The sequence below is a fragment of the Coptis chinensis genome, chromosome 5, assembly GCF_015680905.1.
Source record: "Coptis chinensis isolate HL-2020 chromosome 5, ASM1568090v1, whole genome shotgun sequence".
Taxonomy (NCBI): Eukaryota; Viridiplantae; Streptophyta; class Magnoliopsida; order Ranunculales; family Ranunculaceae; genus Coptis; species Coptis chinensis.
In genome coordinates this window covers 90,191,150-90,252,097 of record NC_141460.1, presented here as the reverse complement: position 1 = coordinate 90,252,097, position 60,948 = coordinate 90,191,150, and the positions used below count along the sequence as shown (strand labels likewise).

The 60,948-nt window shown below is 35.0% G+C and overlaps 4 protein-coding genes, 1 long non-coding RNA gene and 2 pseudogenes across 16 annotated transcripts; 1 reads left to right on the top strand and 6 right to left on the bottom strand.

The window, feature by feature from the left end:
* Positions 1–2,183: 2,183 nt before the first annotated feature.
* LOC147499942 (phospholipid hydroperoxide glutathione peroxidase 1, chloroplastic-like) lies at positions 2,184–7,904 on the bottom strand (annotated as a pseudogene). The gene is made up of 7 exons (XR_015197047.1): positions 7,777–7,904; positions 6,491–6,595; positions 6,343–6,404; positions 3,793–3,912; positions 3,552–3,718; positions 2,397–2,472; positions 2,184–2,251 (listed from the first exon to the last, which is right to left on the bottom strand). The product of XR_015197047.1 is annotated as a phospholipid hydroperoxide glutathione peroxidase 1, chloroplastic-like (transcript).
* Positions 7,905–13,493: 5,589 nt separating this feature from the next.
* Positions 13,494–19,346, bottom strand: LOC147499941 (F-box protein CPR1-like; annotated as a pseudogene). Its single transcript, XR_015197046.1, has 7 exons — positions 19,326–19,346; positions 18,712–18,933; positions 16,844–17,092; positions 16,577–16,735; positions 16,258–16,457; positions 14,012–15,237; positions 13,494–13,789 (listed from the first exon to the last, which is right to left on the bottom strand). The product of XR_015197046.1 is annotated as an F-box protein CPR1-like (transcript).
* Positions 19,262–25,319, bottom strand: LOC147499940 (F-box protein CPR1-like). 9 transcript variants are annotated; one of them, XR_015196138.1, is made up of 6 exons: positions 24,108–25,319; positions 22,228–22,338; positions 21,375–21,514; positions 20,312–20,812; positions 19,713–19,782; positions 19,262–19,487 (listed from the first exon to the last, which is right to left on the bottom strand). XR_015196138.1 is itself a non-coding variant. In XM_086561689.1 (6 exons), the coding sequence occupies exons 2-6, from the start codon at positions 22,314–22,316 to the stop codon at positions 19,477–19,479; spliced, it is 798 nt and encodes a 265-aa protein (XP_086417815.1). In that variant the 5' UTR covers positions 22,317–22,338; positions 24,108–24,660; the 3' UTR covers positions 19,262–19,476. The 9 variants fall into 9 exon arrangements, 7 of the variants coding, with proteins under 7 accessions (XP_086417815.1, XP_086417808.1, XP_086417814.1 ...); XM_086561689.1 differs by having other exon boundaries at positions 22,241–22,338; positions 24,108–24,660; XM_086561682.1 differs by having other exon boundaries at positions 20,312–21,514; positions 22,251–22,338.
* Positions 25,320–43,852: 18,533 nt separating this feature from the next.
* On the bottom strand, positions 43,853–44,791 carry LOC147499939 (F-box/kelch-repeat protein At3g06240-like). Its single transcript, XM_086563571.1, has one exon. It carries the CDS (start codon positions 44,789–44,791, stop codon positions 43,853–43,855), a length of 939 nt encoding a protein of 312 aa, XP_086419697.1.
* Positions 44,792–47,687: 2,896 nt separating this feature from the next.
* LOC147499938 (F-box/kelch-repeat protein At3g06240-like) lies at positions 47,688–48,572 on the bottom strand. The gene has a single exon (XM_086563570.1). It carries the CDS (start codon positions 48,570–48,572, stop codon positions 47,688–47,690), a length of 885 nt encoding a protein of 294 aa, XP_086419696.1.
* A 1,396-nt stretch (positions 48,573–49,968) lies between these two features.
* Positions 49,969–57,431, bottom strand: LOC147499936 (sec-independent protein translocase protein TATA, chloroplastic-like). The gene is made up of 2 exons (XM_086561681.1): positions 57,017–57,431; positions 49,969–50,270 (listed from the first exon to the last, which is right to left on the bottom strand). The coding sequence occupies exons 1-2, from the start codon at positions 57,323–57,325 to the stop codon at positions 50,172–50,174; spliced, it is 408 nt and encodes a 135-aa protein (XP_086417807.1). The 5' UTR covers positions 57,326–57,431; the 3' UTR covers positions 49,969–50,171.
* Positions 50,277–57,373, top strand: LOC147499937 (uncharacterized). Of its 2 annotated transcripts, XR_015196137.1 has the most exons (3): positions 50,277–55,611; positions 55,684–55,755; positions 56,032–57,373. It is a non-coding gene; the product is annotated as an uncharacterized LOC147499937 (long non-coding RNA). The 2 variants fall into 2 exon arrangements; XR_015196136.1 differs by having other exon boundaries at positions 50,277–55,755.
* Positions 57,432–60,948: the final 3,517 nt, after the last annotated feature.

Sequence of the window (60,948 nt, the reverse complement as noted above, 5' to 3'; positions counted from 1 at the left end):
GTCCGTCGTGTATAGCCCTGTCGTTAATATTAACGACGGGAAATAGAGTGGTAAGTTGAATTAGAATTGCGAGGGACTTGAGACAATTTTTGTCGTCGTTAATATTAGGACACTTGAAACCGTCGCAAATTAAATTTTGTGTTGTACTCAATGTTTTCATAACTAGAACTCGTCCAACCGTCGTGAATTTGTGTCCTAACTTTAGGACGTGCATTTCCGTCACCATTTCATTTTAGGGAAATCAATTAATGACCCGGTTCCCCGTCGTATTTGTTTAAAGTAATTTTTTTTTGATATACAATTTGTTTTCCCCTTGCTAAATGATATCTAATTTGAGGTTCTCAATTAATAAAATCAATTACACAAGCACCATACTAAAACAACCTATTTCAAAAATTGATATATAATACATTGAAAATTTCCAAAAGTTACAATGTTTTCAAGCTTTTTGATTGCCAACAACTATATATACAACTCATGTATAAACAATCAATGACACTGTTACATATAGCTGAACTGAGTTGAGATCACAAGATAGGCTTAGGCCACTTCATGTTGACAAAATCAAACAAATGAAGATAAAATCAACCTGGTGATCTGCATCCTTCCAAAGTGTTAGTCTCTCTTTGTTCCAAAGAAGACCGAAATAAGGTATCTGAAATACACAAGGCGTAATATGCTATACTACGATGAAAAATGAGTAATTGATGATTTCTTGTGGTCTTTGTGCTCCTAGCTTGAACATGTAGATGAAATCATATTATTAGTTATATAAACTCAAGGCATCAATAGGTGAAACATCTGTGTGCATGAAAAGAATACCAAGTCAAATAGGGCAAAAAGTACTACCAAAATTATTTCTAATTTTCTACAAAGCGATAAATGCATCTACACTTTAAGGATATCTAACTTTACAAGGAGTCATTAATAACATATGAAAGGAAAGTTCAAAAAAAAAAGAGAGAACTGTCTCCGGTGTGGAGTTATATTATAAGTATCCCTCAAAGAAGGCACCCATGCACCCCATGTATAATGTAATGATTTCGAGCACTCATTTCAGTAATGGATGCTCATTTCAAGAATGGATGGAAAATAATACAAGGAAGAAAAAAAAAAAACCATAAAACAAAGACAATGTGAGTTCTTTGAAGTGATTCCTATCAAGATTACCATTTTGTATGCACAATAACCAATTGAGGAAAAAGAAATGTGAGACACCCCTCTTACCAAGATTCTAAGGAATACATCACCCAGATGCCAAAGACTACATCATGATAGCAAAGACAAGGGGACCGTTATCGATACTTAGTAGAAGAATGCATTCCTAAAGGGACTGCTGTTGGCTACTTACTACCATGGTATACTAAATGGACAAAATCACAATAATGGATAATCTATTTGGTGATTTGCCAATACTCTGAATCTTTCCCGAGCAATCACATTCACCAAGATAAAAAATATTATTACAATGCTTTATGGCATGTAGCCGGGGCTTTGTAAGATCCACGGCCACCAAAGATGTTTAAGTTTTATATGGGATTTTCCTACCAATTTATCAGTTAAGGACTTTGTAGGGTTTCATTAGGAAAATAATATAGTAAGATGTAAAACTTTTGGAGTGGGTGGTGTGTATTGAGAACCTGGGATAGCTAGAAATTAAAATCTGACATTTTGTGCGTTCCTCTTTCTAGTACTTAGTAGAATCTCTTGCCCCCTTAGCCAAAAAAGATTCAATAGAAAAGTTTTGGTCTACCATTGGAACAACGCCATGACTAAACAAAGTCGACTATCTACACGTTGATCTCAAAATTACATGTCAACTATTTATAGTACCGCCTACTCGGATCTTAACTCTCATCTCCTACATACTTGCAACTAAATCTTGGATTTATAAGGATGAGCAACTACATTAATTCTAAATGAAAAATATCCCATTTGAATCATACTTCATGGTGCTCAAATGGTTTTGAGAAGGGAAAAATGAGTTGAGAACACACGAATATCCCGAGTCATCTGAGAGATCGGTAAAATAAGCGAGGATTCCAATCCAAAATAAAGGTAGGAAAACCTTATCCATTTCATCTAAAACATACAAAGAAATTCCCCATACAAACTCAAACAAAATCAAGAAGTAGATGACCAACCCGCCTCTGCCGTTCAAATATAAGATCCAAATAAATCTCAAGCACATCCAACATTTCATTGAAGGTAACTTTCCCATTGCAATTCAGATCATAAACCTTGAAAATAACTATAACAAACAATTGTTAGAAAACAATAAAATCTCTTCAACTTAAACCAAACACGAGCACTTAACTTTGAGCTGTTACCTGGCCCGGACCGAAGTTTCAACTATCAACTTAACTAATTTATATCAAAGATTGCATCTAACTTACTTTGAGCATAAGTAAAGGCTAGTGGGAGACTGTAACTCAGCAAGATTCAAGCAGCAAGAAGCTTTTGTATGTCCTTCTGCAACACCAAAAGAAATGCATTAGTCATAAAAATGAATATGGGTATATAGCATGCGCTATTTTTCTCTTTTTATTAATTTTACTACTCAATAATGTAAGAACTTGAAAACACCCTGTCCACAAACATTCCACTTAGATGCAAGCTGGTACAGTGAGGTACTAATGAACAACAAATGTTAGAACTTAGATTTGGCCAGCTCTATGGACCTAAGTACGACATAAAGAGTAAACAAGGTTCTACATTTCGGTTATGCAAGGTTTAAGCCTCCTGCCTCCTATGTCCTATCTGTCACTCACCGGTGGCGGCTCAAAAGTGCAAATATGCTTTTAGGAATATTTTGCCTTTCAGAATAAATCTTAACAGTTATGTTGAACGATTCTGAGAACAAAAGCGAAAAAGATAAAAATATAAAAAATAAAACACCGATAAAAAAATTGTTAATCATTCAAGTATGTGTTCTTGATTATTGACTTCTTACAGAGTTTTCTTCTACCTCTGAGCTTAGAATCACTAGGATATTAACATGTTGCCGATTAAGATGTCCCAAGAGAGATTGAAGCTCTAATGCTCCACGGAAGCTTCGAAATACCGGCTTAGCTTGTTTTGGAAAACCCGGGTCATCAACTCCCTTATCCTTTGTATTCAAATCGATAGTTTAGTAACAAATTCAGTTTTACTAAGAACACAGACAAATTCACTTCTCATCTTCTCTATTATGCGTACTCGTACTTTCGAAGTTACTTCAGTTGGCGAATACATGTTATACTCGCTATAGTGTTATATTATAAGTGGTATGTTGTGCATAATAGGAGTAAGCGTATGAACAACTTGAAAACATTTAATGTATTATAGTCAATTGAGTCGCTTTAAAAAAGAAAGGGTCTTGCAACAGCAGAACATGGTTTAGAAAATATTATTGCGACAACTTGGTCTTTGCAACCGAAAGCCGAATGACAGTATTCACAGATTAAATTAAATGCATCATGTTTCTACCAGCCCTAGCATACATAGTCTTAAGAATGTCAATCAAGACCTCTTGATTCTTGAAATGCTCTTTAAGAGTAACATGAACGTACCTCAATTTGGAAAGGAGAGGTCGTGGGAGGGTATCTTTCCACAACCTTACCATTTTTGTCAACCAAGAATTTCTCAAAATTCCATTTGATCAGTCACCCGAAACCCTCCTGCACTAGACTTCGAGAACCGATAGGACTGGAGCAAGCCTTGGTCCGTTCACATCAACCTATAAAATTTAAAGAACACTAAGCAAGTCTGTTCAATGAGTGTTTGCATGGGAATCGTTAGCAATTGACACACCTTGTCAAAAATAGGGAACTCTGCTTTACATCTTGTACAAGCAAACTGCTTAATCTCTGAATTTGAACCAGGGCTCGACCACCTCGAACCGGTTGCAAGGAAAAGCCAGAATCTCAAGTCCTGCATATGTAAAGGTAGATTTTGAGACAAACCAGAAATGCAAAACTAGAGAGAGAGAGAGATCAAATTTAGAATACGAGTAAAAGAAATTAGGGGTTTGACTTAATTACCTGGCATAAGGAGTCATCTTCATGTGACAACTAAGAGAGTAACTTTTGCTAATATATAGATTCCTCTTTCCTACTTTTATATGTACTATTAAGATAGTTGTTTACCAAAAGCGTGAAGGAGGATTGCAGTTTATGTCGGATATTGATAAATTGATCAAGATACACTGTCCAAATCCAAGTCACATTACGATTATGCGTGTGTCCGACACGGCGACCTATATGAAGTGGGATACAGAGACGCAACTAATTAAAAAAAAACACTATTACTTTTCTTTAGTTGAAACTTGAAAGTGTCATATCACGGAGTTGTAACTATGTTAATAGATAATTTTCTTGGTCTTTTAGGGTATAGAAGAGACCCTAATTTAAAATTGTATGCACAATGTGTCCATGTGTCTCCGACCGCGAGTGTCCGTATTGATTTTCTTAAGAATATGAAGTGTCCATGGTACTTAGGTCCAAATTGAAGGATTAGGGATAAAGTGAGTATTAAGTAGACCATATTCATTCTCAGAGGTAGCGTCATGGACATGTTGCATTAGCCTACTTAAATTTTCATAAGAACAACTGGAAGGAATATCTATCGATCAAAAAAAGTTTTTGATTGATGATGTGTTACATTCAATACGTAAATAAGTCATAGTTGTAGTCCATAACTTCTTTCCTTCAGAGACTCCTGAACCCGGATCTCCATCCATTTGTTAACAAATTTAATATGATTTATCTAAAATTAGTATCAGAAATTTACACTTAGACATAGGTATCTAAACCATAGAACAAAATGATCTCTACTTTGGAACTTTGGAAACACAGAATCAATCCCAGTGGAACTTTGCAAGAATTTGGTATTTCAGCCACTTTGTAAACTCTTCTGATTTCAATTTGTAATGATTCTGATGTTTTTTTTTTGAATGGGCTGAATTTCGAAGGGCTGAAGAACCAATTTGGCACATAGCAGAATATCAATGTCGAAAATTTCTGGTTTGTCCAAGGAATTCAGAAAACATTTGAAAGCCGATGGAAAACTTACTTACTTTTGGCATGATCAACACACCAACAAGGGCATTCTGAAAATTGAAGTTAAATACATCACATGGATATAAGAAGGATGTACTGTCAATGTAGTGTTACAAACTAACCAGTGGAAGCACTCACCTAGTACAGAATGAAGTGATAGAGACTAATATCAATAACTTTGAAGAAGAAAGATACTGTTATTTGGACCATTAATCCTAAGGGGCATTTTCAAGACAGCTTATGAGGCACTAAAGAGAAGAGTGGATAAGTTTGAGCGGAAAACAATCTTGTGGCGCAAATATCAAATTCCTAAAAGATTTAACTTATCACTTGGCTGGCTGCTATGGGTAATGGGCAAGTTAGCCACTCGAGATAAAATGATGAGACAAGGAATCACAAATACTTCAATCTTGTCGCTCCAAGGCATTGTCAAGGCCAATCTAGTATAGTGAGGGGGAGATGGCAACACAACAGAGATTGCTATAGGCAGATGGCCAACCTTGTTGTGGTAGTTACGCCACTCCTCAAGAACACCATTGGCATCTATATTTTGACTCTAAACACTTAAAAGGTGTATGGAAAGAAGTCTTTAGCTGGTGTGGTACTAATAGAAGTCCTCGAACGCCGTGAAAGAATGGGCATGGATCAGCAGGAATCTACAACTTGGGGACTTGCTTGACGATGTTAGAAGAGTTTCTTTTGTGATATTCTGTATGAACTTTGGAAAATGAGGAACAACAGACTCTTCTCTAATATTATGCTACTTAAAACAGATAGCATACAGGGGCAGTTAATGAAGTCAAATTAAGATTCTAATCGGCTCCAATTCAAGTATTGAAGACAACCTGAGTAATAAAGGTATAGATACTAAACTGAACTTCAAGATCACATACAAAGAACCATAAGCATTTTATTTCTCATGGAAGCCTCCTAGACAAGATTTTATGATGCTAAACACATGGAATATCAACAGATGAAAGGGGAGGGATGTTGTCTTTGGAATAATAAGGTACCACACAAAAGCACTTTTCATGGGCATATATCTGTTGTCCTAAGGGAAAACAATTGGTTATGTGGGGCTTTAGGCTATAGTACAATTAACAAATTCAGCAGGCAATGATAAAGATTCAAGTTGGTCAACCAAATCAGTTCCTTATCTAGCAGCTTGGGCGATTAATTGAGTTAACACACCTAGCTAAGTGTAGAACCATTTATGACTTATTCATGTATTCATTGTTTTGCAATCCATATATTTTCTTCTCATAGATGTGCTTAATTGAAAATCTTTAAATATTTTACTGACCTTGAGTTTTGTACTTCTCATAGATGTGCGAGAGTTCACTATAATTCGAGGATGTCAACCCACTGACATTCAAAAATGAAATTCTACAAGAAGAACACTAACTTCTCAAAATAAACAACATTAAAGACTTGATTCGAAGATAAAATACCATTTGGATGCAACATTGACAATCAAAAGAGCTTTCCTATAAAATTTACTTAAAAAAGAAACATCCTTTCCATCAATATCCTGCAACACAAAGTTTTCATTACACCTTTATAATCACTTTACTTAATACCATATTATGAAAAAAGAGGATAAGATATTAAGATTACCTTGACAAGTGAAGTCATGGATACTTTTCTCATTGCAGCTCTCTAGCAAAAGCAATACCAGCTGTAGTACTAGGAGTTTTTAATACAAAAGAAGGAAACTTTAGAGATTGAAGAGAGAAGCCATTGTGCAGAAAAGTGGATGTTAAAGACCCAAGTGAAGAAGTTTTGTTGGAAATATTGAAAACCATTGAAGAAGGTGGGTTTTGAGTGATATTGAGTAAAGGGGTTGAAGTTGAGAAGATTCTAGAGAAGCCCTAGTAACTTTAAATTCATGTTCTATGAACCAAAATACAAAACAAGGGAATACAATCAACTTGATACAAAAACATCGGTATACACAAAATATTATGGGTAGCCATTTAATACATAACTAATAAGACTTGTATGACTAGTGAAGCCCCAAAATACTCAAGCTCGACTAAAGCACACTCCAATATCTATCATATAATACCCGGGCTTGTGAGCTTGTCTTGGACACGACTAATTTCTTCCTCAAGTATATAGTCAAATCTATGTGCATCAAGATCTAAGACCAAGGGAGTTAGTTCTTCAAATAGATAGAATAAGGAAATTGATCGATGCTCTTAAATCACTTGTATTTCCAACTCTAGATGCAAACCTAGCACATATTACCATTGAACTATCCCACTTACTAAAGAGGCTTTGTTTTTTCTCAGTTTATAATGAGCACATAACATTCCAAAAACACACTTTTAAAACTGTTCTGTTACGAACTCACAATATAGCATGAAGAACCTAGAGTAATCCTACCGAATAACCGGTGCAACATATATTTTTCTTTGTTGAGCATTAGCATCATGATAACTGTAACTAGTCAGGACATATGAAGTATATAGTTCATACCAAGTCACAAAACCACCTCATGAGGTGAGATTACACTAATTTAATCTTCATCCAATATATCACAATCAACATTCCACCCCTTATTTCAGTATCAGTACATCAAAGAATTTCACATTATGCATATTCTTAATTCATGGAAAATTCAACCATTCATTACTTTTACACCCAATATAATGGTCTCAAATCCATACATCACTTCAAATACTCAAAAACATATTAAATAGTAACAAAACTAACATAAAAATCATATCTTTACCTTCTAGCAGGAAGTAGATCAACAATAGGGGAATAAGAATTAACCTTCGCAGATTTCAGAGCCTCAACAATGGCATCTTGAAAGAACTTCACTAGTTCTAAACCATGCAAAAACGTAAGGGTCACCATGATCCAATGGAATTAGTTTTTTAGCATTTGATGATGGAATTGGTTTTTTAGCTTCAACAGAGTTTCAAACTTTGCAACCAGGAAAAAAAAACTACTTGTAAGCTTGTTTCATCCATTTTTAATTTTAAGGAAAAAATAAAGTTCATTTGAGTAAAGAAGTGGGTAAATGCGATATACTTACAAAATCATACACAATTCAATCCACCCAGAAAATAAATAATAATCAACTAAATATTAGAACAAAGAGATTGGTTTCTGCATTTTAAATAATGAAGAAACATAAGAAATTGAGCAAATTATTAAAAAGAAAAACAATTGTGAAACCCCATGCCATATCAGAAATTAGGGGTTCAAAAATTAAGACATTAAACAAAATTGAAACTTGTTGAAAGAGAGAGGGAGAGGGGGTTACCAAAGCTCCAGAGAGATGGCTCTAGTTATTGCCGATCTTGAGACTGAGAGAGAGATAAAGCCATCAAAGCACTCCCACGAAAGCTTCACTCTTGCTGTCTTATTGCATTTTAGTCTTGGGTTTAGTGCAAATATTGGGCGGTCTTGTGAAAAAAACAAGGGGGAAACCAACTACGACGGTTTGTGAAAAAGTTAACAGACGCCTTGTCTCATCCTTAATCTGGGACAAAAAGCGAAGTCATTTTGCAAACTCAAGAAACCAATACGACGGGAAAAAAAGATTTAAGACAGTATTGTTTGTTCTTTATTGGAGACGGGGATAATAGTCCTAAGAGTGCGTCCTTTTTCATTGATTCTGGTGTAGTGACCCCCATGGTCTAAGGTAGTTCAAAACGGGTTGTCTACCAGTCCATAGTTCATAGGGTGTTTTGTCAACAGATTTTGAAAGAACTAGGTTAAGTATGTGCGCAGCCGTTAACAATGCATCACCCCAAAATGAGATGGGCAAGTTAGCCTGAGCCATCATAGATCTAACCATTTCCAGCAGGGTTCTATTCCTTCTCTTAGAGACACCATTCTACTGAGGGGTATAAGGAATAGTTAGCTGTCTAGCTATACCCTTATTTTCATAGAGTTCCTTAAACTCATCAGAAAGATACTCACGTCTGAGGTCAGTTCTTAAGGCCTTTATTGTCCTATCAAGTTGATTCTCAACAAGGTTCTTGTACTTTTTAAAACAATCCAAGGCGTCTGATTTGTGAGACATCAAGTACACGGTCCCATAACGTGTATAGTCATCTGTGAAGGTAATGAAACACAAAGCCCCATGCCTTGCTGTTACATTCATTGGTCTACAGATGTCAGAGTGAATAAGTTGTAAAGGATAAGTTGCTCTTTGGGCTTTCCCAAAAGGTTTCTTGGTGGCTTTTCCAGCAAGATAACTTTCACAAGTTTCCATTTTAACAGAGGTTAAGTTACCTAACAACCCTCCCCTTGCTAAGCGGTCTATCCTACTGTGTCCAATATGTCCTAGTCTAGCATGCCACAATTGGCAACCAACCATTTTAGACATAAAAACTTCAGTTTGTGCTAAGTGTAATGTCATAAAAGAATTCATTAAATAAGCATGACCTATCAAACTGTTATTTAATGCATTGTGCCTTAGTTTTCATATGACCGTTGATAGAAAACATACAATTTTATTTACATGCAATAGTAAAAATCCAGATTTAAATAATTACTGCATGGTAAAAATAAACATCCTAATGTCAATTTTTAATCATGGAAAAATAAAAAATTTGAAGGAAAAAAAATTTTCCATTAAAATAGCCAAATTATTTCCCATAAATAATTTACTTTGCAAAAAAAAAAAAAATAAGAAATTTCTAATTAATTTTAAACAACCTAATTATTTAAAAATTAATTAAAAGATTTTGAAAAAAACAGTTTTCCAAAAAAAATGTAGATCACAAGATCAAAACTACAAACAAAAGCATGCAAACTATGGAAAATCTGGCTCGATGCCAATGTAGGGTTTTTACCGATATCTCATGTATGATTCCTACGATATGTATAATTATATTATATCACATGCATAAAATAGCGCAGCGGAAACAGAAGATTGTACCTTAGTCACAGCTTTCAATTTGAAGTTCCAAGCTTTGATCTACAGGAGAAGATGATGTTCTTGGCACACTCAAGATCTTCTTCTTCTCAACTTAGCTGGAGTCAAGTTCCAACCACGAACGGGAAACAACCTTTGTTCACGAACCAAGAACCGACAATGGCTAGGGAGGTTACCACCTATGGAATCTCCACGTACAAATGACTAGTTTCTTCTTTAGAAAATGTTGGAGGCCACCATTAAAAGAGAGAACTTTTCTTTGTTGGGATGATCAATGTGTGAGGGGTGGGGGGTCTATTTATAGAGCTCTCCCACCTCCTCAATATTGGATAGGATAGAGTCCTATACTCATCTAATATCGATAGGATAGAGTCCTACACTCATCCTAATACATAGTGGTTATCCTTATCTTGGTGGTTTATCCTTATCCTGGTGGGCGTTTATCCAGCCTTATTTCCAACATGGATAATGTAGGGTTTACCGATATCTCATGTATGATTCCTACGATATGTATAATTACACTATATCACATGCATAAAATAGCGCAGCGGAAACAGAAGATCGTACCTTGGTCACAACTTTCAATTTGAAGTTCCAAGCTTTGATTTACATGAGAAGATGATGTTCTCGGCACACTCAAGATCTTATTCTTCTCAACTTAGCTGGAGTCAAGTTCCAACCACGAATGGGAAGCAACCTTTGTTCACGAACCAAGAACCGACAATGGCTAGAGAGGTTCCCACCTATGGAATCTCCACAAATTACTAACTTCTTCTCCTACATCGATTATGGGACGATGCTGAGGAACCAAATCCATATGATGTGTCATCAGGGTTTATTTTCCCACCTCACAAGGAAACAGAGGAAGTGGCTAGTAATTTTCAAATAGCGATAGTGATTTGTGAGGATGAGGATGACTCCCACAGGCACCGGGGCGTTTCTATGTTCATGGTTGACTGACTCTTTTTAGTTCCACATTGTTTTTGAAAGATAGAAAACTCCTTTGTGTAGAAACAATTTTATTAAATGGAAATTTAAGTAGTAGATTTTTTGCATATTTTAAGCTATTAATAGTCAAATGCATTGATTTTATTTAATGGCTAGAATCATGCTAGTAGATTATCATGATCATCTCATATGTGAAAATAAGATACTACGAATAAGAATCATCTCTTAAAATAAATCTAAGTAATCCACATTTTCACATATGAGATGATCATGATAATCTACTAGCATGATTCTAGCCATTAAATAAAATCAATGCATTTGACTATCAATAGCATAGAATATGCAAAAAATCTACTACTTAAATTTCCATTTAATAAAATTGTTTCTACACAAAGGAGTTTTCTATCTTTCAAAAACAATGTGGAACTAAAAAGAGTCATCCAACCATGAACATATAGAAACATCCCGGTGCCTGCCGGAGTCATCCTCATCCTCACAATCACTATCGGCTATTTGAAAATTACTAGCCACTTCCTCTCTGCTTTCCCTGTGGAGGTGGGGAAAATAAACCCCGATGACACATCATATGGAGTTGGTTCCTCAAAGATCGTCCCATAATCGATGTAGGAGAGATTTATGGTCGAGCCTCATTCCTATCCCGAATAGGATTTGGGCTCTTTGGTGTATATTCGGTGATGGTGGCTCTGTCTTTTTTATCTTATCGATTTCAAGGCGATGCGCAAAAACTCTCCTATATTGCTTTGCAGTCATGCGTTTCTTGGAAGCCCGTCTCCCAAGATCTGGTTCAATTTTCCTACAAGTCTCGAGTCTATGCGACTTAGGCATTGTGCCTTAATTTTCATATGACCGTTGATAGAAAACATACAATTTTATTTACATGCAATAGTAAAAATCCAGATTTAAATAATTACTGCATAGTAAAAATAAACATCCTAATGTCAATTTTTAATCGTGGAAAAATAAAAAAATTTAAAGGAAAAAAAATTTCCTAAAAAAAATTTCCACTAAAATAGCCAAATTATTTCCCATAAATAATTTATTTTGTAAAAAAAAAATTAAGCAATTTCTAATTAATTTTAAACAACCTAATTATTTAAAAATTAATTAAAAGATTTTGAAAAAAACAGTTTTCCAAAAAAAATGTAGATCACAATATCAAAACTACAAACAAAAGCATGCAAACCATGAAAAACCCGGCTCTGATACCAATGTAGGGTTTTTACCGATATCTCATGCATGATTCCTACGATATGTATAATTACACTATATCACATGCATAAAATAAGCGGTGAAAATGTAAAGATCGTGACTTTGGTCACAACTTTCAATTTGAAGTTCCAAGCTTTGATCTACGAGGAGAAGATGATATTCTTGGCACACTCAAGATCTTCCTTCTTCTTCTTCTCTCAACTTAAATGAGTCAAGTTCCAACCACGAACAGAAAGCAACTTTTGTTCACGAACCAAGAACCGACAATGGCTAGAGAGGTTACTACCTATGGAATCTCCACAAATGACTAGCTTTTTCTTTAGAAAATGTTGGAGGCCACCATTAAAGGAGAGAGAGCTTTTCTTTGTTGGGATGATCAATATATGAGGGGTGGGGGTCTATTTATAGAGCTCTCCCACCTCCCCAATATTGAATAGGATAGAATCCTATACTCATCTAATATCAGATAGGATAGAGTCCTACACTCATCCTAATACCTGGTAGTTATCCTTATCTTGGTGGTTTATCTTTATCCTGGTGGGCATTTATCCAGCCTTATTTCAACAAACAATGTGAACATCATGCTTTACCTTCGCTATCTTTATTACATAGACTATGTTTCATCGTTTGATGAAGCTGTAGCTATTGATTATCGGATTATCCATATAAGTCTTCTAATGAAGTGGTTGAAGAAATATCCGGTTCTTGTAATGGACTGATATGCTTGACCACTTTGGTTGGAGGAATCACTTGCCTCTGGAATCCATCTACTAAAGAATTCAAGAAACTACCCAAGACGCCTTTTGGAGATATTTTGCCGGGGTTTACGAGATGGAGACGTTCGTCAATTATTATGGTTCTGGGTACGTTGAATTTGATTCTCAAGTCGAGGTCTTTACACTGGGAACTAATTCATGGAAAACGATAGCAGGTGCTCCTCGTAACCTTCTCTATAAGAAAGCGTCTGGGATTTTTGTTAATGGGGGCTCTTCATTGGGTAGCTTCACTTAATTGTGAATCATTTTTAACTAAAGTAATTCTATCTTTTGACCTGGAAAATGAGATGTTCAAAGAGGTGCCACAACCAATATGGACACCATCGGTGTCCCCATACCTACGAATAACTGTATATAGATCAATCCTATTCTACCTCGTTTGCAGAAGTTGCAAAGGCTCTAATACAATCATTAGTAAGTTTACATCCTATTTTTGCTTCGATGATGACAAAAGTAGAAGAGACTAGAGACGCCAGAAATTGTAAAAAGGAAATATCTTTAGTAAATTAGGCAACATTAAGAAGAAGTAAATTCAACTACACAGTGTTTACACAAAATAATAATAATAATAATAATAATAATAATAACAGATAGAAAATAAACGTGAACTGATTTAACGATCAACATAGGTATACTGTTAAAATGTTCCCATCCATAAACTTACACACACAATCATCACCCGTGCCCAAAATAAAAGAATGAGAGCTAGCGGGGGAAAGGTCAGAACTATTCAACTTCTTAATTTTCAGCAACACCTTCAGACGGAACTGGGGCAGCAACAGCGACATTGACATCTAATGTGTGATATATTGTGATTGTGTAAAAAAAATACCAAATTGCAAAGGAAACTAGTTGCAAACTTGATACCATCTTCAGACTCTTCAAGGGACAACCAGCTACAACAAAAGCAAACACTCATGAGTTTCAACACATCAATATTATGAACAGAAAGTTATTAGAGAAAACTATATAACAAAATATAAATAAATGTGAACGACTGATATGTTAGAATAGTACACACATATCAAACCAAACAGATTTACATTTGTAACCTAGCTAGCAGAGCATAAGTAAAAGAGCGAACGACAAAGAATAATCATTACTTAGACATCGACCACCTGACATTGCTTGTATTGTCGAGAGCTTTTTCCTCATTTTTCCCCTCTAAAAACCAAAGCGAGAATTGATTAATGTTAGAGTAAAATGTTTTCTTGGATTAGAAGCATGCCAAATTAGCGTAGAATCATCCTTCTGATTACACTATCATAAAGTTACTAACATCGGGTCCAAAAAGCATACAAAGAAAAAACAGAGGCGAGTGAATTACTAACATCAGGATACCCTTACAAAAGTCTATAGCATGACATATACAGGAACAGAGGACTTTTCTTTATGGTGTTTCACCTTTTATCATGAATTAGCGAATTACTGTCAACATTGTTTTATCAAAGCAATGGCAAAAAGAAAATGTATTTGTGTTTATTTGTGCATTGTAAAGGAGCAGTCAAGCAATCCAGCGCCTATGAAACTAGTCAATACTGCGGGTGTAGAGCTACTTTAGAAAGCTTAATCAAATATCACATAGACAACCCTCTGCGAGGTATGCCAAAGCACGAGATGAATTCTGAATAGTTAGAAACAATTCTATTTTGAAACAAACAAGTTAACAAAGAGGTATAGTATCAATAATATGCTGACATTTTTTTATTTAAACCATTGTCGCCGTAAAAGTGTCCTCTCCCTGACAGAAACAATGGTTCACGCTTGAATAACTGAATGACATGATGGAACTAAGCACATAAAGGGGTAGTGAGAAAACTAATTTTAACCACTTGAACTATATAAAACAAAGGGATGATTTACTAATCCAGACATCATGAACACTTTTGACATTGGAGTATCATTACTAAATTGCACATATGCTTGTGCAAGAAAAATCAAATAATAAATTGTACCTTGCACACGCCTTCTCCTTTTTCAATCTGCTATTTCTTGTTCTTGCCCAACATACGTACCCGATTTCAGTGATACAAGACTACCCACATATACCTCTGCTCCATACCATTCTGTAACACCATGAACCTCAAGAGTGTTTGCCTTTTCAAGTTTTGGGTCGTACAAAACTAGCTTGGGCTCCTCGGAGTATATCGTCTCTAAAAGAACTTCGCCATTCTCAGAAAAGCGAAGTAACCTCAACCTTCCAAGTGATATACCTACTGACGACTGGGAGATAGTAAATAACTTACTCCAAGACTCCCTTACACCATAATCCTTCATCACCCATAAATCAGCTCGAATCTCTTTGAAACCATTTGGAATATGCAAAGAGACCCTCCCAACACTCCTGCACTAATTATATTCTTTCAAATCCATATAATTTTATGGCACAAGAAAGTATTTGAAGAAACAAGTCTGTGCAGTGTTAAGTATATAAAACAGATGTCTGAAACAGATAATAATCGATAAGATGAGTTTCTACCTCTTCTCTTCTTCGTCTTCTGACTTTCTTGCGTTTTGTTCATTGCCACCATACTAGACGAACATTTTCCCTGACGCAATAATCAATGTGTGAGTTAGATCCTGTTAACTACCCCTTAAAAGGGTAACATTTTCTTCTTTTCCTCTACATACACCACCAACATATTCTTATCACATCCATCATTCTTGTTCTCTCTTTTTTTTTTGCTCGATAAGTTAAGAATTCTATTAAAAGTAAAAGGTATAAGGATGGTTACAATGTTTATGGCCTAAGGACACTCCATCGAGTTTCACTAGCTCAATCTCAAGTCGACACCATACAGCGCCTCCCATTTATAGATCTATGGGGGCTTTTCATTACAAGAAATACTCTCGAACGATTGTAGCCTAGACACATGCTTAGCTGCAATATCAGCTGCGATATTTGCTTCCCTCATTGTGGAGCATAGCTATCTTCTCCTTGCTTCTTTCAAATCTTCCTTTTCGCTTCCAGTGCATAGACCCTTCTTTAGCCGCTGTGACTACTGCCACTGCATCTGATTCTATCCAAACATTATGCCAATGCTCCGCAGCAGCCAACTCCATTGCTTCCACTAGTGTGATGCTTTCAGCCTAATAGTTAGTGTTGCAGCCAAGATTCTTACATATAACTTTGAGAAATCCACCTTGGTGGTTTCTTACTGCTATGCCATAACCTGAGGGACCAGGGTTGCCTATGGCTGCCCCATCAATGATAATCTTAACTTAATCTTGGGCTGGAGGCAGCCAAATACATTTGGTGGTCTTAGGAGCTCTGCCAAATCATGTGGAAGCATTCCATTCAGCAAACAAAATAGTATCTTCTGAAGAGCTGTAACACTTTGCTTTAGACAATTGAATCGTGTACCTGATTTGGGTTCTAACATAGTTCTTGCAGTGTTGGATGTTAGGAGGTTTGTCTTCATAAACAACTTGGTTACTATGTCTCCATAAGGCTACCATTCCTCCTACAACAGCCGCACCCCATATTTGCTTCGCCAATGGACTCCGATTCTTCATCTTAGAAATAGCTTCAGTAAACTTGCTGAAGTTCATTTTACTCTTACACTAACCAGCAAACCAAGACCAGAATCCAATTGCAAGCCTGCAGTCCCATAAGAGGTGTTGCAGGTCCTCACCGCTCATTTTGCATACCACACATCTAGAAGCCAGGTTGATTCCTTTACCCTGAACTTTAAAGTCGGTTGCTGCACAGTTCTTGAGCAAATTCCAAGTTGTTCCTGCACATTTAGGGTGAGGGAAAGAGTTCCATATATGTGAACGCCAAGGAACTTCAACTGTTTGTTTCTAATTGCATTAAAGGCAGATGCACCTGAGAATTCCCCCTGAACATCAGAGCACCACACAAGTTCATGAGTTTGATCTTTGTATTTCTTCCACACTTAGTCCAGCATGACCAATAAGCGAGAGCAAGGCTGGAGGGCAGCGAATACCATCATGTGTAACAATGGATGCGACTTTAGAGTTACATCATATCCTTTAAGATCTTTTGTGTCTAACTTGAACTTGGTTTTAATGGAAGCACCCCTAACCCAATTGTCTCTCCAAAAATCCACTTTAGTGCCTTCACCTATCAACCATTGTGTTCTCTTGTCGACTTCTTTCAATGCCATTTTGATGCCAGGCCAGATGGAAGAGGGCCTGTGATACTTGACGACGTCACCATCATTGTTCATGTCCTTCTTCCGAAGCAGCGTAGATAGCCATCAACACTTCCACTTCTCAGGTTCCATGCAATTTTCATAAGCAGTGCTCTGTTCATGCTAAACTTTTAATTCCAAGGCCTCCTTCCTGTGTCGGCACACAAACATCTTTCCATTTGACTGTCACAACTTTTCTGATATAAGGGTCCCTGCTCCATAGAAAGTTCCTCATATGTCTCTCTGCTTCATAAATCAAACTTTTCGGCCAGCAGTAAATTGCCATGTTGCGTCCATTATTCTTGTTTGTATTTAGGGAAAGAATGGAAAATGGAAGAAGAAAAAGATGTAGGTGGTGGAATTACAGGCAGGTAGAAGATTACTGGCATACTTTTTGCAAACAAATGGCTTGAATTTCATCATTTGTTGGTACCTTTTCATATCTTCAATAGCATTATTCCAACTAATCGTTGAAAGAGATTCTAAATAAAATACAAATCATATTAACTTAAACTCAAACAAATACAAAGACATTTCAATTACAATTGAACTTGATTCTTAGCTCTAAGAAACAACATTCAATGGATAACAAAAATGATCTTATAACAATGTAACTGAACTCCTATCTAACATTTACTTCTACAAAAATATAAATATAAATTATAAACTAAAATTTTACCTCATCTCCCACTTTGATTGCATCGCGTTCCATCCTTTTTGCTCGTTTTTACTCCACAAAGGTACCCGATTTAAGTGATATGGGGCTCCCACATATATCTCAGATGTAAACACCTCTGGAATACCACGAATCTGGAGAACCTCAACCTCCTCAAGTTTTGGGTCATACAAACAAAGTTTTCGGTTCCTAGCTTGCACAAGAACATTGCCAAAGTTGCATAAACATAATATATTCATGCAAACAATTCCATAGTGCTTGAATTCTTCCAGCAGTGGGATACTAAATAGACAAGTCCAGGAATCCTTCACACTGTAGTCCTTCGTCATCCAATACCCATACATCAACCCGACTACTACTAATGTGATTAACTAGGCAAAGCTGTCCTCCCAAAACCGCAACATCATCAATACAAGTTAAACAAGTAGGATATGGCACCTCACGGAACTTCTCCTCCACAAAATTGAAAGAAACAAGTTGAAGTATCGAGTCTCCCTCAAAATCCTCAGTGGCAAGCCAATTGAGAGTTTCATTTACGAAACAGACTCAGAGCACATATAATAACTAATGTCTTCAATCCTACACCATAAATTCTCTCCCATTCTATAAATCTCTACTAAAGAACCCAAGTACTCAAGATCATTATAATAATCACGGTTCACAATATTAACCACCTTATATTTATCCATAATGGAATCATAGCCAAAACCTTGTGTACTACACGTTTCCATTTCTAAAGACAATCGTGTTACTGGGATTTTCAGATATTCTCGATCTAGTGCATGGATTCCAAATAGCATTGAAACACTCAGTACTTATATAAACCAAACCATTGCAGTAACCCAAGAGTTTAACTCCATTATATTCACATTTCCCTGGATAATAAATCTCTATATATGACATATCGTAATCTATAGAGTAGATACGTTTTCCTTGGTCATATAGCATGATGTTGATATTGTCGTTTTCTTTAGCATGATGGAACATGGAAGTGCATTTTAATAAAATCTGGGTCACTAATTAAAGTGTATCAAGGCTTGCAAACTGACTTGAATTTTAAGAGAGACTTGACCGGTAGTCTTGAGAGGATGTTTGTTATTACCTCTTGTGGAATATTCGAAGTCTTGGAAATTTGATGGTCCAGTGTGTGTGTGTGACAGAGAGAGAGGGATGTACCATGTGGGTAACGGCAATTAAGTTTGCAAAGCTAAGGAGTGAGAGCTTGCAGTTACAGAAAGAACAGTAGAACACGTGTGTAAGGACATTTCTGTCAACAACTGCAAGTCTGCAACGTAGCAAATTTGGGAAAGTTTGAGATGGCTGAAAGATTAGAAATTGACAGTATTGGATTTGAGTAACTTTAGCTTCCCACCTCAAGTGAAGCTATGAATTTCATCCAAGAGGCCCTAAGTCCCAACTTCCCAGAGGCCTGACTAGATTCACAAAGTTACGGTCTCATGTATAACATGATGCTTTAACTGTATTCTGTCACTTAGGAATTTCTTAAATATCTATACGATCAAATGCTAAAATGATTGTTATTGATAACCATATTCATTTCCTGTATGAATAACTAAATATGACAAGAAGAAAACATACACTCTGTCTTTCAGACTCCATAGTCATAAACAATTTCAGACTGCCATAGCAATTCATGCTGAAAAAAACACGCAAACAAAATATTCAGAGACATTTCAGCAAATTATGTATTCCCAAGTTAAGCTTTCAGTCCATCCGCAGCTCAAAGTTCTCATATAACACCTACGAAGAAAAATCACAGTCAAGGAAGATAGTTATACACATTAATATATGCTAGTTTGCTTATGAAAAAAAAACTCACAAGAAAATTGAAATCTGCTTTATACCTTCTATCGGTGATAATCAAATTTAATAGCAATACAGAAAGTTCAATGTTGACAGATTTTCACAAAATATATCAAAAAGAGGGCTGAAACAGATAATAATCATGGCAGTTAAATGTTATACCTCTCCGTTTCTTTGTTTCTGGGCTTTCCTGCTTTTCGTTCACTGTGTACAGAAGAGAGGAACGTTTTTCCTGATAGGAAATAATCATCACGTGAGTTAGGATCCTGTTAAATACTGTACGCGTTTAAAAATTGGTAACATTTTCTTCTTTCCTAGTAATGCACTACCACCACCAACATCCTCTTCTTATCAAATGAAGCCAGCACCCCTCCACCACAACCATCTTCTTCTTTTCTTGTTCGAAGGGAGAATGGAAGCAGAAGAAGAAAATGGTGGTGGTCGAAGAGCCCATGAAGAAGAAAATGGAAGTAGTGGTTGCCCTGTTTCATATGGATGAACTTGCAGTAATTCATCCTTTGTTGGTACCCTTATTTTCCAGGCAGACCTTGCCATATCTGATAGCATCATCGGAACTAATCGTTTATAGGGTTTGTGAAAGCCTAACATGATCACTTGAACTCAATGAAATACTCACACGCCTTAACCACAATTGATGTTTCTAAGAAAGAAATCAATATATCATTCAAAGTAGAGATAATCTTATAACAAATGTTCCTTTACAAAGGAAATCTAAAGATACAAAACAAAATAAATGTTACCTCATCTCCAGCATTTATTGCATTCTTTTTTGCTTGTTTTTGCTCCACATAGGTACCCGACTTAAGTGATACAAGGCTCCCCACATATGCCTCAGCTTTAAACCATTCTGGGAAACCACAAATTTGGAGAACCTCATACTGTTCAAGTTCTGGGTAATATAAAACTAGATCCTCGTGATCGTATTCTAAAAGAAGTTTGCCAATCTTGGAGAAAGATAGTATCCTCATCATTGGTTGTTCAACTTCTGTCAGCAGTGGGATGGTAAATAGACAGTTCCATGAGTCGATAACACCGTAGTCCTTCATCACCCACATATCAGCTCCACCTCCACTGGGTCTATAGAGGATGCAAAGCTGTCCTCCCAAGACCCGAGCATCCATTATAGAACAGACACACTTAGGATGTGGAACCTCATGGAATTGTTCCGCCACAAAATCAAAAGAAACTATTAATGTTGGTACGTCCGACGATGCCTTTTTAGTGGCAAGCCAATTGAGTCTCTGATTCACACATAATGCAGAATTAGAACACATATAATATTGACTGTTTTCAATTCTATGCCATGAATTTGTTCCTAGTGAATAAACCTCGACTACAGAACCCAAGATTTCATTATTCTTATCATCATCAAGTTCCTCATAATCAAAACCACTATGAAGGAACGCAACTTTAACCACCTTATAGTCATCTACGGTGGAATCATAGCCAAAACCATACGTAATATGTGACTCCCAATCCTCTATACTTTCAGCTACCGCAGGTGCTATTGGTAGTTTCTTGTATTCATTCGTACAAGGATTCCAAATGACATCAAAAAAGTCGGTATGTATACATAACAATCCATTACAAGAACCGACAATTTCAACTCCGTTAAATGAACCTTTGCCTGGATAATCAATCTCGACAGCTTCAGTGCACGATGTACTGTAGTCTACAGAGTAGAGATCCTCATTATCATCACACACCATCAGACTTATGTTGTTGTTTTCTGTAGCTTGATTGAGGTGCAGCTTTACAAAATTTGGATCGTCAATTAAAGAGCACCAAGGCTTAGATACGCACCTGAATTTTAAGAGAGACTTCACGGGGAGTCTGGAAAGGATGCTGGTAATTATTTCCTGTGGAAGACTCGACATTGTCGTTTTGTTTGTTTGCAGGTAAATGTCTGCCCTTCTCAGTGAATATTTGCAGAATTGCTTGGCCTGCAAATCAGATTTTCATAAACAGAAAACGTTAGTTGGTGTTATTGCTCAAAAAGAAATTTAGCAAAAGATCTCATACATTATAGCGCTCAAAATAAAGGGGAGAGACAGAGAAGCATAGATACCTATTTCGATACAAACAATGGAAAGTTTTGTAGTATTGGAGACAGGAAATAAAGAGGTAAAGGAATGAATGCGCTAAATCAGTTTCCGCATGACCGTATAAAAAACAAAGGTATGATTCTTGCTATGGTAAGTACAAAATATGGACAGGAAATCAAACACGTTGCATTTACCAAAACAAACAGATACTAAAAAAATGCTAACTTGACATTCACTGTCATTTTTCAATTATGCATTGTCAATTTGCCATCTCAATTCGTGTTGAGCTGGGCTGATTCACAATAATCCTATGACTTACAATGATTTCTCCGTAATAGCGCTCAAAATTTACTTTTCTTATTAAGAAGTTTGCAAGGGGAAAAATATTGTCATCATCCATTTAGGCAAATAATTAAGTTTGTGAGCTTGCAATGAGATGCACAACCAGTCCCATCCTATAGGTGTACTACAATTTCTGTATACGGCAATGCACAATCTATGGTGTGCATTTGCTCTTGCAACCTAAAGGTGATAGTAGCTGTAAGAAATAATGGTTGTGACAGTGTCACATGAATGCCTTTATTACAAGTAATAAAATGGCAGAATCTTACTGTCGGTGCTTACAAAGCATTACCATGGAGAATTTTAGAGGGCCTCGTCCTTTAGTTAATCTAGCATGCCCAAGAACAGCTACATTCATTTCCAAATGACTAGACAACTACCTGGAAGACACAATGAAAAGCCAACTCAAAGAAAATTTAACAAAACAAATACAAGAAATTAAAGGGTGGCGAAAAATTGACGGAATAAAATAGCAAATAATGAAGTACAGAAGAGGATCCCAAATGAGGACGAACCGGACGATCAAGGGAATGACCCATTGCAATACTGTTTTCAGTACTAATTTTCAGCTACAAGCAACTTACATATTTCAGTTGATTGCATTTCATTGTGAAGATGTTTTATGCAGACATTGGTTCCATGCAGACTTCTGCGATAGTAATTAATCGATGAAGTTTGTATTTATGACTCTGCTTGGCTATGAAGCACCGATACGTCCCTAAGGGTGAAGTACCCGTATCCGATACGTGTCCAACACGGACATGCCCCGATACGCGTCTGATACGTGTCGGACACGCGATTTGGAGTATCCGATTTTATAATTAATTTCTTAATTTCCGACATGCGGGGGATACGCGGGGGACAGTAATCTCACACATACAAGAATTTTTTTTGGAACTTCAACATAAAAAAACAAGTGAAATAAAATCCAAGTTACGAAGAGATGCAAGAGAAGAAAAATGAAGTGAATCCAAGTTATACATGTAAGTTGCTGCTTAATGTGTTTGAATTGGTCATTTTATGAAGTAGAATTGCCATTTTAATTTGAATTTGGTGAAAAATGCTTAATTGGCTTTAGTCAAGGATAGTCATCTCCTAGGTCTGCCCTTGAGCGACCATATAATTTGTGAGAAAAAAAAAAATTGATGGATTGAGCAAAAAGTGAACTGTAGATATCATGGTTGCTACTCTCTCTCTCTCTCTACAGAGAGAGCATATGTTTTTGCTTCCTGTATGACTAAAAATATAGTTTGTAACACTAACTAAGATGCATATCTCTGTGTTTTTACATAGTCCAAGACTTATTATACCTGATGAGTGATCTTGTGGCAGTCTCTTCAACTCATTATACAAGGGAAACCAATAAACCTGCCTGACCTATTGGCTTCTCAAGTGGACCTTACCTTACCATTTGTCCCAAGATACAGAGTTGGACAAGTCTTTTCCAATGTCCAATGATAACAATACCTTACGGTTTAATCATGGTAATCAGCAATGGTAGTGGATGTATTTAAAATAACAACTCAATCTTAATCACATAAGAACTCAACAAAGCTATCTCATTTTCCTACATTATTACTTGTTACATTCACCACAGAAAATAAATAATTGCCTGCCTTTAGCCGCATCTTCAAATTGTAAAATCTAAAGTAGATAAGTGGTGCACTTGTGGTCCGCTGTGATATAAGTGACATGATCTGTGCAGCCTGTATATCCTTAATTAGTTTGATTACTATATATATGGACTGCATTTATCAAGTTCGCAAGAAGTGGTAAAAATAACATAACAGTTTCTTAGCAAGCTGTGTCCTAGATTGGAACTGCTGCTTATGAACTAATATATTGATCGCTACTACTCATGTCAGGTAAAAAGAAAGAGTAACGCTAAAACCCTGCAACCCTGCATGGGACCTCTACATATAATAGAAGTCTTCCGTTATAAATTCTCAATGTCAAGAACAACTGTTTTCTTATTTTCCTTCTGTTGGCCGAACAGATTAAAGAAAATGTATTATTTCCAGAAATTTAATTATCCTTTCATCTTACTGGAATGAAACACAAATGGGCCCAAGTAACAGGTGCCATAGCAAATATAAAAAGTACATTACAAAGTATATAAAATGCAGAGGTTGTATAAATGAAACCTTACTCTTTTTCTTTTCAATTTCCACAGTCCACAGTTTGAATGGCATGCATGAGCGGAAGAAGGGTCCCCACATGAGGTACAGCTTTAAACGAACCAGGAAGCCCATTGATGATAATCTCTCTATATGATTTCCTTTTTTGGTTATAAGAAACCAATGCCCCATTGTTAATTTCTACTAGAATTTCACCATTCTCCTGTATCAACAGTGGTCTAAAGCGTTTAGGAACATCATCGGGTGGTAGAAGATTGAGAGGCACTGAAATGTTACAGTGCTTAATCCAAGACTCCCAAATGCCATATTCCTTCACGACCCATACATTGACATGCCCATCACGACCATCATCAACAACACCGAGACGCCCTGCCAAATCTACAAGACGGAAGTGCTGGTCGATCTTTCCAAGACATCTTTCAATAGGAACTGGAAGTATATCAGAGAGCTTTTCCTCAGCTAAATTGACAATAATAATGGATGGTTTATTAGTAGAATTAACAATGCCCAACCAATGTAAACATCCACTAACCAGAACCCCTGAAGCTCCTGGATCATCCCCGATAATCCTCTTTACCTTTCCAATGTCCCTCCAAGTACTAGTACCTAATTTATGTATCTCGACGTCATAATTATCTTCATCCTTACAAAACCTCATTCGTACAATCTTATACTCATTTGTCTCCAACTCATAACCAAATCCATAATTAGTCCCATACAATGTCTCACTTCTTGGTACCAAAAACCACTCCCCTATAACCGGATTACATATAAAAATATTACGATAAGAACATCCATCAGCAGCAACACAAATGAAACCGTTTTGTGAAGCAACCACTTTAAAATATGGAAGCCATGATTTAAACGGAAGATTGTTAAACACCACGACATTCTGACACGTATTGAAATCAGGTATGTAATATAATCCTGGTCCGTTGTAAAGTATGAGACTGGTAGTAGGATTGATTCGACGAGATGCTTGCACATAATGCATGAAAGAAAGACGACGATCATTGATTAAACCATGCCATGTTTGACAAACATACCTGTTTTCAAAAAGTGATGTGATCGGTAAACGTGAAAAGATCTCTTGAATGACTTCAGCAGGTAAGTTTTCCATGCTTTTTGTTTGTAAACTCTTCAGACTCATTCTTCTGTTTTGTGTTGAAAGTATTGTCATTTTCTGGAAATGACGGCTGTGTGGTACTTGCTACCTTTTTATGTTGTTATTAGGTTAAACGGTTGGTGAAGTCCACAAAGTTTTTTTGCCACGTGTACAGATAAGATTTTCAATATGCCTCCGTCTTATGCTTTTGTGAGTAGTAGACCACTGGGCCAAACCAAACCCAACCAATAAAATAACATTTTAATAATATTTATGATTAATTTTGTATATATTTATCAATTGTGTGGTTGAAATTAATTGATTTAATTTAACATTTAATTGATTTTATAGTTTTTGGGTGGGTTTGAGTTCGATTTGTAATATATCTTTTTGGTTCGATTCGGTTTTGGGTTCCCAACTTTCTCATCGGTTCAATTTGGTTTGGTTTTGAGTTCCTAACTTTCTTATTGGTTTGGGTTTTAATTTTTCATAACCGGACCAAACCAATCCATTGACAGTCCTTGTAACGCCGTATTTAAAATACGTATTTATTTATTTATTAATTTATTTATTTATTTATTTAAAATTCGCTGGATTGGATTTGGAATGTGTGGGCCTGGTTTCTGGGCCCGAGTCTGTGTTGGGCTTAGGTTTCAAACCCAAGTATATATTCATATTATTATGGAGAATAGGGTTCTTTGATAATAAAATAAAATAAAAATATAGGCGAAGATAAAAGCTCGTTGGCTAGAGCGTTGGAGCGCGACGATTCGGACTAGGAGGGATTCGTCGAGCTGTTAATTAAAGTGAGTAGTTATGTTTTTTTCTTTTTATCAAAACTAAAGGTTTACGTCTACGAATAAAAACTTTTAATGTCGAGTGTTTCCGATCAGTTTTTCTACTTAGTTATTTCTGTTGATATATTTTAGTTTTATTAAACTGTTGAAACTCTGTGATGAATTGTTTAAGCTTTATACTTGGTAATGGCGGCACGACAGATGATAGATTAGATTAAACTTGAATATATACTGTTATGGTTGTCATTGTTTGGAGTGACGGATGATTAGTTTAGTTGTAGTGGGTGTTGTTTATGCTTGTTAATGGTCACCGATACAAATCCAGTTGGAGGAAGCGGTCTGCCGACATAAATCATGTTTATTGTTTTGGTGGGTGATGTGGGTTTAGAATCGGTTGTTAGGGGCCGCTCAAGCTCACGAAGGTCGTCAATGGCGTTGCCCGACCAAAGCAATGGAATCCAAAGATCAATGGCGTCCTTTGTCCGTTTTATTTTGAACTCTTGTTGTTGTAGTGATGTTTAATTGGTTGGTTTGAGGTTGGTTAGTGATGGGTGATTGAATGCTGGGTCGGATGGAGCTGTCGGAGGTTGTAGAAGCCATTAATGGCGACCAGAAATTTCCCAGGATCTAGTTTTGGTGAAGATTGGGAATTTAAGAATTGAAGTTTTAAGCTTTTGTTAAAGTGGTTGGGGTTTTCCCGCTTCATTTCGATTAGGTTTGGAATTTTGAGGGTGGCTAATTAGTGGTGGCTGGCGGTGGAGGAAGAGAGCTGGTGAGGGAGATGACCGACTGGGCTTGGGCTTTGGGCCAAAGCCTTTTGGTTTTGTTAGTTGGGCCGGATTCATTCCTATTGTTTTGGGCCTAAACATGAGTTAGTGGTTGGGCCAGATTCTATTATTTAGTTTTAGGCCAGTTCAGTTTTAAATTTTTGGGCCGGTTTCAGTTCAATTTTTGGGCCGAACCCATTTGTATTTTGGGCGGTTTTTTAAGTTTTTTGTTTGTTTGGGATCCATGGACTTAAAATAGAGATCCAAATGGGTCTTTAGACATTTAGACTTTTGGGTTCTAAGGTTTGGCCTTGGCTAGTTGGGTCCGAACCATTACCTTAGTCATGAGCCCATGAGCCATGCACCTTTGACCTTAGCCATGAACTATGGCTATGACCATGAACTTGTTGAACATGGAAATGACGTGTTGACTTTGACTTTGACTTTGACTGTTGACCATTGACTGTTTGACCGGTGACTGTGGAATGTTGATTTTTTTCAGATTTTCACATCTTTAAGAATATGGACAAATGTAGTAATAAAATATTGTCAAAAATTATATAACTTTGTTTGTCATTATCTAATTAAGATTTGACGTGAATAGTGTGTAAAGCATATAAATATTGGTATGTAACAAAAGGGGAATTCTTATAAGACTTGTGATTTGGACTCGAATAATTATATGTAATATTTGGACTTGAGTTGTTCTTTCTTTTAAAGTTGTTTCATTTTGATATTTGGTGGAATGAACTTATATTTTGATTATTTATATACTATTTATATTGTGCACAAATGGAAATAATGCGTGCCTTTGAGGGTGACTTGAGTTCACATAAATATATTGAACGAATAGATTTCATGATTGATTATTATTATGAGTTGATACTTAAATGAATTGTAGTATGTATGAAGGCTTGAGATATTTCATAGGGTGTAGTGCAATATATTATTGGCACGTGAAATAATAAGTTTCGAGATTTGATATAGAGATACTTGGATATCGTGCAATGAATAGTATTGGCACGTGATAATGTTGATTGTATTATAACGAGAAACGTTGAGCTTCAGTACAATTAAGTATACTGGCATGAGATAGAATAAGAATTATTATGAAATATAAAGGTATGACACCTGAATAAATTACGTAATGAAAATCCTAGAACCTAATTACCACAACTCATGGGATTTGCCTTGGTGATGGGCGTATGTGATATGATTGACCCTTCTGGCGTTTCAGTGAATCTGAATGGCCCTTCGGGCGTAAGTAATGTGATTGGCCAATCTGGCATTTCAGTGAATCTGAATGACCCTTCTGGCGTAGCCGAATAGTGGCTTGATTATTCCGTTCGTAAAATTAGAACGAGATGCGCGATATTTTATGCCGAATAGTGGCAGTACTTACATAATGGCTTTCGTGTGAGGGTTACCTGGTGTTCGGCATCCCGCTCAGGATAATTACGCACAGAGTGGTTCATTATGTAAGAGGAGACATGTGGATGTACATGTTCGGCGTTGGGAAGCCATTGTGGTAGCTAGGGAAACTAGGTAAGACATAGATACGACGTGATTTTAGGGACACGCAAAGAAAGCCTTAAATAATATAATTATGGTAATATGTTGGTTAACTATATATCTTTAAATATATGATTGTATATGGCTTTGCAGAAGGGTGGGTCAAACTAATTACTTGGGCGCGACGCGACCCACTCAGAATTGAGCATGAAATGCGATGCGGATATAATATGCTTGGTTGGTTATTTGTTTAGTTAGAACCTAAAAAGCCTCGATGGAGGAACTACATGTCGATCTTATTTATTATGCGTATAGTTTGTTGTGTGGTTAGTTAGTGGAAGTCAAAGGCGCCCTCGAATGGAGGAACTATTTGCCTTAATTATTGTGCTTAATGATGTTGTATTAGTTGTTGGAAGTTAAGGCACCTCGGTGGAGGAACTAACTGCCTTATAGATTGTGTATGTATATGTACAAGTATCCATTGTATTTTAGAGCTACTCACACCAAAGATTGTTTATAATGTCGACCGATTTGCATGTTTGCTTTATCGGGTGTGTTCATTAAATGAACATAGTTGATAAGTCTTAACATGTTTAGTATTGAAGAAGGTTGGTTGCTGCTTGTGGTTTGCGTTAGCGTCGCATTTCAAGATAGACTTTGTTTTCCTTTGAGATGATATAGATTTTCAGTTGAGATAATGTTGTTTGTATTTTCATTTGTAATTTTAAATAAAGAGTTATTGAAAAAGATTTGTAACCTAATCTTATTTGTGAATTTTTGTAATGAAGAGGACTTTTGTTTAAGTTAAAAATTTTATTGGTTTTTAAATTTTCCGCATGTTTAAACTGTTTATGGGTTTTTGGAAGTTGAGAGTGCATCACACCTCGAAAATTGAAGAGTCGAGAACAAATATTGTTTTTCCGAATTCTATCAAAATTCGGGGTGTGACAGTCCTACTTGTGATGGTGTGAGAGTGTCAACAGGCCGGACCTGAATATGACACACCTAGGTCCAGGCCCGGCCCAAATCATATTTGATATTTTGAGTCCAAACCCGGCCTCGGTCCTATTGGGCAAGTTTGGATTCGGCCAGGCCTAGATCCGTTAGCAATACATGAGAACTGTTATTTTTGTCTAAAATTTAATTAAAACTCTTGTGTGGCAAACACAATACTAACCAATATGACTTCCAATTTTCTATGTCAACTTTCAGTAAATATAATAGATATATTAATAATATTAAATATAAAACACATAAACTATTATAGATTTCGGGCCGGGCCATTATCGGATCAGACATAGGTATGTCCAGACCTGGCCTAATAATCTTATCGGGCTAAATTTAAAGTCTAAGTCTTTATCTTATCGGTTCGGATTCAATCGGACTTCGGGTTTGTCCCGAACCATTGACAGCCATATGTGAGACATGTGAGTAATTGGTGGAAATTGCTTCAAATAGTTTAATACTGAAACCCATGTTCAAACTTAGATAGGGGCATAGGGCACAGCCAAAGTAAAATAATTTTTTGGGAGCACAAGTGTGTGCACTGTGCAGCTAGGAGCCTAGATAGAACATTCAATGTTTGTCCGAAGCATAGTACAAAATATCAGGATATGGATATTTATCGATACTCAATTTCTAGATATGTATCGTGGATATATCCCTCTCTTTGGAGATATTTGACATTGTTTCACATGCAAATATCGTGGATATATCTAGAATATCGAAAATATCATAGATTTGTGGATATTTCTGATATATCATGATACATTATTTATATTTATTTGAAATATAATGGTAAATATTAAATAAAATTATTATATATTTCGGAAAATATCTCCAAATATCGCAAAATATCCCCAAATATCACAAATATAGCAAACTGTGCATATATATCTACAACATATCGGATATTTATATATCTTTCTCTGAAATCTGGATAGATATCCCCAAATATCGTGATATATCGGGATATTTTGTACTATGGTCCGAAGAAATAAAAGTTCATAGTATCCATGATTTGCGTCAGTGAGACTGATTAATTAATTTGACAGGTGCCTCTGATCCAATACAGAAGAAACCTTATATTATAACATGGGTTTCAGTATTAAACCATTTGAAGCAATTTCCACCAATTAGATGTTGGTGGAAGAATTTTGTATGTGAGTGACAGGGGAGTAGGGAACCTTTATTCGGTTCCAAACTTCCAATTCAACTGAAGAGTATATTATTGGATTAGGCGTACCCAAACTTCCCTGTATTCGCTTGTGGACGGATTCCATATGTATAGCGAAAATTCATCAGAGTTGGATCCACAAGGTGAAGTGGTACACAACAATCAGTTACAAGAATTCCAAATTCTAGAACACGTCTTGGCTATGGGATGATCCATCTTTACAAAATATAAGAATATTCAGTATATTCATCATGGTCTAATGTATATACAAGTGACTGGTCTCTAATGACGACCTTACGTTTATAGTTTTTGTTTTCTTTTGGTTGATTGAAATGCGTCGTAGCAAAAAAGGGATCTACAATTAACTTGTCCCATGACATGGATACGCACCAGCTGAATCGCACCAGAGATTTGACGGGTAGTCCTCATAGTTTATCAAGCATTGTATCACGTGGGAGAATGCTTGAGAGCACTTCTTTTATTTCTATTCTTGGTCTTTTAATTGGTAAGGTAGCCACAAGATCCATGATAAGGAACAAAGAATGAAATAATTAACAACTAGAAGTTCATTGACTGATTTTTTTGAAAACGATCTCAACAATGGTTGTTGTGAATTGGGACTTGTAAGAGAGACGCAAGTATCCTTTCTCTCCGAAACGACATTGATGGAGACATTGGACAGACTATTTATAGAGCTTCACATTTTAGGTGTACCCTGGGTCGGTTTTACTACTTGAGGTTGATATGAGTCCAATGCATGAAAGGTTTTTTCGAGCCAAACCAGAGTAATGAAGATTGACAGTAGAGACTAGAGAGAGAGGTATGAAGATTTTGAAAAATGAAAATGGGCATTGCAAAAACATTGTTCAATTGCTAGTGTCCATGATTAAGTTAATGAAAACAATTAGGAACTATTTGCAGCTATCCTCCAAGTACATTACCGTGATGAAGCCAACACCAAAGATATACATGTTCAAGAACAATTGTACCTGAGTGAAGGTGACGCAACATTTGGATTTCCAGGGTATTCATCAATATGTTAATATCATGTGAAGTAGTTAGAGAAGAATTGAAGTTGGTGCTTTGAGCAGCTCCTTGCACAATTGAAGTCCAAATACCCGTTGAAATATCTGATTAAAGAAAATGTATAAACGGGGCAGCGATTTGCTTATGTATTTATTTTTTAGTGGTTTGGATGCTGCTATGACCATTCTCTGTTTGTTTTTTGGTTTGGCTGCTAGAGGAACTGTGATGTAGAAATGTTGCAACAAGCGTTACAAATCTTAGTTTTTCCGAAAAGCACCATATCTGTGAAAGGTAAGATTCTACGTAGGCTGCAAGAAATTTGGATATTTCAAGCTACGGTCATGGAACATAATATTGTTCTAATTACTGTTATTACTTCATCTTGAATTGTCTATAAATTTTTGTTTATCAAGTGAATAGGAAGCTCTAATACGAGATCTATCCTATGAAAGGAGCTAAATTCTATCGATGTGGAACTAATGGTAGCTCCAGTGCAGATTTTGACCAGGAGAGGACCAATTTCATGGCAATCATTATCTATAGCAATGAAGAGCAAAGCCTTAAGTGAGAGATTGAAAAACGAAAATTAAGGTAACAGAGCTGCAGACTATCCTATCAAAGCTTCCCAACCAGTCGCAAGATTTGTTTATGTGTTTATTACTCCTGTGACTCTGAGAATCTACTTCTACTATCTACTATCTATATACTAAAGCAGAGACCTCTAATTGAGGATTTTCTCTTTCCTATGTGGCACTCTAATATGAGAGAGTTAATTTTTTCTCTCTCCTATGTGGCACTCTAATCTGAAAGATAGTCTTTTCTAATAAAATTTACAATCTCACATACATAAACCTCTTAGAGAGTTTGAGTGTATTTCTAATTATTATATTTGGAGAGTTTGAGTGTATTTCCAATTCTTACATATTTGATCAAATAAAAAATTGCTAAAAATAGGTGATTTGTAAAAGGTAATTTCCTATTATGAATCAAACACTTTTAGTGTTCCAATTATTATATATTTGATCAAATAAAAAAAAAAAAAAAAAAAAAGTAATTTGTAGAATTCCTTATTACAAATCATACAATTTTAGTGTCTATGATAAAACACCTATCTATATTCTTAACACCTCAAAAACATAGTTAAAAACAATTATACAAAAAATAACATCACAAAATATATAATAGAAAAAAAAAAAAAAAAAAACGAAAGCAATAATGACAAATATTTTTAAAAATTGCTAAAAATAGGTGATTTGTAAAAAGTAATTTTCTATTACTTAATCAAACACTTTTAGTGTTCCAATTCTTATATATTTGATCAAATAAAAAAATGCTAAAAATATGTAATTTGTATAAACTAATTCCTTACTACAAATCATACAATTTTAGTGTCTATGATAAAACACCGACTTATTTCAATATATCCTTAACATAGCCTCAAAACATAGTTAAAAACAATTATACAAAAAATAACATCACAAAATATATAATAGAAAATTTAAAAAAAAAAAAAAAAAAAAAAAAAAAAAAAAAAAAAAAAAAAAAAACGCAGCAAATAAATAATGACAAATATTTTAAAATATATATATAATCTTGAATGAAACTAACGTGAAAAAAACAATTAATGGGGAACCAAAACTGGATGCAAATGTATCGAACTAACCTCAAATAATATTTAACGGAAAATCAAAAACTGGATGCAAATGCAAACATTAAACTAATCTTAAAAAGTAATTAATAGAAAATTGGAATATATATGGATACAACTGTATTAAACTAACCTCAAAGAATAATTAACGGAAAATCAAAACTTGGATGCAAATACATCAAACTAACATAAAAAAAATAATTGTCGGCAAATCGGAAACTGGATGCAAATGCATTGAGCTAACCCTCAAAGATTAAATTAATAGAAAATCAGAAACTGGATGCAATTGCATTGAATTAACATCAAAGAAAAATTAATTATTAATTGGAAACATGATGCAAATGCATGGAACTAATATTAAAAAATAATTAATAGGAAATCGGAAACCGGATGGAACTGCACTGAACTAATCTCAAAAAATAAACCGGATGCAAATGCATTGAACTAACCTCAAAAATAATTAATGGTAAATAGGAAACTGGATGCAAATTCATTGAACTAATCTCAAACAATAATTAATGAGAAATCGAAACTAGATGCAAATGTAACTTTATCAAATAATAAACGAGAAATCATAAACTGGATGCAAAATGCATTAAACTAATCTCACGTAAATAATTAATGGGAAATCGAAACCGGATGCAAATGTATTAAACTGACCTCAAAGAATAATTAATGGGAATTGGAAATTAGATGCAAATGTATTGAACTAATCAAAAGAATAATTAACGAAAAATCAGAAACCTGGATGCAAATCAGATTGAACCGATCTCAAAAAATAAATAACGGAATTGGAAATTGGATGCAAATCAGTATTGAACTAACCTCAAAATATAAATAACTTAAAAATCAAAACCGGATACAAATACATTAAACTAACCTCAAAACATAGTTGGGTTATATGTTGTGGGAATGTCTCAGGTAAGTATAGTTTTGCATTTAAAATGATGTTTATCTTATCTCTTTCCAGTATGATTGGGAACTCTTTGCTATTCAAGTAGCTACAATATATATGAACTTCACCTTATTAGGCAATCTCACAAAACTTCAATCAAACTTCTATTATTAAACAACAAAATGAAGTTGAAGGGTTTTATTAAAGGTACATGAGTTATTTTTTTTAATGGAAAATAAGGTTTTCACGCTATAAGAAATTTGGTTGAGTGATTAATATAATATTAATATATAAAAGTTTTGCATATTTACAAATATTTTTCAAAATAATTAATATAAACAACACCGTTAAGTAGATAATCTTTGAAGATTCTACATAGTAAGTCATGCATAATTTAAAGAATAATTAATAGGAAATCGAACCGGTAATCTTCAATGATCCCACATAGTAAATCAAACATAATTTACTTTTTATGTCATGTTTGCAAGGACACTTCTGAATGGATCGATAGAAGTTGGTATTATACACCACATTGGATAATTAAAAGGAAATCGGAAATTGATTCAAATGCATAACCGAGCTCAAAGAGTAATTAACGGAAATTGGAAACTTCATGCAAATGCAATAAACTAAACTAAAAAGTAATTAACTAGAAATTGAAAACTGGGTGCAATTGCATTAAACTAACGTCGGATAATAACTAAAGGGAAATTAGAAATTGTATACAAATCATTGAAAAATATTTAATGGGAAATCGAAACGGTATGCAAATACATCAAACAAACCTCGGATAATAATTAATAGGCCAAAAATCGAAACTGGATGCAAATACATTGAACTAAACTCAAAAAATAATTAACATAAAATAAAAAATCAATGCAACCGCATTAAACTAACCTCATCGAATAATTGGTGGGAAATCGGAAACTAAATGCAAATGCATTGAAATAATCTCAAAAAATAATTAACGGGAAATCAGAAACCAGATATAATTGCATCGAACTAACCTCAAAGCATAAATAATCAGAGACTAGATGCAGATGTATTGAACTAACCTTAAAGAGTTATTAATGGGAAATCGAAAACTAGATCCAAATGCAATGAACTAATCTCAAAGACTAATTAACGAAACATTGAAAAATGGATGAAACTACACTGAACTAACCTAAATGAATAATTATCGAGAAATTATAAATGTGGTATAACTGCATTGAACTAACCTCAAAAAATAATTAACGAGAAATCGAAAACTTGATGCAAATGCATTGAACTAACCTCAAAGAACAATTAACATAAATTCGGAAATTGGATGCAACTGCATTGAACTAACCTCAAAGAATAATTAACAAAAAACCAAAAACTAGATGCAACTACATTAAACTAAAATAAGATATTAACTAACGGGAAATCAGAAATTGGATGCAAATGCATTGAAATATCCTCAAAACATAGTTAACCTAAAAATCGAAAGTCGAATGTAATCTGATCATAGATCGACCTCAAAAGCATAAATGTCGGTTTTTAGCCTTCTCACATGAGTAATTACGAGTAATTAGGAACCCAAAATGAAAGTGAGTTTAAAAAACAGACTCTTACATGTATGCAAACCGTATAAAAATTGTAAACTATCGAACTAACCTAGAAATACAATTAATGAGAAATCGAAATTGGATGCGGATGTATTGAACTAACCTCAAAGAGTAATTAACGAGAGATTAGAACACGGATGCAAATTCAATAAACTAATCTCAAATACTAATTAACTAAACATAAAAAAACTGGATGCAAATCAGATTGAATTAACCTTAATGAATAAGTAACGGGATATCATAAAATGGATGCAATTGCACTGAACTAGCCTTAAATAATAATTGATGGGAAATCAGAAACTTGATGCAACTGCATTAAACTAACCTCAAAGAATAATTGATGGGAATTTGGAAACTGGATGCAACGTACTACATTAAACTAACCTCAAAGAATAATTAATGAAAAATCATAAACTTGATGCAAATGCATTCAACTAATAACCCTAAAATATATTTGTATTATATGTAGGGGGAATAAATGTCTCGACAAATATAGCTTTGCATTTTAAGTAATGTTTATCATACTTCTTTTATTGTGATTGGGAATGCCTTGCTATTCAAGTAGCTTCAATATTATCTTCACTAAATTGGACATTCTCAAAAAACTTCAATCAAACTTCTATTGTTAAAACTAACAATGAAAAGAAGTCGATGAGTTTTATCAAAGTTTGATACTTCCTTTTTATAGAGAGTGGTGCAAGAAATTTAATTGAGTAATTAATATAATTTTCATATCTCATAGTTATGCATAGTTGCTAATATTTTTTAGAATAATTTAATATAACAACACCCGTTCGTAGGACACGTTCATGTGATAAATCTTTTCAAGTGGGAGTAGTGTATTCTTTGAGGATATGAAAACAATCAATCTATTTTAGTGATTTGTACACATTAGTACGTAAGCTGAGCGGTGATGATTTACCGATAAATCACCATAAATCTAATAAAACTATTATACAAGCTAGATCGAGTTTAAGATAATTTTATTTGAAAATTATGGATTAATATCCTAAACCACAAAGTGAAGAGGCTATCTCAATTTGATCCCTTAGTTTCCAAGTATTTATACACCATAATTGCTACTCGGCTATCTCAATTTGATCCCTTAGTTTCCAAGTACTTATGCACCATAATCGCTGATCATTAACGTATTTCGGTTTATTTTCAATAAAAATATATTTTGATTCAAAATTTGTTTGCTAAATCACCATAAATCTAAAAAACTATTATACAAGCTAGATCGAGTTTAAGATAATTTTATTTGAAAATTATGGATTAATATCCTAAACCATAAAGTGAATATGCTATCTCAATTTGATCTCTTAATTTATAAGTACTTATGCACCATAATCATTGCTCATTAACATATTTCGATTTATTTTCAATAAAAATATATTCTGATTCAAAAATTTGTGTGAGACATTTTATAAAAAGCCTTTTCAAAGACACAAAATATTTAATAGATCCATGCCCGTCCAAAAAATCTAGTCTATATACTAAAAGCAGACCTCTAATGGAAGATTTTCTCTCTCCTATATGGCACTTTAATATGAGAGTTAGTTTTTTGCTCTCTCCTATATGGCACTATAATATGAAAGATAATCTTTTTTAATAGTGTACAATCCCACATACATAGAACCTCTTTGAAGTTTTGAGAGTTTGAGTATATTTCTAATTCTTATATTTGGAGAGTTTGAGTGTATTTTTAATTTTTATATAATTGATAAAATAAAAAAAATTGCTAAAAAATAGGTGATTTGTAAAAGTTAATTTCCTATTACGAATCAAACATTTTTAGTGCTCCAATTCTTATATATTTAATCAAATAAAAAAATTGCTAAAAAATATGTGATTTGTATAAACTAATTCCCTATTACAAATCCAGAAAATTAGTCTAGAGGACTTAGTTATAAATATTTAGTAGTCCTAAGACTCCTCTTAAATTTGTTTAGAATTTAATACCCCAATTTGACCAGAATATGAAACTAACCACCTGTTATCCAACTTTACCAAGAATAGACGAAAATATCCTCACTTGGAAACAAACATAACCGACTATCTACCGAGTAATATAGTGGGATACAAAATAAAAAATTAAATTTCACACAAAAAATTCACTTATAACTACCTGCCTTCATATTTAAAAATGCATATAATGAAAAGAGGGCATCTAGAGTGTATGAGTGCGCAGGAATGAGAGCCCTTGGACAATACTTCTTTGTTGCAATACACCAATACTTGTGCCTATATGAGTGGCCCATATGCTATAATGAAAGTACACCCTTGACTAGCTTTTTTGGTAATGAAAAAACTAAAAATATTATGTCTCCAATATTTTGTGGAGGCATTTGACACTAGTCGTTAAGTCTAAACTCTAAACCACTAGACATTAAACCCAAAATCTTTATAAACTAGACCCTAAGCCTAAACCCTAAACCTTAAGACACTAAACCCTAACCCCTATAAACTAGACCCTAAGCCTAAACCCTAAACCTTAAGACACTAAACCCTAATCCCTATATTCTAAATTTATAAACAATAAACTCTAAACCAACCTGTTTCATTTAATAGTAGTTAATCAAACCCACAAAATAAATAATCAAATGCATTTTGTATCTGTATTTTAAAATGCGTGGTGTGTATGCATTTTAAAATATATAGGTTTATAACGTGGTGCATCTGCATTTTAAAATATATAAGTTTATAACGTGGTGCATCTGCATTTTAAAATATATAAGTTTATAACATGGTGCATCTGCATTTTAAAATGTATAAGTTTATAACGTCCACATTCGGATGAAAACAGGTAGTAGTGTCAAATTTAACTTTTGGAGCAATACACGTACTTTTTGCTAAATTCTATTCAAACCCAAAATCTACTCTTTTTGTTCTAGTAGTTATCTTATCTAAAAGTAGTTATCTTATCTAAAAGTAGTTATCTTATTCAATCTTTATTCTGGTAGTTATCTTATCTACAAGTAGTTATTTTGGAAGGGTGAAAAAGAGAATAATTTATATTAAAAAATAACATGTGGCACCTAGTCTCGAGTCAAAAGCTTAGATTCTAAAGATTTTCTATAAAAAAACACTTATGGCGAATAAAAACAATGTAGGGGTATTAAAACCCAAAAAAATTATGGATAGGGCTTTAGAGTTGTTTTTTTTTTAAATGAGACTCTCTAGCCCAATTTCTTGATTACAAATCATACAATTTTAGTGTCTATGATAAAACAACAACTTATTTCAAATATATCCTTAACATAGCTTCAAAACATAGTTAAAAACAATTATACAAAAAATAACATCACAAAATATATAATAGAAAATGAAAAAAAAAAAACGACAACGCAATAATGACAAATATAAATATTTAAAAAAATATATAATACTGAATGAAACTAACGTCAAAAAACAATTAATGGGGAACCGAAAACTGGATGTAAATGCATCGAACTAACCTCAAATAATATTTAACGGGAAATTGGAAATTGGATGCAAATGCAAGCATTAAACTAATCTTAAAAAGTAATTAATAGGAAATTGGAATATGGATACAACTGCATTAAACTAACCTCAAATAATAATTAAAGGAAAATCAAAACTTGGATGCAAATATATCAAACTAACATAAAAAAAAAAAAAAAAAAAAAAAAATTGTCAAAAAATCGGAAACTGGATGCAAATACATTGAGCTAACCCTCAAAGATTAAATTAACGGAAAAATCAGAAACTAGATGCAACTGAATTGAACTAACCTCAAAGAAAAATTAATTATAAATTGGAAATATGATACAAATGCGTGGGACTAATCTTAAAAAATAATTAATAGGAAATCGGAAACCGGATGCAACTGCACTGAACTAATCTCAAAAAATAAACTGGATGCAAATGCATTGAACTAACCTCAAAACATAGTTGGGTTATATGTTGTGGGAATGTTTCAATAAGTATAGTTTTGCATTTAAAATGATGTTTATCTTATATCTTTCCGTATGATTGAGAACTCCTTGCTATTCAAGTAGCTTCAATATATATAAATTTCACCTTATTAGGCAATCTCAGAAAATTTCAATTAAACTTATTTTATTAATTATAAACAATAAAATGAAGTTGAAAGGTTTATCAAAAGTGTGTTCTTTTTTTTTTAATGGAGAGTGAGGTTTTCACGTTATAAGAAATTTGGTTGAGTGATCAATATAATATTAATATATAATAGTTATGCATATTTGCAAATATTTTTTCAGAATAATTAATATAACAACACCCGTTCGTAGATAATCTTTGAAGATTCCACATAGTGAGTCATGCATAATTTAAAGAATAATTAATGGGAAATCAGGAACTGGATAATCTTCGATGATCTCACATAGTAAATCAAGCATAATTTACTTTTTATATCATGTTTGTGCACTACAAATAGATCAGTAGAAGTTGGTATTACACACCACATTGAATAATTAAAATGAAATTGGAATCTAGATTCAAATACATAACTGAGCTCAAAGAGTAATTAACGGAAAATCGAAAACTTTATGCAAATGCAATAAACTAAACTCAAAAAGTAATTAGCTAAAAATCGGAAACTTGATGCAATTGTATTAAACTAACGTCATATAACTAACGGGAAATCGGAAACGGTATGCAAATACATCAAACAAACCTCATATAATAATTAATGAGAAATCGAAAGCTGGATGCAAATGCATTGAACTAAACTCAAAAAATAATTAACATAATATCAAAAACCGAATGCAATTGCATTGAACTAACCTCATAGAATAATTGGTGGGAAATCGGAAACTAAATGCAAATGCATTGAAATAATCTCAAAGAATAATTAGCGGGAAATCAGAAACCAAATATAATTGCATCAAACTAACCTCAAAGCATAAATAATCATAAACTAGATGCAGATGTATTAAACTAACCTTAAAGAGTTATTAATGGGAAATCGGTTATTAATGGGAAACCCAAATGCAATGAACTAATTAATCTCAAAGACTAATTAACGAAACATTGAAAAATGGATAAAACTGCATTGAACTAACCTAAATGAATAATTAACGAGAAATTATAAATTTGATGTAACTGCATTGAACTAAACTCAAAAAATAATTAACGGAAAATCGAAAACTTGATGTAAATACATTGAACTAACCTCAAAGAACAATTAACATAAAATCAAAAATTGGATGAAATTGCATTGAACTAACCTCAAAAAATAATTAACGGAAAACCAAAAACTGAATGCAACTGCATTAAACTAAAATCAGAGATTAACTAATGGGAAATCAGAAATTGGATGCAAATGCATTGAAATAACCTCAAAAAATAGTTAACTGGAAATCGGAAGTCGGATGTAACTGCATCGCACTGACCTCAAAACATAAATACGAGTAATTAGGAACCCAAAATGAATGTGAGTTTATAAAAATAGACTCTTACATGTATGCAAACTGTATAGAAATTGTAAACTATCGAACTAACCTAGAAAAATAATTGACAGGAAATCAGAAACTGGATGCAGATGTATTGAACTAACCTTAAAGAGTAATTAACGGGAGATTGGAACCAGGATGCAAATGCAATGAACTAATCTCAAATACTAATTAACGAAACATTGAAAACTGGATGCAACTATACTGAATTAACTTTAATGAATAACTAACGAAAAATCATAAAGTGGATGCAATTGCACTAAACTAACCTCAAATAATAATTAACGGGAAATCGGAAACTTGATGCAACTGCATTGAATTAACCTCAAATAATAATTAATGAGAAATTGAAAACTGGATGCAACGTATTACATTAAACTAACCTCAAAGAATAATTAATGGAAAATAAAAAACTTGATGCAAATGTATTAAACTAATAACCCTAAAACATATTTATATTATATGTAGGGGAAATAAATGTCTCGACAAATATAGTTTTGCATTTTAAGTAGTGTTTATCTTAATTCTTTTATTGTGATTGGGAATGTCTTGCTATTCAAGTAGCTTCAATATTATCTTCGCCACAATGGATATTCTCACAAAACTTCTATTGTTAAACCTAGCAATAAAAAAAAGTCGATGAATTTTATCAAGGTTTGATGCTTTATTTTTATAGAAAGTGGTGCAAGAAATTTAAATGAGTAATTAATATAATTTTTAGAATAATTTAATATAACGACACCCGTTCGTAGGACACGTTCATGTGATAAATCTTTTCAAGTGAGAGTAGTGTATTCTTTGAGGATGTGGAAACAATCAATCTGTTTTAGAGATTTGTACACATTAGTACGTAAGCCGAGCGGTGATGATTTACTGCTAAATCACCATAAATCTAATAAAACTATTATACAAGCTAAATCGAGTTTAAGATAATTTTATCTGAAAATTACGGATTAATATCCTAAACCACAAAGTGAAGAGGCTATCTCAATTTGATCCCTTAGTTTCCAAGTACTTATACACCATAATCGCTGCTCATTTACGTATTTCGGCTTATTTTCAATAAAAATATATCCTGATTCGAAAATTTGCCGCTAACTCACTATAAATCTAAGAAAACTATTATACAAGTTATATCGAGTTTAAGATAATTCTATTTGAAAATTACGGATTAATATCCTAAGCCACAAAGTGAAAAGGCTATTCCTTAGTTTCCAAGTACTTATGCACTATAATCGCTGCTCATTAACGTATTTCGTTTATTTTTAATAAAAATCTATTCTAATTCGAAAATTTGCCACTAAATTACCATAAATCTAAGAAAACTATTATACAAGCTAGATCAAGTTTGAGATAATTATATTTGAAAATTATGGATTAATATCCAAAACCACAAAGTGAAGAGGCTATCTCAATTTGATCCCTTAGTTCCCAAGTACTTATGCACCATAATCGCTGCTCATTAACGTATTTTGGTTTATTTTCAATAAAAATATATTCTGATTCGAAAATTTGTATGTGACATTTTGTAAAGCCTTTTAAGCACACAAAATATTTAATAGATCCCGAGCGTATGCCCGGGTCCAAAATCTAGTATATATCTAACATTGAGTTCAAAGGATGCAGTCTGACTCTGCCTAACCCCTAACTAATTTCAAAGAGATTAGAGTATAAGACTAAATCCTAGAGCGTGCAGCGCTGGCCTTGAACAGGTCCTTGCAAACAGACCATCTTACTTGACGCAGTGAGAAACCGAAAATGTACAGTAGAACTTCAAACTACGGATTCAGAATTGTTGTGAATAGGACAATACGGAAACAACGTTACCACAACAAATAGATCAATTCTACACAAAGATCGATCCTACACACTAGACAAGACTTCAACACACTCCAAAGTAATCCCAACACTTCTCAATGTCAAAAAAATAAGCATATAAAGTAAAACAATTAATGCTAAAGAAGAACCAACCACAAGACAAGAATATATCGTGGTTCGGCAATTTGCCTACGTCCACACTGGCGAGATCCAAGCTTTACTAGATGTCCGGAGTAACAGATTACAAGAGCTCTCAATTCACTCACTAAGAATGAACACTCAACTCACTAAGAATTTCTCTCTTACAATTTCTCTCTTTCTATCTTTTGGTTAGGTTAGGTTTCTACAAAAAAAAACCTATATTTATACTATTTCAGAAAATTTCCTAAAAAGTCAAAATTCGTACTGAAAAACGGTGGAGCTCGGGTCGCTCTTAAGGACCTGGTGATTGCCAAAAGCATGAGCGCGGGTCTCGCCTTGTCCAGGCATAATTCGAGCGCGGGTCGCGCCCTTCACACCAAAGAGAAAAAACATCCTTTTTCTCTACAAGAATCAAACCATAAAAACCTTACCAAGTGACTAGCACAAGTAATTAGAGCTCATGGATTTCAAGAAATAAAGAAACATTATCTACCATGATTAATATGCATTTTGGATTACACCAGAGTGTATCCAATAAGCAAACAAATAAGCAGATCATATGAGGATGACATTTGCTAGTACTACTCACTCCAACAATGCTCCCTATATACCAGGTCAAAATAAGTGGCAACGGAGCCTCTTACAGCTTAAGTGCCTCTTCATGGTATAATTAACAAATTTATTTTAATTCAAAGGTCCATCTAACAAAACAAGAGGGATTACAGCATTCCCTGCATTCTGAGACTTTCCGAGATAGGCAAATTCAGACCTCCACATTCAGAGGCTTATAAAAACAAACAGCTCCTTAGACTTCTCACTATTCTGCCAATTTCAGATGTAGATTTTAGAATCCAACAAGGCTCTCAATGTACGTTCTTGGTTCAATACAGACCCCCATAGAAGTAGTAACTTCAAGATAAAACATAGTTCCACTATTTGCGTGATATAAAACTTCATAGTGGTTATCTATGCTCACTTTACTCAAACTGTTCTTAGGAAGAAAATTGCACAACTTAGAGTAAGCAATTCTTTGTTTAACTATCACCAGCTTGGTCCATGACTCTCTTAATCCATACCCCTTCATCACCCATCCCTCCAGATAACTTTCTTTGGACCTGTCATAACGAAGTAAACCAAGCATTCCTCCCAACTCTGCAATTTTTAGGAAACTGCTGTCTTTGTAGTCAGGTGGTGCCACCGTTCTAAACTCTTTACCACCAATGTCAAATGCTACCACTCTAGGATTCCACGAACAATGAGACTCGATCCAATGAAGGGAGTCGTTAAGGAGTACTCCTGATGCTCCATCGCCAGTTATACCAGTTATACAGGGACCGTCTTGGGTCTTTCTCCATGAATCCTTAGCCAGTGAGTAGACATAAGCAACCGAAAAATGAACAGTATTGTAATCACAATAGCTAACAACTCTTACCACCTCATAATCATTAGTACTTCGACAGTAACCAAAACCGTATTCCAAGTGAGGACGACTCGAAAAAGAGATTGGAGGATCTTCAGTGGGCGGACTAGGTAAGACTTTGTGATCTCTTGTAACAGGATTCCATAAGCATATGGTCTTGTTTTTATCATTGCATGTGAGGCATAGCAGTCCATTACAAGAGTAACACACTCGGATTTCCTTACTAGAACTCCCAAATGGATGCTCCATCCATCTCCACCGATCTACATTATCGTCAGATGAGAATGAGAATAGAGAACTGTCCTTACGCCTGTATATGTATTTAAGGTTTCCGTAATTCTCATTCTCCTTCGCACGATTCATGTGGATATTAACAAAAATTGGATCTCTTATTAAATTACACCATAATTTACAAACCTGTTTGAGTCGCAAGAGGGATCTTACCTCTAGTCTTGAGAATATTTCAAAATAGATTTCGTGTGGGAGGACGTTTGACATATTTTCTACGTTCTCTTTTCTTCTTTTGCTTCGCCTGATAAAGAATGACCAAGAGGGACTAACAGCACTCATAAAAAGCACAGTTATGAACTAATAATAAATTTATTTCAATTAGGAAACTAACTAAGAGTTTCATATATTAAGACAATAATTATACACTCTGAACTACTAATTTGATCTACTTAACCGACCCTCGAAAGAAAACTTACAAGGAATTTTGATAAACTAGGAAACCGGAAAATAAGGATTGAAGATAGGAAGATAATCAGGTTAACTTTGATTGGCAAACTTGTTCAAAAACTGATAACACATAAACATAATTGAGTGGAGATGTACATTATTGTCAAGAGCGAAAATCAACCCTATCAACTATAGAACGGAGAAATATATATACTTGTAGTTGGAGTGCGCCAGAATTCCTAATCAGCCAACAAATAGATAGAGATGTAAGATGACCTATGTGGCTATGTTGATTTCAATTCCTAGCACTCAGTCTAACCAGGCTCTCGATGCATGTTGAGTTCTCAATGCCTTGGACCTTAGGATAACTTCGAGTTCTTTCTTCTGGATCATACAGAAATAATCTTCTTGCTCTAGACTGCCACAGAAGCAAACGGGTGTCTGTTGAGCAAAATGGTTTCCAATCTCTATAACTATTGTTAAAAGTGAGCAGCATGGTCCATGACTCCCTCCCTCCCTCCGCAGTCCTTCCTGGTCCATACCTTGCCGTCATTTGCACTAGTGTGTACATGAAGCATACAAAGTTGCCCTTGAAATCCTGTTATCTTCATTAAACAGTGTGAAGTGGGGCACGTATGCTTGTCTGGAAGTCAAATGCAAGCATTAACCATCTCTTACAGTTATTGTTATATTTATCAGCTACCCAGCGAAGAGAACCACTTAGAGCAAGTCCAATGGGGGCTATATGGGCTGCTAAAGGCAAATATAGCACCCCAACCACAAAAATGTCATTCCAATGGGGCTGTTAAAAGGGTCTTAAATTTGGAAGGAGCCAAAAACCCAACCAAAGTTAAGACCTTCGCTAGCGGACGGCATAGTTTCTACCGTCGGTGTGTTAAATTTCGATAAACGGCAGAAACTGTGCCGTTCGTCCAAAAAAATTTCAAAAAATAATGGATGGACAGCAAACTATGCTGTACGTATCATTTAGCACTTCAAAACATAAAATGCGATTGGATTGGTTTTTTTATTTTGGGGAGGCAAATTTGGCTGGGCAAGCTAAAAGGCCTATGCGGCACTTTTAGCAACCCAATTTAACACCTCTCCATTGGACTTGCTCTTACAAGCTCCCCTAATGCGCCACCACAGATCATGTATGGAATGTCTGGGATTCTTCTCCAAGAATCCTTGCTTAGCGAATAAACACTGACCACAGAACTGAAAGTTGAGTTTTCGTTGTTGATGGATTCCAAATGTATAAATCGTTACGGTGCTCGGTGCATAACAGTCCATTACAAGAACCCAAAATAGTGTCTTGAATCTTCAGTAGATCGAGGATGATCGATCTCTATGACGTGACCATCAGATTCTTCAAGGTCTAATGTGTATAGGTGGCCAAGCATGAGTTTAGTTTTAAGATTTTTGTTTTGTTTCGGGACGCACCTGAATCGGGCCAGAGGTTTGATGGGTAGCCTTGAGAGTATATCAAACATCATATCACGTGGCAATATACCTGACTTGAATTCTTCTTTTTCATGTCCCGTTTTCCGCTTGGCCGCGTTAAAAGCCATGATTGAAAGAAGGATACTGAAAACAATGATTGAGAACGTTCAATAGATGGTTTCTGTTTGTCAAAAGAGTCAATGCCTTAGGAGTCCTTTTTGACAAGGTAAGATTTGTTTATCTAGATATTATCAGAGAACCCTAACTTGTATCATGCCATTTGGACCCCGTTATGTCCTTCTTGTGTTCCATGCAATTTGGAATTGTGCAATATTCAATTTGAAACTGATTTTCAGGTTATCTACAATCTTGTGAAGAATGAATCACAACAAATTCCTATGGACATCAAAGCCATTGTTTTGGATATACAAGATTTGCTTGCTGAAAATTCCACTTCTAAACTCTACTGGACATATCGGGAAAACTTACCCAATACACTCACATATACAATTGGGTGTTACCTCTATTTGGTGTGATAGGCCACCTAAGTCTGTAAATAGTCTTTTGTTAAATGAGTCGGCTGCTACTTGTACTTTTCGTACCTTTTGGTAAGTGAATAAATAGAACGCATTTTACCAAAAAAAAAAAATGTCCTCTTGTGTTCCATTCACACGTACATACTATGGACTAATTCGGTTATTTTAACTTTTAACTAAACAAACTAACGTTTTTAATTGAAACTGGATATTTAATTTGTTGGTCAACTATTTTCTAGTAAAAGATGGAACCACTGAACCAGGGGGTGCGATCAACCCGAAGATTTAAGAAACCTCTAGGTTCCTGGTTCTGTTCCTCTCTGTCGTACCATGAATTCCACAATTACATGTATATGGTGACTGAAGCCTGACGGTACATTCAGCAGTACAGTTCCACAACAACAATATGGGTTATTGTCTCTACTGCATCATTGAATGTGATGGACTCAGTTACTGAATTTAACAACAATCACATATATCTTCGGCATTGTGTTACTTCTACTAAGATGGATGAGTGAAGGATACAGGAAAAAGCTGGAAAAGAAAACGGCTATAATCCTTAAACCTGTTCTGTCCATTAAAAAAAGTACTGTTATATATGCCTATTGCAACTGTAGATTATTGAATCCAACAAGGCTCTCAATGTACATTCTTGCGTCACTAAAACCTGCAAAGCTTATGCATTCACTGTAACTCATAATTCCTCTTTTAGGGTCATATGAAAGTACATGTCGGCCATCAGTGCTCACATTAATCAAATTATTCATAGTATCACATAATGCAGTGAAGTAATAAATACCTTGGTTCACTATGAACAACTTAGTCCAGGAATCTCCTACTCCATAATCCTGCATCACCCATCCCTCTAGATATGTTCCTGTCCATTTGTCATAACGAAGTAAACCAAGTTTTCCTCCTAACTTTCCGATTTCCAGGAAACTGCAGTCACCATAGCCAGGCTGTGGCACCACTCTAAACTCTTTACCGCCAATGTCGAACGCTACCACTCTAGGATTGCACGAACAATGAGACTCGATCCAATTAAGGGATTCATTAACGAGAACCCCTGATGTTCCATCCCCAGTTATACAGGGGCCGCCTTGGATTCTTCTCCATAAACCATTGGCTAGTGAGTAAACATAAGCAACTAAGTAATGATCAAAATCGCAATAGTTAACAACCTTTACAACCTCGTAATTATTAGTACTATGACAGTAACCAAAACCATATTCTATGTGAAGACGACCCCAAACAGGAGGATCTACAGTTGGGGAACTTGGCAAGACTTTGTAATCTCCTGTAGCAGGATTCCATAAACATATGGTTTCTTTTTCAGCATTGGATATGAGGCATAGCAGTCCATTACAAGAATTACAAACTTGGATTTCATTATGAGAAGTCTTGAATGGATGATTCACTGCTTGTAGTCTGTAATCATCAGGATGGGATGAGTTTGAGTATAGTCTATTCCCTTTTAGTCTAACCATATATTTAAGACTATCGTTGTTCTCCTTCGCACGATTCATGTGGACATCAACAAAAAAAGGATCCCTAATCAAATCGAACCATGATTTGCATACGCATTTGAATCGCCCAAGGGTTCTTACAGGTAGTCTTGAGAGTATTTCAAAAATAATTTCGTGTGGGAGGACACCTTTTCTTCTTTTGCTTTGCCTGATAGAGGATGACATCTTTTCTCCTTTCTCTTTTCTTTCAAGATTTATTTGTGATAGAGTATTTAAGGGCAAGCCTCCCATAAATTATCGAAGGCCCGGGAGTAGCCCAAGCCTAGGAACTAGGAAGGGGGTTTAGAAATAGTTTATTAGGATTTGAGATCCGCAGATAAGGAAGACCGATTATTAGGAAATTTTATGAGGAGGAGAAACAAGAGGAAAAAGGAGAAAAATAAGTATTCTCTTTTTTTAACCTCAAATAGTTTTGCATATGAGGTCACTATGGATTTTAGTAAGGCCTTCTATCAATTACTATCAACTCAAAACTCAAAACTCAAAACTCAAAACAAATTTTGATAACATCTTCAAATGTATTGATCTTTTCTAAGAATAATCTATATTGTGGGGAGAACATCTCCACCAAATATCAGCTTCTAATTCATTTTTTTCATAGTGGAGTTCTTTTAGAATTCGTATAAGTAGAGTTCGGCAGTATTAAACAATTATGAACATAAAACTAGTCAATTGGTAATCTTATCATGTACACCCAGTCCATAAGGAATCTGCAGTCCGCTCTATCGACTAGCTTGGTGATTTAGAAATACGCAGGTTTCCAGTTTTCCTCTCATTTTGTGACAATCATAGTGAATGCATGCACCTAGTCTATGGTCAGAATATTGCAGCACTCTTAACCATTGTAATGAGTACAACCTTGTAACTTGTTAAAACCTGACTGTAACCCCTCAAAATGGTGACCTGCTAATTTCCTGTACACACTAGTTATTAAATTTACAGAAACATGGAGCATTACCTATAAGCCATCGTCGTTCATTTAAGATTAAATTTACAGAAACATAGAGCATTACCTATAAGCCATCGTCGTTCATTTAAGACTTGCAAGAATCCAAGTTTTGTGATCATCCTCTAGTATTGGACAGTGTTTCTCAAAGATCTGGTGGGGATTCCTAGTTTGATAGGTGATTGGGTTACATCTTTCAGTTTCGTGAGAGCGTCACACATACACAAGTATGGATGTGACCAAACTAGTACTACTAGGCATTCCGCACGCAGCTGTTAATACATGATAGCACAGAAACATGTCAGTTGTGAACAACGTCAGGCCTTTTGGTACACTACGGAATGGATACTGAATTAACCGCTCAAAACTGACACGTTACAGCTACAGAAACAAGTAATCTGAATGCCGTCATGAACCAAGCTTTAAAACTACAATTATAAGTCGTGGAAGTGATCAAGTTCCTTATTAAGGTTTTACAACACTGATTTGAAATGGAAGAAGGGACTACTCTCTCTTGTTGTAGTTGGTACAACATTTAGGGTCTGAGTATGTGTAAAGTTGACAACAATCAAACTTTGATGGTCTCATTACATAGCATCCACAGTGCTTGAGACCTAGGCATCCTGTTGCTCTTCACTTACAACCACCTCTGTGAGCGTTTCCGTTGCAGATTGGGATTCTCGTTTCAGTTCCGACTCAAATTCTTTGGCTGCCTGCACGTGCGTGTCAATAAACAGTTCTACTATTAAGCAGTTTCTTAGCTTGTAGCCTGGAAGGGAGCTACTACAATCTTTAAAATTCATATATTAGTTATAACAGGATAAGATACTTAGATTTATACTAGAAGGTACCTAAATTGCCATTGATATTACATCACCGATCACAAAATGTGGGGTTAGCCGTAGAGGGAAAAGAATCAATGTAAAGCTAGAAGAACAAAAGCAGAACTAAAGAGCAATTGAACCAAGATTTTTAAGACCAATAACGTCATGTGCATTACACAACACATAACACGTAATATTAACTTCAAAAGAAACTAAAACAAACACATCATGATGTAATTAGTCTGATCCAGTGTAAATCCAATAAGCGCTTAAGATTGTGTAGGAATACGCAATAATGATGTTAATCTACAAATCACATTACTCCTACTTGAGTACTTTACTGTTAGGAAACCCTTTATGTTTATACAGGCTATACTGAGAAGCAAATACCACACATTTGATTTTTTAACAATTTACTGTGCCACAATAACCTAGCCCCCAAACTGCTCACTAAGAGAACCAGTATTTAAATTACAGTAGTATAACACACCAATGACTACTTAGTCCATAGAAATGTCATCTGGAGTCTTCAGCTTATTGCATTGGAAAGGCTCAAAGTGCAAACTACATAGGCTCTGCAAAATCAGGGTAGATTAACTTGTCCAAGCTATTTCTTAGTCAGTGTACATGATTTAGATGTCAAAAGTAATGGCAAAACAACTAGTTTTTATTTTTTATTTTATTTTATTTTTATTGGTAAGCTTGTTTTAAATGTGATCAGTAACTCTTTGATACTGGCGGGGTCCGAGCCCCAGACCTTTGGTATCATCACCCAAAGGTTTTACCGACTTTACAATACATGAACCAAAAACAAATTGGCTTGGTTTATGCTAAATGTTCAGCAAATCGGTTCATCTGATAGTCAGAACTTGGATCAATCATACATTCATACAAATAAACTAGTGTCAGTATTCCTATAGTCTTAGCACATTTATCTCGCTCAATCGAATATCTTATATATAAAGCCGATACTGGATTTTTCAATTAGTTCCCGTATTCCCGGTTTTAAACCAAAGTTTTTAATCCAAACGGTACTGGAAAGTTGGATAGCCACTTTTTTTTTCTTCGTTGAAAGGGTTTGAAAGGGTAAATAGGTAATTTAAAGTATTCCCAGGACTATTAAATTCAATGTCTTCAGCGAACAGAGACACCGTTTCGGGGTTTCCAAATGAGAAAAAAAAATGTCCGATCTTCTCCATTCTTGACATTAATTGTCTATTCTTAGATTTTAAAAAAAAAAAAATAATCTTCACGAAACAAACAAACCGTTTCGTCGATATTCCCCAATTAAGTTCCTTGTTACCCGAAAGTTCTTGTCTACAAAAACTCCCGACGAACATAAATCAAACACTGTTTTCCATATTCAGAATCAAAGGTAGGACTTTCTTCTTCGTTTTCTAATAATCTTTTTCATTTGATCATCTTTTTGTAAATTTAAGTCTGCAATTTTCCTACAATTAGAACAATTGCTTCGGGGATTGTTTCAGTTCTTTTCGTTTAAAATTTTAAGGTACGTTCTTCTATCCCCTTTTGATATTTTTGGGATCTCAATTCGTTGATTTTGAGAAGATGTTTGATGGGGAGATACTTAGTAGAATCGGTCAATTAAATTCTTGGACCCAAATTTCGCGAAACCGACACACCGTTTGGCCAATATTCCCAATTAAAACCCGTTAAGTTCCTTTTCTTCTCCCAAAAAAAAAAAAGAAGAAAAAAATACAACAACACTATGTACTTTAATGAATCTTTTTTTGAGTTTTACGGTATCCATCATTGGACTCAACTATTCTCCTAGAGCGCGCGAAGCAAACTTGGTGAAGAACAACAGAGTATAGTTTAGATAGTGAAGCGTATCATTTTCTCATCTCTATTTTCTGTTTTTCCATTTCGTTTTGGTTCATGGAAATTTCATTGTTTGATAAATTACCTCTTATATAAGATATGCCTTATCTTTATTTAATTTTTCGCACGAGTTGAAGTGTGAAGAGGAACAAAATAGTTGTCTTCTTTTCTTACAAATTTTTTGAACAAGGTATGTTTCTGAACATTTAAGTATTTTTATCTAGAAACCCTCACTACCATATGGTGAGTTTTGGTGATTTTTTTAGATATACCAAACGGGGAGACATTATACCATTTTACATGTTGTATAGTTTCGACACCAATCTGTTTTTTTTGTTGACTAAACCAGGCTTATTATATGATTTGTTGTGTTTGTGCATCTTCTTAGAAGAACTCATTTTGGGAGAGTTTCCTAGAAACAAGGTTAATAGTAGACAGTCATGGTTAGCTTTTTGTCCACCCTTTTATGTTTAGTTACAATTGAGTTTTGAGGCTTCACAAAACAAGATTGTTTAGTATCAATCAGTTTGCGCTTCACAAAATCGGTTTGAGGCTTTCGTATTTTTGCTTCGCTTTTTTTGGGGTGTAATGGCTTTGTCAAACACAGGTCGCTGTTAGGACTGTTTAATTACAATAGTGTCATTCAAAATGGGATTCTGGACAGTCGATCATAAATTTGCAAGTAATGATGTGATCCTCTTACTCTTTGCTTCTGCCTCACCTTCGTCTTTGCTATGTCCTGGTAAGTACTACTATATCTCTGTCTTCTTTTTTCTTCTCTTAGTTGTTATTTATACTGACAAATGTCGCAAGTTTTCTGTTACATAGAATGTCTTATAAGATAAAGAAATAAAAACTGGTAGAAGGCACGTTTAATTACAATGGTGTTCAAAATTTGCAAACGCTCATCTCCGAAATCCATTTCACAGAGTTTGTAGTTTAATAAAAGTCCACATAGCATTTTCCTTTCACATTTCCCTTTCAAAATTTTATGTAGTATCAAGGCACGCTCATGTGCATTAGTTTGATGGTATTAGTCATTGTACTAGAGTGATAGCAGTCATTGTAAAGTTGCACAGCTTGCCTTTCTATTCGTATGTAGACGGGCGCTAGCCAATGGCTTTACCTTTTAATACGTAGCCTATTTAACTTTTTCTTCCTTTATGGCCCTTCACTTTTAAGTTTATATATTGTCCACACTAAATTGTTCTCTAATTTACTGTATATAGTATACTGTCGTGCTTGGTTTCCCTACACAAGGTTGTGATTTATTTGTTTTTTCCGAAAAATGGCAGCCAATGGAAATGCGGTTTTTTGGTTCATCTTCTTAAATAGAACTGAAAATATATAGAAGTTCTCATTATATAGGCACATTATAGGTTCAAATTGTTTAGTGGCAATAATTGTTTTGTTGACTGAACCCGGCTTATTATATGATTTTCTCAACACTGAAATTTGTTGTGTTTGCGCACTCTCTTACAATAACTCATTATATACCACTAGCGCACATTCATTTTGTTTACACTTAATTTTAGGATACTTAGTCATTAGGATTTGTTTGCAACATATGAATTGAGTGTTTCCTAGAAACAGGGTTAATAGTATACATTCATGCTTAACTTTTTGTCCGTCTTTTTCTTTTTTAGTGATTTTCCACACAAGATTTGTCTGTATTTCTGTGCAGGGGCCAAGATTTATGTCATGTGGAAAAACAGGGCCTTGGTGTCGTGTGTCATTTACTGTTTGCATTATCATCATCCTTGAATAAATTATCCCCGTGCTCACAGATTAAACGCATATGCACTTTACCAAATTTCAACATTAGGCTATAAACACAAGCGATCGAGTTTTAGATGTGCCTGGCAATCACATAAATTTAGGTTACAAGTTCTCACAAGCATTTAGGCTTGGTTTTTAATGCATTGTTACATTAATTGATTGATTGTGCTATTTACAGATAATCACAATCTCAACATGCATGCAAGAAAACCACTTTGATGCACAAGGGCAGCAAGGAAAAGCACTGGGTTTCATAGATGTGCTAGGTGTTCTGTTACATGCAGTTTATGGTGGGAACGATTACTTTAGGATTGTTTTCGTTCCCAATTTTCCTTTTCAGATCAGAAGGTACGGTCTTCTATGCCCTTATAAAAAAAATCGGACATATAGTATTTGTTTTGGTTCCCAACTTTCTAATCGTCACATCCCTGGATGTATTGCTAAAATTTGAAAACCTTTACTTGATTATATGACACACTTTTATTTATTTTTTACTATTATTATCAGCTGTGGATATTCTAATCCAATGCATTTTTTATTGATCCACATAAATGACATGTTATGAAGAAATTATTGCTCCAATGACAATGGTACTTTTATAAGTCAACGGCCAATTGAACATTGATAACATTTCCTAATCAGAATATGGAGATTCGTAATTCTTGCTTCTTAAGGGTTTTTTTTTCCTTTTCATTATTTATCATGCACTGATTTATGAAATGATTATGTGATGTTTATGTTATTTGCTATGCATTCGATGATGAGGGTTTACAATGATTGCATAACATCTCCGATATTTATGATTTTGTTTCCATTTGCTTCCTAACAAATGAATAGGGCTATTCGATATATTTTTCTCACAATGAGTTATGTATAGTGAATATAAGCCAAGTATTAACGTGTGATGATACGGATCGGAACAAAAGTATCTCAGTAGAATCAAGGCTTGAAAGGATTCTAAATTGTGTTTACCATGGATTGTGTTAAGTGTAAAGCGAATCCCTAATATTTTGGCCTTCGTAGAATGTGTTAATTGATTGTCAACTTTTTCATATGCATTTAGCTATCGCATAATGTTGGTTTAATATACTGTAACTTTAATTTGGTGTAACCTACAGTTTCATCGTAAATCTGTTTGTTTATAATGTGCCGATATTATCTTTTCAGTTTAGAATATCAGTGGTTTTGTTACTGATTATATTTTTCAGGCCTAGACAATGTTGCTTAATTCCGTTCCGTCAAGGTCAGATGATGCTCAGTAGGAGAGGCAAGCGCAGTTCTGTTTCCATTCATCATGGGATATCTGGCCCCAGGAGGCGGAGTTAGAAGAGGGAGGAGAGGGCTCTCTTCGTTCGCAACTTGAGGAAAGGTTTTCTCATTAGCTGGACCGGAAGAGCATGGAAGAGCTAAGCGCTGTTACAGTCTCTGGTGCCCGGGGGTGAGGCAACTCATCCTTGGCTATCGATTATCCCGGATTAGAAGTCGCCATTGAAGAAGGCACGTTAACTACATGGTTCTGGTGTCTTCTTCCTTTCTTTTATATGGCCATTCTTTGTAGATGGAATCCTTAGTTTCGCCTTCCGTTCTAATCTACGCTGCAGATGTTCAGGTAACATAAACGCCTTACTTTCACTCAATAAAGTCTATTTATTCATTTGATTCTTGTTCTGTGTGAAATCAGAGGTGTGAAATGCGGAAGTTGGGATGCTTCTAATTCTGATGAAGCAGGGGACACGGATAGGACTCGTCTCGGGTAAGTTTCAAGATCCTAGGATTAGAAATCAACAAAGGTGCATAGTATAGATCTCCTAGCAATTCTCAGAATTCGAAATTTTGGCTATATGGAAGAAAAGACCTAGAGCCAGAGAAACCGACGTTTCACACTCCTCATTGGTAGGACGCCCTCCGCCCCTTCGGTTCGGGGTGGACCTCTGAAAAGTGGAAGCCTCCCCTGCTGTCCCTCCCCCCGTCTCGCTTGTGATAGTTTGAGTCTTCCTTTCACGAAATCTTATCAGTTCTTTCACTGTAGGTGTAGGAAGAAAGCTGAAGAAGGAAAGACATCAATCAATCATAGTGGGAAGCGCCGCCTCTTTCAGACCCTCACTATTACGAGACCAGACCTTACCTACGCTGTTGGTGTAGTGAGACATCAGTTCCTCATGAGACATCAATCAATCATAGTATAGTATTGGGAAGAAGCCAAGTGTTACAACCAAGAGCATCAAGGTCAATATTGAATACCTTCAATTCGTCTCATTGTTGTACTTCTTTGGAGCTTCCATTTGTTATTGCTTAATTAGTTGTTTACTGCCACTTTACTTATGTACTAGCAATCCTCCATTAAATGGAAACAGGATGTGGAGTACTTTTTCAAATGTATTTAATGTTAGCGTGAAAAATCTAAAATTATGTTGGCCAGGGATAAAACTCACATTGCCATGTAGTACTTTTGAATAATTTTGTCTGTACTTATATTTTGTCCCTCATAACATCAGTTGCTTTGTCTATATTTTCTATTACAGCATTCATATTTATTGGCAAACAAAAATAATACTTACAACTCAAAAAATGTATTGGACTACAAAGTAATTTTCTTTTTCTTTAACAGAGATCATTCTTCCCAGAGAGAATAAACAGTTAACCATCTTCACAAGACGTGCAACGCACGTGCCCATTTACTAGTTAAACTAAATAGTAAAACTAAATTTCATGCCCATATTGTTTGCAAACTGGCCTTACTCTATTCCACACCAAAATCGCACCCTCCATCAATGATTTATCATTGTCTTTCAGTATTTGAATCAATTAAATGTTTCAAGTTTGAATCTTCAATCATCATCACCACTCACATTCCATTTCTAATACTCCCCAGTCCCCACTCACTCCAATTCAATCAAATTTTGATACTTCCATTCATTTCAAACTAAAATCTTATTGGCCAAAGATCTAAACACTAGAAACTAAAAAAATAAAATAATAAAATAAATGAATATAAGAAACTTATTTTAACAAACCTGTTGAAAGCTTTTAACAGTTTGACCAATACTTTTCCCAAGCTCAGGTACCATCTTTGGACCAAACAGTAAAGTAGTAACTCCAGCTATCACAGCAATCTCCGGAACACCAAGACCAAACATGGATCTACAGTTAAATCCATTTCTTTCAGCTCTAGCTCTTTTTAAACTCAAGCAATTCTTCTTGCTTTTCTTCAACAGATCATTTGACACATTGTTAAAGTAAAGAGAGTTGGCTGAAGCTAAAGATGTTGGTAATGATGTTTTTGAGATTAAATGGAGAGATCTAGTTGTCGCAGAAATCTCCATGTTTGGTTTTCTGGTGTTCCAAGTCTTTCAAGCTCCCAACTAGTTTTCATTTTTAGTGGCTGTCTGGTTGACTTTATATTCAAAGTTTAAAACACGTGTGTTTTGTCACTTGAGTTGTCAAGTGTGTGATTCACGTGTGATATATAGCAGGATGGAAAACCTTTTTTTTATATACCCCATAACCCTAGAAAAGAAGACTCCATCTTACAAGTTGCGTACCACGTTACTCCTCTTTTTACTTTTTTTTTTTTTTTTTTTGCATTGCCATTACCAGTTGACTATAAGACCAAGTGGAAGAGGATGTCTAACTTTTTTCCACCAGAGATCGTTGAAATCATACTGTTATCGCTACCAGTGCCGTCTCTTGCAAGATTCAGGCTTGTGTCGAAATCATGGTATGCTTTAATTTCAGGTCCTACTTTTATCAGCAAGCATAAAAATTATAGACTCCTGAATTTATCCACGAGGACGTATACAATGAATAAGGATTTAGTGATTCATCCACCGTTTAAGGTAAACGCAGAACAAAATCGTATTGATATTCTGGGTTGTTGTAACGGTCTGCTTTGCATATCCATCAATTATAACTATAAGTTTTGGAGTAGTGTATGCATATGGAATGCAAGGAGACTTTAAGAATACTTGATGATTCGAGTATTAAAGGGTCTGGCTTCGGTTATAATGCAACTCTTCATGATTATGAAATTGTACTTTTTGCATCTGAGAAATTCAAAACATACTCACTGAGCAAGAAATCATGGAGAGTCAAAACAATAAATGAGGACTATTACGATGATTTTAGAATAGGTGGAACTGGTATATCTGCATTGGCTGAGACTTTACTATAGTACAGATGTCGTAGCTTGATATGGCTGGTGAAAACATTCGAAAGGTGCCAACGCCTGACTATGCTGGTGGCTATGACTGTACAATACTTTCAGCATTGGACGGATTTCTTTGCGTGTTTTGCAGATATCCCTGTGGCATTGTGGCATGGGTGATGAAAGATTATGGTTTGAATGTGTCCTGGGCCAAGTCGTTCTGCATCATACCCCCACTAATAACCAAGACACTATCACCTCCGCCTGGGATAAATGGCACATGTATAGTATACGAACCACAGAATGAACTGCTGATTTTGTACGACGTAAATTGCCAAACTATACAGACTCTCCCCACAAAAGATATGCCAAAATGCTTGTTTGTTTAAAGAAACAAACAGACCACAACCTTCAATGGAGACCGCTTTCTCTGATGCTAAGGTATATATCTGAAATCGAACAACTGATCGATACATGGTAGAAATAGACGAAAAGAGACAGGTACTAGAGCAAGAAGAGGATTGTGTTAATAGGAAGCTGGTATTGAAGATAGTTATTCAAACAGAGGATTCTTTCTGTTAGAGTGAGACCATGCGTTGGCAATATTTTGGTAATTATTTTTTCACATGTTGAGGTTTTAGCTAGACAGCTAGTAAAATTTGCAATAGTTGGGGATTTACATATTGCATTCAAAAGAGATTTCTTATTTCTCTCGATGTTTCACATTTTAATTAAATTTTACTAATCCTTGTCTTCCTAATTAGTTAATATAGTGTGTTAGCGTTGAGTGATCATTCACGACTCTCTTTTGGTTTGTGTTATCTTCAGATAATTATGACACTGAAAAATATCGAATTGAATTCAGGCTATGTTTTCTAGCTATAGGGCATATAGGCCATAACAGATAGATTTTAGAGTTTTAGGCAGAGGACAAACATTTTTTAGATACCTGACAGCACTCTCTCCTTCATCTACAATACAATCCTACATACAATTCTAAAGATTACTTCTTATCAGGTAGCTTCGAATTTTTACCAATTCAAGTCTTCTTTCAAATTCTTCAATTCCTTATCATAATCAATTTTTTTGGTATTCGTTACTACCGGACCCCATATTGTGATTATTACAAATATGTCATTAGCCCTAAAAGTTGTTTTGTGTTGGGCACCTCCCAAACCAATGTGAATTTAACTTGTTGTAATCTTTTCAGCCCTTCTCTTCTATTCTCTTCTCTTCCACTATAAAAAAAACTTAAACCCTTAAACCCTAAAGAAATCTATATACTAACACTAACACTAAACACTAATGGAAGCGCCAAACCCCATTTTAGAACATGAAGATGAAGAAGAAAATGTAATGCATTATGTTCCAAATGTAGAACAAGTTCCAAATGACCCCATTCAAGAAAAAATGTAGAACAAGTTATAAGTGATCCCATTCAAGAAAAAAAATGTAGAACAAGTTCCAAGTGACCCCATTCAAGAAGAAAATGTAGAACAAGTTAAAGTGAAGAAAATAGAGGAATGGATGATGATGCATTTAATAAGAATAAGGTAAATCTAAATTAAACATAATTATGCATGTAGTAATTATGCATGTAGTAATTATGCATGTGTACAGTGATATATAGGACTAAAAGAGAAAATTCGAACACCCGAGGCTTAAACGACTCGGCTAGGTCATTCGTATTGCACACCAAACGGTCTGGTCACACTGTCTGGACTGAGCCCAAAACGATGTGGCCATGTCATTTGGGATTTGGACTTAGAAGAAAAAAAAATTTACCGGTGTGGTCACATCGTTTGGACTAAGTCCCAAACGGTGTGGCCAAGTCGTTTGGGATTTGAACTTTGAAAAAATATGAAGTTCTGTTTTTTGGCCTCTTGACCAGTGTGGCAAAGTCGTTTGGGATTTGAACTTGGAAAAACATAGAGTTCTGTTTTTTGGCCTCTTTACCGGTGTGTCCACACCATTTGGGACTTATTCCAAACAGTGTGGCCATGTCGTTTTAGGATTTAAACATAGAAAAACACAAACAGTGGTAAACGGTGTGTTTGTGACATTTGGTACTTAAGCCAAATAGTGTGGCTATGTCTTTACGGGGTCCATAATACATCAATTAACAACTGTTCTTCATTTAGTATCCTTCGGTGTGTTTCGAGAACTCTGGAAACTTGAATGAGGTGGATGATGTTCAACCGCTTTCAATGGATACAATAGAAATATTTACTACGGAAGAGGTACATAGTAGGCATTGTTTTCACTTCTTTTTATTTTCTAAATGAAATTATATTAGTTTATTGATTGTTGTTTTCTTTCATATCTTTAGGTATTTCATACACGTAATGACGTAATTGGTTGGGCAACTACTCGGGAAAAACAATGTTATATAGTTGTGGTAATTGGGAAGTCGCAGAATGCTAACGGGAACCGAGTACCAAGGCTGGATTTAGCTTGCGAGAGTTCAGGCGTATATCGTTCACACAAAAAGGTAGAGAAGGCTAATAAGAGAAATACAGGAACCAAGAAACGTGGATGCCCATTTAAGTTAAGATGTATTTTTCAACGCGGCACTGTCGATAGTTAGAAAATTGTCGTTCTTAATGGTGTTCACAACCATCCATTGGCGAAGACCCTTGAAGGACATGCATTTGCTACTCGACTTACCATTCCACAATTCAAGTTCTTGTCAGAGATGACTCAAAATAGAGTTAAGTCTAAAGAAGTTTTGAAGTCCATCGACATAGGTTTCTTGATAACCTATCTAGCATATGTCAAGTCTACAATGCCCTCGCAAGGTGA

Bases quoted from the DNA above. Each gene is read 5' to 3' on its own strand.
- LOC147499938 (XM_086563570.1), bottom strand. From the start codon at position 48,572: ATGGTTAGACTAAAAGGGAATAGACTATACTCAAACTCATCCCATCCT.
- LOC147499940 (XM_086561682.1), bottom strand. From the start codon at position 22,316: ATGAATGTAGCTGTTCTTGGGCATGCTAGATTAACTAAAGGACGAGGC. The intron at 21,515-22,250 runs GTAATGCTTTGT...TCTGATTTGCAG, and splicing joins GCCCTCTAAAATTCTCCATG to GCCAAGCAATTCTGCAAATA. The intron at 19,783-20,311 runs GTAACATTTATT...ATTTCCTATCAG, and splicing joins CAATAAATGCTGGAGATGAG to GAAAAACGTTCCTCTCTTCT.
- LOC147499939 (XM_086563571.1), bottom strand. From the start codon at position 44,791: ATGAATCGTGCGAAGGAGAATGAGAATTACGGAAACCTTAAATACATA.
- LOC147499936 (XM_086561681.1), bottom strand. From the start codon at position 57,325: ATGGAGATTTCTGCGACAACTAGATCTCTCCATTTAATCTCAAAAACA. The intron at 50,271-57,016 runs GTTTGTTAAAAT...ACGCACGTGCAG, and splicing joins CTGTTAAAAGCTTTCAACAG to GCAGCCAAAGAATTTGAGTC.